This window comes from Megalops cyprinoides, chromosome 2 (assembly GCF_013368585.1).
Source record: "Megalops cyprinoides isolate fMegCyp1 chromosome 2, fMegCyp1.pri, whole genome shotgun sequence".
NCBI classification, from domain to species: Eukaryota; Metazoa; Chordata; class Actinopteri; order Elopiformes; family Megalopidae; genus Megalops; species Megalops cyprinoides.
The window spans coordinates 44286921-44347868 of NC_050584.1; the positions used below are offsets into that span (position 1 = coordinate 44286921).

A 60948-nucleotide genomic window follows, 5' to 3' on the forward strand; every position below is an offset into this window, starting at 1 on the left:
TGAAATACGTTATCATTGTTTTCGTCATCTTACACTCTTCCACTGATCTCCCAGTCCTCTGAACTGAATCTCATTTACGACGCCATTGACTTCACCTAGTGGTTTCTTCCAAGTCAGAGTAAGTTTTCCTGAGGACCTTGACATGCTCTCAATATAAGAAGCATCATATTTAACTGCAGAAAAAAATAGAAAAAGCACAAATATGAAGCAAAACTGACAAAAATATGCTCACGGATGAACATGTTTTTTCTGGTTACATTTCACATCAACCTCCTCAACTATTCACAACAAAGAAAAATACATACATACCAGCATTTGACTGACAACTGAAAATTTTACATAACAAACTTGTACTGTGCCCATTTGATCAGTACTCCAAAACATGAAGGTTAATTACCCTATAGTGCTGCTGACTCCAGTTTAATTACCACAACTTCAGTCTACACAAGTAAGAAAGACTCATTTACCTTGATAATCAAAAATCGCAGAGAAGATGGTTGAGTTACAGCTTCTGTTGCCCGGGTCAACCTCCACCCACACATCTATCTTCCTCTTGGCAAGAAGATTTTCCCGAACCAAAATAAGGGAACAGACCCCCGTAACATCACTGTGATGGCAGTGATAAGGCTTCGTCTCTCCACCGAAACTGGTGAAGACCAGGGTTAAGTTCTCTTTATTGACAGGGGTGCATCAGATGTACATACACTACTTATATCAAAGTGAGGCAGGGGTCTGCAGTTAACTCACCAATAGTGAAGTCTGTAGGTGTTATTCTCACAGTAAGTCCCGTGACTCCATGTACATGTAAAGTCTTCATCTGATTTTGTGGTCTTCTTGTAGCATTGAAGATCAGATGGGGCTTCAGTTGTCGCTCCTTTGAAAACTGCATCAAGAGAACACTGAAATAATCAGAGACCCAATGTAATACTGTACTACCACATTCCAAACACTGTCAAGTAGTACATCATTGTAGTACAAACATGTTGCAATACAAGCAAGGCAACATTTGGATGCCAGACAGTATTCAACAGCTTTCCAGCTAAACCATAACTGTGACCTCCATTTCTCAAAATGAATTTAAATTAGGCATAGTTGAGAAGGTATGTGATGTCATCTCCCCAATGTAAAGAGACATGTATGTGTCTTTGGCAGGCAGATTATCTTGCCGCAAGGTGTTTTAAATCCATCTCAGTGGCAGGTTTTGAATCCATTCATAAACTGTTCCTGCATGACCAAAAGCTTCCCCTTTCTGTAACATTATCTGATTTTTATGGTTTTGTTGTAGCAGACAAAGCAGGTTCTCTCATATATTCATGTAACTGAATGTAATCTAATCTGAATCTTATCATACCATCCACTACGACCAAAGCAACCATCATAAAAAGTGCCTCTGCCTCCATCCCATAAATGGCCTCCCTTGACAAAAAATGTTGTGAAAAAGGTCCAAGGAATGAGAACTAGTCCTATGACAGCTCGCAAGGGTCTGTTTGGCATGAGAAGCAGTGCTAAGTGAGAGCATTTACTGCTTCACAAGAGTTTCAGTTGCCCTTCTTGTAAACGAAACCTTTCTATGACAAATAACGTAAATGTGTTTTCGTTCTCTCTCAGGTAAAGAGCACAGCAAGCTGCTCTATAACCACAAACCACACAACTCATGGGGGAGGGGACAATGTCAATTGATGGGGGAGGGCACAGGAAAGTGCTACAGGGGAAGTAATGATGACAGGGGACAGAAAGGAGCAAGAATGGACTTCCTGTGACGTCACAATACTGATCAAGGACTTTGTGAGTCGTACACAAATTTACTTCTGCTGTTTTCTTTTTTCACTGTTGTCATTTGCACCAAGCTGTATTGTGTAATGGTTTACTACTGGAAGGTTTATGACTGTCACATTCAAAGCATCATTGTACTCTGATTAGTGCATCGATGCTTCCAAGCTATCTACAGTTCACAGTTTATATTAAAGCCCATTAAGTTTCTATTAAAACCTATTTGTCTTCTAGTACATGAAGCAATTTTTGTGAAATAGCTTCTGTTATTTTTCAGAGGGCATTTTAGCAAAGTTTCTAATGTGATATTTACAACTGAGCAGAACAGCAGAGCAGAGTACTGACCTTCATTGGTCAAGGCTGGCGGATGCCAAAACAATTCTCACACATAAAGCACAGAGAAAATTATGTATAATGCAGGGCTGTAGCTGGGGCAGAGGAACATTTGCAAGAGAAAAGGACTGTAACAAAAAATAATGCCATGATGGTAAAACATGTACATAGCACTGCGTTGCAATTTCATGGCAAAGGAGAAATTTGTAGGAAACAGGATTTAAACCCTGAAACTGTCCACTCCCCCAAACGGTGCAATTCCCATTTCCCCAAACTCAAGATTCATTTGAGTTCCTAACTTTTTTGCTTATTTGTTCACCTTGTATTCTGTCTTGATGTTCCCAACCAAGAAGAAAATGTATACCTTTGCACTCTATCACATGATTGCTTCATGGTCCATTCTCTCCTTACTTAACATTCCTTTTAATGAGAGTACACCATGATGGTTTCTCTGACATACTTACTACAGTACAAAGCTGTTTCATTGCCTGCTTTCAGTCCAGATTTTGCTCTGCATTTCTGGTAAACTCCTACACGTTTACTGCGTAGTAAGCAACACATTTCAGGAGTTGATTCAACAAGAGCAAACACATACCCTTTTGACATCCATCAATTGTGTATTTTAATTTAGAATGAGAGGAATCCTCCAGACATATCATTCAGAGATGTGTACTCTTTATTTGACGTTTGACATATTTGAGCTTATGTCCCAGTAAAAGCATAAAAGTAAAACTGAAAAAGAATAACCTTACTGCACGTTAACAGACCTGAGTCTGTTTCCTCCTTGCTACCATCAGACTGAGAGTTATTTTTGTGTGGTCAGGGCATGTACCTGCACAAACAGACAAGGCACAGTTCATGAAATAGCTGCACTTCACTGCTGTAGTGTTATAACACACCATGGTTGCACAGATGGTATTCATTGCCAGTCTACTCCAGTGATGTTGGTGTGTCAAATGGCTTATGCCTGGTACTGTTTTTAGAAGTGGTGTTACCAACTGCAGAACATGGGAAATTACAATTTGCACACACTGCACTTCACAAATATCTGACATGTACTCCTACCAGCTCAGCAGCACAAACATTGGAGATTAACTGATGATGGATGGTTTTGTGAACTGGTGTATGTACAATTGTTCACAACTTTCCCTGTGTTGTGTGATGACTACTTTTGATCTGTCAGGTCTGTGTAGATGTGTGCCTATGATCCCTGTATTAGCCAGGTTTCAGTCTTTGGTAGGACAAAGGATAATGAAAGAGGACACTGAACAGATTAACAGGAGGGAGATGTGGGACAGCTGGCAAGTCTAAAGACTCTAAAACAGAGGCTCTAAAAAGATCATATGTGACCATATGTGGTAGGGTTTTTCTTCAGTTTGAAACACCATAAATTTGTGTTAAATAGTAGTAAAGAGACTTCCTGACTTGGATATGTCCTTGATTGTGCCTTAGTCACATGATCAGCATCTGAGCACATTGGGAGGGCATGAGATACAACCCTAATATAAAAGTTTATTCACGGACATTTTGTCAATATTCAGTTTAAATGTTTCTGCTAAACAGTTTTTAGGGAGGCGTGTTTTTTGTTCTCTTTCCCTTGTAACTATTTCCTATGAAGGTTTAGCTTTAAACTTTGAACTATTGTGTTAGTGACCCAAAGTCACTTGTTTTAAATTTACTTTGGTTAAATACAAAATACAGTCAGTTCCCCCCTTCTTCACACAGCTGCCTCAGAGAAGAGGTGCAAGGAAGTACCTCTGGCAGTTAGTAGAAGGACTGTTATTTTCAAGCAGATTAACCAGTGCCAACCAGTTCCATTGTTTTGCTCATCTTTATATGTCCAGTTTGTGGACACTCCACAGTTCCTGACTTGCATACATATTCAAGCTGGTAAAGGCTGCAGCTTGCTTTATCCTTGTGTCTCCATGAACAAGATATAAGCCCTTTATGCGGCCATCTGCATGAGGCCGCACATTATGTAAGAGGGCAGGCTGCCAAGTAGGGTTGTAATTAATTTGGTTCTGCTGCGCTCATCCACGGGTTGTAACTCATGGATGTGAAGTTTCCAGGCTGCCCATTTGAGTCACTCCAATCTCTCAGAATTGTTAGCAATGATCACATCTCATTTAGAATATGGAGCTAGTGAGGTTAGGCCCACTGTGAGATGACTCTGCCATCCTTTTGTGCATATGAGCAGAAAAAAATCCTTTCTGCTGTAGAACTGCACTTCTTCAATTATATATTGTGTTTACAGTGAGGTGGAATTCTGTGCTCCCGGCTGGGTTTTCCGTCCCCTCTGCATATCATTTGGGGACATAATTACATTTTCAGCATTTCTCACGGAAACTGTTCCTTTTTCAGACATTTGTAAAACATATCAGCTACTGAAGGAGGCAGCCTTTTAAAATATGTCCTGGCATTTTTGCAAATCCTGTTGATTCAGAGATGACGAGTAAACATCAGTATACCTTTAAAGTTTGTGTAGAATTACTCAGAATCAGTGAAAAACATTCATCTGACCTGTCTTAGTCTTGCTTGGCTGGCTATACTGTAACATGAATATATTTTTAATATCTTATCTTAATATCAAGATTATGTGTGGTGTCCTGCAGTACCTCACAGAACATAACTTAGCACCCACCCCCCCACCCTGTTCATGTCCAAGTAGTTCCTCTAAGAAGGGCTAACAATATCAGTCCTGTCATCTCTCAGCTATGTTGTAAGTACATCTAGATAGTCTGGGGCCTTTAACACTTCAACAGCAAATTAATGCAAAACTATTCAAGAAGGACAAAGACATCACAACAGTTTAGATCTGTACATCCATTAGCGTGATCTTCCATTCATTCATTCATGCTGATCAGAGGAGAACAGTGGAGGAAATATTTTTATTGACTTAAAGAGATAAAAAAGGAGACAACTGTAAACACTGAAGATGACTTTCAGATCAGAGACAGGACTGATCCCCTGCCGCTGCCCCCGTCCTTCCACCCCCTCGTTTCAGTTGTGAGGCTGGAGGAACATTGGGACATTGTTCATGGGGGCCGGGTCTGTACCCAGAGACTGAATCCATGCCTGTTTGAAAGCAGAAGGCCCAGACAAAGAGTCACTCATGGGGTTGGCCTGGATCAATGATAGTGCTGTACGACATAAGAGACACTTTTTGTTGTGTTCAAAAATTTTGAATTCTGATGTCACTCTGAGTCTGGCTATTAAAAGTTTGGTTCTTCTCCAAAGGACTGCAACCACTGAAATTGGTGTGTGTGTGTGTGTGTGTGTGTATGTGTCTGGTGTTGGTGGTGGTGGTGGTGGGGTGTTGTGGGGTGGGGGGTGGGGGGTGGGGGGGTAATGAGAAGAACCTGACTGCTTGACTGCTACTCCTGCTTTTTGATTTTCTGTGGGTCCACTGGGAAGTTGCAATATATACTGTAAATTGAAGGTATTATTTTGCCTTTGTTATTTGTCTCTCATACTACATTATATCTCGTATTGTTAAGGAGGTGGATGTAATATTACTACGATGAACTGTGTTTACCTTTTAAAAGTATGCCGGTAATATGGACCTGGGTTAATGTTCCTGAGCAACACTAAAATAACATCAACTACAGAGCTAAAAATTGTAAGTATGATTTAAAGCACATGCCAATACGCGTATGTAGTTTAGTTAAATAAACAGCCCCAGTGTAGATAAATGAAAGGTGATCAAAACCATGCTTATGTGCTGAACACACAAATTAACAGGCAGGCACAGGAACACGTTTGAGTCCAGTTCCAGGTTCACCCTTATTTATTCTTATAGTTTTTCAAACAGGGGTAAAAAAAAAAAAAGAATTGGTACCCTAGGGATCATGGTCCTTTTTACTCACCAAATCCATGGCAGATCGGGCCATGAGAATTCATTCAAACTCTTTGTATGGTCAGCTGACTGCACGGCGTGCAAATGGGAGACGAGAAAGCTTGTCTTGTATAGTCGACTGAGCGCCTGCGACAGAAGCCGGACTACACTTCTATGCCCACTGATATCCGAGAGACTCAGTATGGGCTGAATAAAACAGGGAAGCAGACAAATACCGCTACAATCATTTCTCCTCTTTTTTATTCAGCAATGGATGAACCAAATATTCTGAGACGTCGTGGACTGCAGGTAGGAACCGACCTAGACATACACTGGTTAACTACTTAGTAACAAAAATAAATATTTTATAGTAGTCACCATAATGTTTCTTAAATCGAATGATGCCAGTTTCTGTATCACATGAGCTAAATATTTACACACCGCGTTACAATGACACCTACCTATTATAATAAATGATTATTGTGTCGGAGGTCATGTTGCTCAGAGTTCAGACATTTGCTGTTTCTCTAACTCAGATACATACGCCTTAACGCTGTCGATTTCTCAGTACAGATATTATCTGATGAAGCCATTAAAAGTATCAATCGGCTTGGGAGGTACCTGTTGAATTGTACCTTTGGTGCACGGACGCTTCAGTCACTGGAGTCCATTCTGTATTGCAGCTTGAATGGGTTTTCCCATTGACTTCAGCTGCATTCACTACAGTACACAGAACTCCGCCCAGTCTCGACGCCGTCGATCGTTGTGCGTAACGTTAAATGAAAGCGTTCTTTCACTATAGGCGCAACTCTTTGATTACCCAGTGTGAGAAGCGTTTTGCTAAGATTCCCGGGACAAATAAATCGTTTAAAACTGTATGAGTAAACTATAAACTGTCTTTTGCTATATATAACGAACTACAGGACAGTTTTAACATTGCAATTATATGCGCGTGTCACAAAAAAGAAATTAATTTCCATTCATGTGATCACTGGAAATCTTGTATTAGCTATTGAATATTTTACCGCATTTGTTCGTGCACAACAGCGAAAGCGACGGGACAAATAACGCTGGATGATTTGATTTTTGATTTTATTTCACCAGAAGTCAGATTAGAACAAAGTAATAGGCGACTATCTTTTCTGTTATCATTCGTGTTTTTGTAGTTTTATAAATTGTTTAGTAAAGGTAATGGCAGATCTGTATCTTCATTTAATATCAGTGATGAATCGGCGCGTTCGGAAAGTAGTTGTACAGATCAGTAACATCTATATACAGTGTTTGAAAGGAAATGTAGGCTACTGTCTACTGTGGATATGCCTAATTGTGGTATAGTACGTCTGCTGTATGCAACGTATGAAGAGCATATTTTAGAAACAAGTTATTTCATGCATTTTACTGACAAATGCACTCCTTTCAAACGCAGTTTTGCTGATCTGTTGATTTATTTTAAAAGGAGGTATCTCTGCCAACGTAATCATTTAGTGCTTGTTGTTGACCTTTTTTTATCTAAAAAGAACTGTTGGTTGATTAGCATCCCATCATACAGCAGTTTGATTTGTGAAGAAGGGTGTGGGTGGTTGCAGCACAGAGGGGGGTTGTGGGTATTTGCATCACCAGTTGCTATGGTGACATCTGGGAGATTCTTGATCCATTGGAATTACTAGGAAGGATATGGAGGGGTGGGCTAGTGTTTTCCCACCACTACCTTTTCAGGGGGAAAAGTGAGCAAGCAAGCAAGAGAGGGAGGGAGAGGAAGAGCGTCCTTAGCTTGATAAACACCCTGCCTCTGTCTGTCAGCCACAGATACACGTGAGAGGCAAAAGAACATAGACAGCCTCTGCCACATGCTGACACAGCACACTTTCAAGACAGGATATGGAAAAACCTTTAAAACAAAACCCGATGCACACACTGCATTTCTACAATCAGTCCTGCTAGCCTTTACTTTCCCCTTTTGCATCCCTGATAAGTTTCAAAGAATTTTTTTGTTTGTCATGCCTTCACAAGATTATGAACTAAAGGTCACCAGTAATTTCTGAAATTGTGTGTCAAGGATTAAAGGAAGAAAGATGTTATCACAACACAACACCATCAAAATGAAACCCTGTTGTTATTTTCTACTTGGAGACCTCAATGGCCTTCAGTGATTGCATACAACTCTAACAGAATTTTCAGGTTACTGAAGTAGTATTACAGTAAAACTTAGTGGGAGTGGAGTGTTGCCTTAGTGATAGTGGAGTGTTGCCTTAATGGTTGACTTATGAAACTGACTACATTTCATACAGGTGTTTCAAGCTGACACAGTAGTTGCCTGTGGAAAATATTTACTAGATTATTATTATTTTAATGAATACGTATGAACACTGAGTCTTTGAACTTCAGCACTGTGATCTCAATGGAAGGAAGAAGCCTTTCAAATGATTTTAAAATGATCAACTAACTACCCAATGGCAGCAAAGCCTGAACATGATGGCGTAAGATTGAAAAGTGTCCACTTCCTGTCAAAAAAGGCACTTAATCATTACAGAGCAACAGTGTTGTGGCTGGACAGAGACAAACCAGCTTAAGGTCCTATGTCAGCTCACAGCTGTACCATACAGACAGAGCAGTTTTTGACATGGAAACGTATGAGCAAAGGCAAGGGACTGCGAGCCGTCTGTCTGTGGACTGTCAGAGTCAGAAAGGAAGTGCACGTACCGCAAGATACATAAAGAGAAGAAGGCTACAGGTAACTTCACGTTTGGAAAGAAGATCGATTGTATTTTTATACAAAGTATTGAGACAGTGCAAATTCAATTTGTAAGGTCATTGTCGAATACAAAACAACTACAGAAACTCAAGTCATAGCTGTAGCCCTTCTAACAGCAAGAGAATAGCAAAAATAAATGGAATATGTATAGTTATCTCTCAATTTGTTATGAAACTATATTATTTCACTCATCAAATGTCAAATGCTTATGACAAGAGCTGTTTGTGACTTACATAGAGATAATCAAATATATTTGACTTTATACATTACTGTTCCATTACATAATGTTCTTGAAATAGCTAAGGTGTTTTGTACTTATTATGTGGATTTAATTCTGTGTTTTCAGATTTTCATCACATTTTGAAATTCATTTCATTGCATCAACAGAAGTTAGGTTTAACCTCTCAGATGGCATATGAATCTTGATCTAATTTTGAATTTAACTGATATCATCTTGGAAATTATGATTATTATGACCATCTGGAAAATGGGTTCGCATGCAAAGGTGTATCCATGTCATCTTGAATACTGCTATGCATGAATTAACAGGACTTTGGTCTACCAAACCTTCAATAGATGAGCCTTGTGTTTCTTTAGTGTGTGCTGGGTTTATGATTTATTAAATGTCAATTATTACTCTCTGCATCTCAGCTTCAGCAGAGTTATATCAATATGAAGATAAAACAGCAGGTGTTCCTTTTTGTGTGCTTTGAAACTATGGCTGCCTAGGTCTCTACCACTGTATATATATTTAATTCTTACACTTTTCAAGCAATGTGGGGAACATGAATATTAAGCTAGTATGGGCCTACTCCAGCAAAACCACAGACACACACACACACACCCACGCACTCAAAGGTGGATGGACATTGTAGCATTCCTGCTAATTCACAGTTATCTTCATGCTACATTAATTGTTGGTGCTAGTTACACAGCTGTCAGAGCTGAAGCTATAAGACTCATTCCAGCATTGTATACACTCATCTGCTGTACTCTCTCAGCAGCTTCCAGCTACCACAGTTTATTCACATGCTTTAAATTGTCTTTCATTCTGTCATGACTTATTCTTTGCTGTACAACAGAATATATTATTTTTGCTATTCCAGTCCAAAACAAGTAAAAACATTAGATGGGTTATACATGTGACAGGATGAATTCATCAATGTCCTAACCATTCTGCAAATCAGCTGTATGAATATATTTATTTTTCTCCTTTCTTCTGATGTATTTACTTTGTACATTAAATGGATATGCTTGAACTCTACATAAAAACACTCAATATTTCAGTGACCAGCTATATTGACATACATTCATATTGAAAAAGTGAAAAGAAACCAGGCCTGAAACCAATATCAGCCTGATCTAAGGATGTGGCAAGATATGATGTTACTTTGGTTATTTTTGTGTTACTTCCATTTTCACTATTTCACTAGTGTAAACTGATTTGATTAACCAGATAAGAAAGGCAATTTTGTAGACACTGCTTATCTGTTGAAAAAGATATGTAGTTCTGTAATTACAAATACCACCCCAGTGCCATCTTGTGGATAGTTTGCATGCATCTATATCCAGAGTTGGGAGGGTTACTTTTAATGTGTATTCCACTACAGATTACAGAATACTTGCCCTAAAATGTCATTTGTAACGTATTCTGTTAGAGTACTCAAAGTAATTAAGGTAATCCAAATACGTTGGATTACTTTCTTAACGGGTTTTTAAAGAATGTTCATCCGACTAAGGTTCTGAGCGGTTATTTTTAGAATGTTCACTTAGCATTGTTGTGGCTAACATTTTGGCACCCCCATGTTAAGTCTATGGGCATTTCATAGCAGTTTCTTCTGAATTGTAAATGTTAATTCAAAAACTGTAGGCCTACATTAGACTACGTGAAAACATGAGTTAGAAAAGGCACGAGCCACCCTAAATGCATTGTGAGTGAGAAAGGAGTAGCTTAACAATTTAATGTATAATATGTGTAGTGTAAAATTGTTGGAGTAATCACAGTTTTGCACATGTGAAATTTCACTTGTTTTTTCACTGTCTACTCGTTAGGTAGTCAGCTTTAATACTATACCTACTAGCCTACTAGCTATCTGAATAGCTAATCCAGTGCAGCCAAACTATGTAAGATAGCTAGCTAGCGATCAATATTATGTTAAATAATGAAAAAGAGAACTTATTTCAAGATGCTTCTTCCGGTTAGAGGTTGACTCTTATGAAGCGGATAGCAGTTTGGTTGCTGGCAAACACAGCTTGCAATGTACCATTATGTTGCGACCTTTGCCAAATTTGGAAGTAAGTATGGTCCCAGTATTTCCATGACATAAATGTGTTGCACTGGTTGCTTTCTGTCTCACTCTCCATTCTACTGTCTTGTGAGTCAGGCAGGCTGCGCGCTTTTTCCCGTGAGAGGCATATGGGAGATACACCCCGGAGTTGCCTATCATTGGATAGATTTTCCAACTGAATAAACATTAAATGAAATAAATAAATTAATTAAATGAAATGAAAAAAGTAATCTAAATATGTTTAAAATGTAACTGTAATTTGAGTACCATCAATTTAAATGGTAAAGTAACGGAATACAGTTACTCATAGCCTATTTTGTATTTTAAATACGTAATGCCGTTACATGTATTCTGTTACTCCCCAACTCTGTCTATATCTCATAATTTGCACGGTTGGCATGGTTGCTTTGCAACAGATTACCTTCAGTCCTAAAAGAGTAATGTGCATACAGTTTCCCCGTGATGATGTTTGCTTTTGTGTTTTTGATTGCAGAAGGAGCTCAGTCTTCCCAGAAGAGGCAGTGTGTGAGTAAAGAGGGGGTTCATGACGTTCCTGCTGCTGAAAGCTTAACCTGTGTCCTGGTTTCAACTTGAGGACTTCTTAGAAATCTTGCCCACAGTAGCACAGGCTGTAGCGTGACCTTATTCAGGATACTGGTCTAAAGCTGAGCGGGGACAGGGGAGATTTCAGAGATGTCCTGAGCCTGCTGCAGCAGACTCTGTAGCTCCAGGGTCAGCTCACATCTGGCATGATGTCCACTGGCTTATATGCTGTTCTCAGGTTTGTGCTGTTTAGGTGAAGCACTGTGTAACAGGAAGTATTTCATGTGTGCAAGTCGTTTTATGACTTTACTGCTGCAAGGTCAGGTATATGTTCAATTCACAGGCGGGACGTTTCTGAACTTGATCTGTACACCCATGTAGTTCTCGACCTCTGTCCATGTATGCTTACTTTGAGATAAATTCTAACCTCTGCCATAATTCAAAGGCAGTCCTAATTTCCCTTTTGTTCTGTTGTGCTTCACTGTGGATTATCCCTCTCTCTTTTGATGAGCAGATTACAAGATGTTATTTCTGTGAAGTGTGACATATTCATTTTGATAATAAGAGTGAAATAATTTAATACCCTCAAAGCAAACTTGACTTAAGTTAATGATGCTATATTTTCTGAACTCCTTTATTTTATTGATGGGATTCTGAGATGATGATGATAATGTTTGGGATTAAATATGGATTTAAATTTGCTTTTTTACATTGTTATGAATGATCATGCAAGTAGTTTGGTTTATAAAGTATGCTGGGAAGTCTCCATGGTGATGAGCAGTTAGAACATTTATTCCGTTGAATGTTCAGTAGCCCCTTTTTTAGGATTTTCAGAATTACTTCATCTTTTGCTTTGACCTCAAACTATAAGTAATGAGTACTATTATAACTTCATTAGAACTCGACTTTTGTAACCCGCATCATGAAAAAAAATCGTCTTGGTATATCAAAAGCAGGAGAGCTTTTGTGCAGGCTCAATTTAGATAATTTCTATTCATGTGTACAACAACTAACTACATGTTGAGATTTTTCTCTGAAAGAAGCTTTTTTTTGATGATGACCTATTTAGTGGATAATGGTGCAGCTTTTAATTATCTCTGGAAGAGGCCATCAGCTCCTCAGTCTCCCACTGGGCATCTGCCTCCTCCACTGTTTGCATCCTTTTGTTGCTTTTCTCTTATCACAGAGAACCAATATTCTCTTTCACATGGTTGCTCATTTTAAATCATTTAAGTATAAAAGTATAAGCATTTAAGACACAGACAGAATGTTAATGTGTGTATGTGTGTGTGTTTCTGCTTAAAACAGTAAAGAAGTGACTCAATGGTCAATCAGTTTTATTGCATGTGAGTACGATCATTATGTATATCCAGAACTGTTGAGCTCATCCTTTACTGCAGTCAGATGCCCTTAACAGAACCACGTGGTTCAGGCTTAACAGGGAGTAGGAGGGTGCTTTTCAGTTAATGTAAAATAAGTCCTGCAAATTTACATTTGAAATGCATTTTTCATTATCAGTAGGGCTAAAGCCTTAAAAACATTAAAAGCCCTCTGAAATTATGAAAATCAAAGAAAAATGTCAGCATGAATATGTTCCAACTCATGCTTCATTGTTCATGATTAATATTGCTATGTTTTTAACATTTGAGGACAATTCACATCCAGTCACAAGACCACTGCATCTCAGAATGGTATTGCAGAATCATCTCCCCATTCCATGCAAGATTATTGATCTCCTCTGAGGTGGCACAGGCTTATATCAATTTCACTTTACAGCTCCTGGTAGAAAATGTATAATAGCCTGATTTTCAATGTAAAAAATTGTATTCTTTGAGTTTTTACTTGCTTACTTTTCAAAACACCTCAGGACAACTTTGCACTGTTCCTCTGGCGATCTGTAAGTGTAACTTTCTTAGCTCAGTACATTTATATTAGCTAGATCCCACCCTAACATGCTGTTTTGCAGCATTTCTGTTATTCCAAATTACATATTCACCTGATGTGTCATACTTACTGTTAATATTACAGCAACAGCAGCTAGCACAGTAGCACACATTGTGTGTTTTGCTTTGTTCTGCTTATTGAAATGCCCATTCAAAATGGCTAATGAAAAAACCTATGCATGAAAAAAAGAAAAGGGTAGGTAAGCCTCCATCACCATGGTTACTGAAAGACCAGAGCTGAGCTGCTGCAAGCTTTGCAAAACAAGGCAAAGACCTACCAGTTGGAATTCAAAGGAAACTCCCTCTATCCTATTTGGAAAATTGTAGTATTTCATGTTTTATGAAGTGAATGATGTATCTACATTACTTTACGCAACATTTCAGCCATCATACTTGTGGCTTCAAGTAATATGTTTTTACATGCACACCAACTATCCAGGGTCACTATCCTTATGTTGTGTTACATGTGGAAGAACATACAAAGGCAAACTCACTGACAAGTATAGCTTGCAAACATGTCCAGTGCCAGCTGTTGTGTGCTTGGAGAATGCTGTAATAAAGTGAGCACACTAGACTCTGGAGAAGCCCTGATTTGTTGTTCAGCTGCAGCATGAGTGTATGTTTCAGTGGGTTTAGCACATTGGAGATCTGCAAGAAACCACAGGAGGTGGGTGTTTTTATCAGATTGATAACTGAGAAAACTATCCTTCTAACCATGTGAGCATATGATATCCCAGGCAGACTATCTCCCTGGATGCAGCTCAGGGTCAGGCTTGGACTGTGCTTTGGCTCCTAGCAACAAGCACTAACTGCTGTGAACCCCCTTAGCAACCAATGGTGTCTGAGTTTTCCATAGAGAAAACAGTATACACAAATGTACTTAACTCTATAGTTAAAACGATAATATTTGCTGGGGGCATGTGATATAGATAAGTAGAAAATGCACATATTCTTGGACAATCTCTGTGTTACCAATGAGTAGTGTGCTTGTAAAATCTAGTGGTGAGAAGTTCCAGGCCTGTGCTAGATGTAAAAATATAAACCCTGAAGACTACTGTGGCAGGCTCATTCGTCCATCAGGGAAACAACGGTAAACAATCTGTGAATCCGACCTATTATAGTAAAATTTAATTTCCCACATAACGTTCGCAGATTGAAGGGTTTTCACACTTTGTCGCTGTGGCCATCAAAACGCCCTTATCTTTAATTGCCTCTGAGGACACTGACGGTTTTTGTACGTCACCAAGCAATAACTGAGGTTCCCTGTAGATAGGCTATGTATTTGCAAGTTAATTAGCTCGTGTAAACGACACATGGTTTAACGCTTCAGATTCCACACCAGAAAGTATCATCAGTGGTACTGTGGTATCTGAGGTAAAACTTCTTAAGGCTTCGTACAGGTGGGAACACGTCTAGTTTAAACGCCACGTTTTACTGGCATCCTGTAAAAGTGATGTTAAAAACTGCGCGTAGACTGAACTTCTAGAGACAAACCATAGGTAATCGTTATAAGGACATCAGACATATATATCATGTCCAGAGGAGCAATCATAAAAATATGTCAGATTTCTTAACATTCGAGTGTATTATTTTAATATAATTTGGGGAATGTAGTTTCCGTGTTCCCTCACAATCTCTCTCTCTCTCTCTCTCTCTTTCTCTCTCTCTCTCTCTCTCTCTCTCCACCACCTCCCATCCAGTCACATGGGAATGATGATTTCATGATTCCGCAGCATCTCTCGGTCATCACTCGGTTAGCCTACTTGTCTCCGTTTAATGTTTGTTTGGCTATTCTCGTTGTACAGCTCAGAATTTATAATAAACGCGTGCGGGGTAAGCCCTGCGGAACCTCACGATCGGTGAAGTGAATTGCGCGCTACAGTGAGGGGCGATGCCCTGGAGATACATACAGCCTGGTGGAAAACTGAGCGCTTGTCGCCTCGTATTTTTAGTTTCTTCCCAATGATGACCGGAAAGCGGGCGGTGAATTTATCTCTGCCGCGTGAAGACCGCTGAGGAGCCAGCAAGCAGATAGTTAACAGGGGTCTGGAGGCAGAAACTATAACCTCTGAAAGAAGATGAAGTCGAGGAGAGACAAGCTCAAAATCCCATCCCTCACTCTAGAGTAAGTTTGCATGTTTTAAAATATTGACTCTCCTTTGAATAGCCAAGTAGCTCTTGCTCCGTTGTCCATGATAAATCATTCACTGGCTGTTGTAAGGCAGGAAACAGAAGAGAAACCCCGAAGTAGCAGAGGTACAGTGTGTAACAGTCGTTTACTGTTGGTGTTCCTTGGGAAAAAAATTGCCAGAGGTTTATTATTCATGAGACGGATATGATTTTAAAATACGGTCTATTTCACAGACAGTTCCGTTTTATCCACATGCCTCTCTCTGATGGGAACATCCTATCTGCTTTGCTAATTGAGTGGAGTGGTATGTTATTTGCTGAGGCCAGCAGTGTGCCTGTGTGGCCAAGCAACTGTTGTTTGTAACCACAACGCTGCAGGTCCATATCCCTGATGATATGGTCGGCTACTGTGGTTGTACCCTTGGGAAATGTCTTTAAACCAGACATCTTCTGCAAATACCAGCCATGTAATCTGCTAATATGTAAAATGTAAGACATAAGTAATCCCGAGTAAGGGAATACATAATAACAACAGTAAGTATTGTTTGATGTAAGTGGCACAAGTATGAAGGTGGTTTTCTGAAGACTGGAAAATCTTTGGTCGAACAAATGAAAAATTTTAATTAAAGTGCACTTGCATTTGGATTGCTTCAAAAGAAGTGTTAACATTTTTGTAGATGAATTTAGTACAATCATTTGCCAATAAACATCAAGTTGTTGCATGTCACACATACTACAAAAAGCAGAAGAGTATTTGGGACGGAGTAGCTCAGGTGCTGTCAGAATGCGTATTTCACAAAACAGACCTGCACAGCTGTGCTTGCACAGTGCTTGGCTGACTCACTCTTCTTATGTCTACCAAGACACCTGGCGGCAATCACTCCCTCATTTAAAATAGCAACCACCCACTGTGTATCTTTAGAGCCAGTATGTGGGACTAACGAGTGTCAAAGAGCTCTTCTGCAGTCCGATATTGGCTATTCCCACCATCTCATTTAATGCTAACTTAATGGGGAAATGAGGGATGTCCACGCTAAGTCTTAGAGATTGTACACTTGTGTCACTTGATGTCTGCCAGAAGCTGGCTCCATCTGCATTTCATTTCAGATTCTCATGGACCAACTGAAATGGTTCAAACAATGAATGCACTTTCAAACTTTCAGCCTCCAGGGTTCTAACTTTTTTACAAAAAAAGTTCAAATATCTAAACAAGGAAAGACTAAAAGGTATCCGATCACTCTCTGACCTGTATGTCATTGCAATTTATAAAATAAAACCCAGTGAAAAATCTATAACTGACATGCACTAAACTTCAGATTAAGTGACACATAATAATATAACAAATAAAAAAATAAAATCAGAGATGAAGTAAAACATTGCTGATGAAGAATTTCTTAAAGTTATTACATAGGTGTATGGCATGAATTCCAGCAGAAAATCGTGAAAAGATCTTATAGAACCAAGAAAATATTTGGTAAGGATTTATGCCAAGATGCCAGGCAGCTGCTGGAGGGAATGTGTGATCATCCACATGGTCTGACACTCGGTTGGATTATTTTGGGGGCCCTCTTCTGAAACAGGTTACAAATGGTTGTAAATGTGTATTCCAACTAAAGCAAAAAGGAAACTTAAAAAATGGGGGAATTTAGCACAATTAGACATCAGTAGTTACCAACCTTCCTTCCTGTGATAGTACAAGGAATGTTGTGATTATAAAATTTTAAAACATTTCTAAAATATGTTCTGCGATCATTAGCTCCACCCCCACTCCATGGATGAGCAGCACCGCAGTCTCGCCACCTACTCTACCCGCTCAGCAAACGTGGCCAAGTGCTGCCTACGACACTTTGATCCAAAAAGCGTAGGAGCTCATCTCTGGAGCTCATCTGTGTCTACTTCATTTCAGAAACAGCTGGTCAAAATGCTTTGGATTGACCCTCAATCTTGTGAACAAACCACCAAGAGAAAATTTTGATTGAAATCGGTACTTTCCCTGTCAGATTTAAACGCCTGCAGCAGCAAGGTGTTATCCATGTACAATGCTGTGCTCTAAACTAAGCAAGTGACAGCTTGTAAATCAGCTTATATACAGCTTTTGATAATATTGACTGATTGACTGATGATTATATTGACTTTTGCTTTTATTCACAGTTATGCATAGCTTGATATCTTATTTTTATTCAGAAATGTATGTTTGTCAGCTCCATCTTATGGAATACTGTTACAGCAGTGTTTCTTAGCCACTAGGTCTTCAACACTGAAATTTAGCGATTTTTTGAAGAACATTTGTCAGATTGAAACACAGCCCTTGAGAGGCTGTAGAAAGTGGGGTTTAGAGAGTGAATATTTCAAGCATGATTATGTTATGGTTTTTAAATTAATTTAACGGTGCAACCCGGGGAACAATGCATGAGATGTAACGGTTAACGCTTGGAAAGCGTTGAATTGCATTACATTGTTTTCAAGAGTAAACAAAAGACATTAAAGGAGGCATAAATGGCACATTATGAATGATCAGAGACTAGATTATGCACTGCAGAGATCTCTCTGTGCAAACAGTTGTTTTCCAATCATTTCGCTCCATTACTATGACAACCCCTTCGTCTCTCAGCTGCAGCCATTGCTGCACTATGCGCTTTATGTCTGCACCTTAAGGATTCCAAGGCTCCGAGTGCTGCGCTCACAGATAGCACAGCTAGTGGGTGGCCATTAAAATGAAATGAAGGGGAGACCTCTGGGGTGTTTCAGAAGCACATTAGAACAGGTCAGCTGAGCAGACAGATTTTAGACAAATACAACGAAAAGGACCAGTTGATAAAATACCACTTAAATCTATTCATCTGTAAAGGTAGAAAAGAGCACATTGGCACACGTGCAATTTCTGATGGCCTTTTATGCTGCAGTGGAGTACATATGACTACCTATAGCTGCCTGAATTGCGTGTGGATACTTCAGCCCTTACTCTTTCTTATATCAAAGCAAATCGACACTGCAGTGATGTGTCACAACTTGGCAGGAACAGACATGTCAATTTGAGTATGGAGATGAACTTAATAAGCCTTGATTAAATAAGCTTCTCTGTTGGTATTTATCTTATTTAGCTCCAAGAAGATAAATGCTACTTCAGCAAAGCAGAGTGCATGAAACATGATTGAGAGACATGAATAATTGTTTTTCTGTCCGTATTTACTTTAGGAACAAGGGGACTATATATACACAATGATTATTTGCAATTATGCATTACTGTTTAAACTGTAAAATATTGATTTTACCTGCTTTGCTTGTTTTCACAGTGCATTGTTTGCTTTAGTGAGGGCACACACCTACAACACAACGATCTTTGCTCATTGTGTAAATGTCTTAAGTTCACCACTTTTTTAGTACTGAATTTAGAGTCTTTGAGTACTGTGATCGTTTCTAAAAAGAGGTGGCAAAATGAGGTTGTTCGTGTTAATGCCTTATGAATAAATCAGAATTTCTAAACATAAAGATCAATATAGGCCTTCAGTCTTGCCAGCCTCCAGACACCCTCTAACAAAAGTGTGCACATTTAAATCTCTTGTTTGTAATGGCAGTTTGAATCCAATTGAATGGAACATGATCGACTCATATAATATGGCTGGGATCAAATCAAGCTTTAGCTTAACCCTGCAGGAAAGGTCTACAGTTCTAACAAAAGTGACACAAAAATGTCTTTATTGTACTGTCTGTGATATGTTTATACCATGAAACTGTACCTCTGTCATGTCATAGAATTCTTTTATACTCTTTGCACATTGTTTGATGGGAGGGATTGTGCTTTACACGTGCCTGTTCTACCCACCACCTCAACCGAAAAGACACTGATGGTTAGCAGAGACAGCACACATGGAGCTGTCATTCTGTGATTTTTGTTGACACGCTTTACCGCAGTAATGTGGGATGAGCACTGGGAGGAATAAGAAGTGGCACAAAGAAAGTAAATAAAGAAATGCACTAACACGCCCTCAAGCAAAAGTGTAGGAAGGCACAGAGACGGCAGCTTCAAGAGACACTCAGCCTGCTTCTGATGGTAACAAATATCATAGGACTCCTGTGGGTGTTTTCACCCTTGCTTTAATGCAATTTCCTCTTCACTAAATCAGATTTGTGTAGTCAGAACGACACCCTTAAAAATGACTCTCCTAGTGGAGGCAAACTTACCACAGCACACTTAGGACTGTGGTGTGTTTCGACAAGTCATATCAGACTTGTCTGAAAAAAAGTGTTTGTGCAAAATCCAATAAAAAGTTACTGAGTTCACGCTGCAACGATCTGTAAGATCGTAATTTCAAGACAAGAAGCATCTTGGTCATTGGATTAATTAGTAAATATACATAAATGTACACAATAGGCTTGTGTCCATGGTGCATAACAATAAACATGTTTCAATGCTCTAATTTGCTTGGTGGGTCGCATAAACTGAAGTGGTTTATGGATGTAAAAGTAGTTTTAAAATTAGCAAAATTTCTGTGGTGCACAGAACATCCAGAAATTTCTGGTGCAGTCTCATTTTCTGTACTGCTTAAAACATCTGTGTGCCCAGCATGGTTTTGCCAGAGTGAGGCCATGCAGGGAAAGCGTACCCTGCTGCCTTGCTCAGGTATGCCCTAGGTTGAACATGCTTGCTACATGGCCACACTAAGGTATAGCAGGATTTCATCTACTGGAAACCATTCTTACCAGAGTTAGAGTTACTCCATAAAGAGTAAAATGCAATCATTCACTGATACATTCAGCCCCACTTTGCACTAAGGTATTCATATGGTGTGTTTAACGTCTCCTGGTGCCTTATTTCATATGGCATGTCCTCATTCAGTTATCAGCTCGAGGGGTCCTCCTTACCATATGCTAAGTCAGTTGAGGCCCTTTTGGAATAACTGAGAGTCTACCAGTGCTGTGTACACAACCCTACTGAAACCCAATTTCAGCACCATAGTCTTCATGGTCTACTGAATCGCTTGGCTCATCATCTCCTGCGTGACTCCTGAATTCCTACAATTTAGTATCACATGCATTTGCTTCAACATATAGACTTTTATCAGTGTTGGAAAAGCAATGATGCAGAAAATATTTGCCCTCTTGACACCTTTAGTGTCGAAAGCCCATGCACCTGAGTTCCATGGAGGTACTTCCAGCACTTTGCCTGCTGGGAAGAATTTGTGAAGCCAGATTTAGTGAAATCTCTTATAGTAAGTAATATGTGATGTCAGAATGTGTCTTGAAACACTGGAGAAGTCAACTGCATGCCATTACCTTTCTCCCTTCTGCACTGTATGTCAAAGTCAAACATTTCCAGCTTGGACAGTTGTAACCGGTGGCAATGAGTTCAGCTAAAACATCCCACATTTTAAGGAAGTTCACAGTAAGAGCAATATAGCTACTGGTTGAGGCTTAGTATCTTCAGTTTGTGTGCAGGATAGCAGGTGTCTGCTAGCCTGAGGTTCTGACATGCAACTACCATTCAGAGCTTCTGAGCCTGTTCTGAATCTGTCAGAGCACAAGGCAAACGTCAAACTGCAAAACAAAAAGTCCATTGTAATCAGCTGGAGTCAAAATTACAGGTCATACAGACTTTTTAAAGCTGCATGTAATATAGGGTCATTTGACTCAAATGAAAACTAACTTTTAAATATAGCGACTGTGGGTGCCATTTGGAACTGCAACTGCTGCTTGTCTTCTCTAGTGACACTTTTATGTAATATGCAAGAGCAAATAAAAAGAAAAAAAAATGCAACTAAAGCAATTAGCACCCCAAGCAAAAGTAATTAGCACCTTCTGTGTTATTATTGATATTTTACAACTACGTATTGCTCTTGTACATGTACCATTATTCAAAGTACTTGACTCTTTGTTCTGACAGTGCTGACAATCACCCATAGTGAGAATGTCCTGAAAAAATTGTAAAATGGATTTTGTGGCTTGACTTGAAACATTGCGTTCAGTGTTAACTGTCCAATGACCAATAAATGTATTATTCATATATTAAGATCAAAATGACATAATCTACAGCTTCGATTTGGTTAACACAAAGGTGAAGATTTGTCTCTTCAGCCTTGCTCTAAATTTTCACATGCAACGCATAGCAGCAGGAGTCATTATATGCACTTAAGGCCATCTGAGGGTAACAGCAGGAACTGCCAAACTGTTTGTGTTATAAATAGTAACACATTTAGATGAGACCTTTATCAATGATAAACCAGGCTAATGTAATCAATGTCTGTCTGAATGTTCTGTACTGTAAATATTGTTGTTGAAAAACAAGCAGTTTATTACTTGCACATAAACCTAAACCTTCGATGCAAGTGAATATTAAATAAGTTCAAAATGTGCGCCGTTTCATTTCAAATACACCTTCTGAACTGCATGCATTGGGGTTACTTTATGGAAAGTTACATTACCAAAATGGAACAGCAGTGGTCCTAGCTGCAATGACTACACCATTGATAACGAGATGTGATTCCAGAATGGCGATCACTGACTGGAGCCCCATGGTGCGATCAGATGAACAGGGAAATGGAGAGATGGGGCTGCGCGGACACCGACTGTATGCACTGACGCATGTGAACGTGTCTTGCCTTACAGTTTGTCCCCCACTTGCCAGAGCCCAACTCTGCTGAGCCCCTGCAGTCCCTGCAGCCCCTGCAGTCCATTACTAACCCTACATCCATGGAGGTAAGATGATTCACTTGCACACAGCTGAATGCTGAAGATACACCTGTGAAGAACCAGCCACAAGGCGGGTTGCATGACAGTGGCCAATGGACGCGAATCCGTTTTCAGCTGTTGTTAAAATGGCTGTAAGAGAAACTGATGCTGACCGCCCTCTCTGAAGTCAAGGAAGTACAAGAAATGTAAAACCTACATCTAAATTTTTGATTGGCATAGTGAGTTGCAACATGACATAAATGTATGGTTTGGCAACTTATCTGCAATGAAGTGTAAAAGTAGGCTTTACTCTGCAATACATAACAGAGCCAGAGCAAAAACAGATTGATCATTGAGTAACCAAGCAGGAACCCAGTCTGTGTAACAGTTCACTGGGTTTGTGATTATGGAAAACCGATCACACATTCCTAAACTTTCCAATGCACATGTGGGTTGCCTGGCAACCCCCACTGATACCAGAGAGACAACAACAAAGCATGAAAAAAAACAAGGTCAGCGTGATAATATGAGTGAGAAACCACCTGCTGTGTTCTGCACATTGACAGAATAATCCCACATGTGATTCATTTTGGTCACTCAGAAAGTGAAACTTTAAAAAGGTGCAAGATGTCTCTTGCCAGAAACATGTAACTTGAGGTCTACAGCTAAAGAAATGCAAAGCTAGCCATTGTATGTTAAAACCTTTCCACATTAACATTGACACTATCTGTTATGATAAATATTTGATGGACGGTATGATAAATATAAATATAAATATATAATAAACATAAACATATGAAGGTATTTGTGTTGGAAATGTTTCATCATTTTGGATGTTTTGTCATACCGTATAACTATGGAAGTGATACCATTCTTCTTCTCTTCTGTGTGTCCTACACACATCTCATTCCACCACAGTTCTACCATTGATATTATTCCCCCAGGAAACTGGAATAAATTATGTTTTATTTTTAAGGGTCCATTGAATTAATAGATTTTTCTTGCAACTCACTTGCCTCCTTCACAGATAAAAATGTGTTAATGAGTATAGCTGGATTCAAGTGGCTGGCCCTTTCACATTAGCACAAAGGTACTTCTCTCTGGAGGCCTGTGAACCAATATATGTAGTGATCTTTTCTCCAGTAATCATTCAATGTCTACAGTCTAAAGTCCATTGTCTCCCTGGATGAAATCACTTCATCAGCATTTGTAAAACACTGGCAAAACTTTCATTCAGACAATAAATTATGAATGAACATAACAGACAAATTTTTAAGGCCAGGAGGATAAACAGCCAAGGAAAACTGAGTGATATTTACAACAGCTATTGTATTGCAATATTGAAAACATTTACTATAACTTAAATTACATATATATTCCCCATGCTGTATTAAATTAATTTAATGTCTAACCTTAGAAGGAATTCTACTTCTAAAGAGAGTTCTGGAATGATTTTCCAGGCTCAGCTTCTGTCCCAATTACTTTTCAAATGGGAATTATTTTTCCAGAGTATAATCATTCCAACAGCAACCATTTTAATATTTGAACAAATTCGAAAGAAGACAAATATGAACATAAATCAATTGCAGCCTTATCTGTGTTCACGTGAAACATGCTGATGATGAAAATGTGCCATGACCACAGAAGGATAGATAACAATGTCCAGTGGCAACTTAAAAGGCCATCTTATGCATTGCTGTTTTTGTTCAGAAACAGAAAAACATCCACTTGCAGTAGAACTTTCTTTGGATTTAGGCAAGACCTTGTCATTTCTCAAACTTTCCTGCCTAAATGAACACCTTTTTGCCCAGGGCCAATGTTGCCAGGATGCTTGAAAGATATGGCACATGTAGCAAATGAGTGAGCCTCAAAAGCACCCTGTATTTCCTCCCACAACATAAGAAGTACCTCTTGCAGGCGGAAGGTTCTGTGGAATAAACAGTGATTTCATACCTAAGATCATCACCCTGGCAGCTACCAGGTTTCTCCACTGCACAAGTGCTTTGAGAGAAATTATGATTTTAACAGCTGAAACATCTGCCAAAAATACTGGCATAGTTAGTGAGATAACTAACCTGTAGACTATGTGCTTTTTGCTTCCTCAATGAAAGCTTCCTAGAGTAAACATTGAACATGGATTATCAAAAGACAATGCTTTGTGGCTATCCCTTTGTGCAGTCAAATGTAAATCATAAATCACATATTTTAATGATGCATCTATAGTTCTACAGGCTCAATGGGAGTGCATGCATATTTTACAGTAATACATATACCAATGTATATTGTGCATTTCATATTGACCTATATGTGTATTAAAATTTATGTTAAGATAATGTAAGTAATAATATTATAGTTTATCACTAAAAAGCAGACTTAGCTTAATATTAAGTTCATCGCATACAACAATGCTGCAGGTTCTCTCCTCAAAGCTATGGTTGTGCAATTGAATGCCATGACTTGTAGCTGAACCCTATTTAGTAGTTGATTTTATTTTAAGGGCCCTATGAAATGCTGCAGCTCCTATAATTTCAAGTTGCTCACTGTAGATCAGCATTTTTCCCCCTTGTGTTACATCATTAGATTGGTGGCTCCCCCACACAAAGGTAATTTCACTGCTAGTTTGGCACAAAAAAGGAGATGGGTGTACTTGATATTAGCGTCCAAGATTATCCAAGTCCAAGTTATAATGGTTGTTGTTTTCAGTAACATGAAGCATAGGGTATCCAGCTAGCTGCATTGATGTGGAGAACAGCCAGCTAGCAAGCAGACTAACTACGTGCAAACTAGCTGCGCAATATATGCTGTTCAAGGCTCTTGAAGATCATTAGTTTATTTTCAAAAAAAGTACCTAGCTAAACAGCAAACACGATAAAGCTTAGTGTCCTCTCTGCTGGACCTGCAGGCAACTGCTGGTTTAACATGATCACACAATGTTGTTTACAGTGCTCTTTCAATACTTCTTCATAGTTTACTGGCTGACTGTGCATCTTCTTGAAAATTAGCATGATTTTCTCAATTTTGTTTCTACTTATGTAGCTAACTACCTGGCTTGTTAATTTAGCTTAACCACCACTTAACTAGGGTAATATCAGATAAGGAGCTAGCTAGTTAGCATTGGTGGTTCAATGGTAGAACTCTCGCTTGCCACATGGGAGGCCCAGATTCGATTCCCAGCCAATGCAGTGCCTTGCTTTGGTAGTCTCAAATCCTTCAATTACGCAGTTGTCAACATTGATGTACATGTCCCCAAAATGCCAGCAAACCAATCTATTGTGGCAGCAGGGTAGCATAGTGGTAAGGAGCAGGACTTATAATAAAAGGTTGCCGGTTCAATTCCCCACTTGGGCACTGCTCTTGTACCCTTGGGTACAAGGTAATTAACCCAGAATTTCCTCAGTAAATATCCAGCTATGTAAATGGATTAACATGTAAAAAAAATTGTGACCTATGTAAATTGCTCTGGATAGGAGTGTATTATAAATGCCAGTAATGTAATGTAGTTACCTCTTGTTGGTGTGGGGAACAGTAGAGGTTCTTGATCATTCAACTACTTTGTTTGTAAGCTTCCAATGGAGATGCGTGCTACAAACGCACGCATGCTTTTATTTACTGGAATGGATGCCTTATTTTTCATGTAAAATCAAGCTTTACTGTTCAGGTTTGCTGTCAAACATCAACAAAAACCAAAAATTGTGCAATTGTGTAAGCATACCAATGCCAGCCTTAGTGCTCTTCATCCTGGGTGAGACATAAGGCTGCAAGGGGGACTCTCTAAGCTTATAAAATGGGACATGTTTTATTTCGAGAGAAATTGACAGAACTGTGTCCAGTAGCAGACTGCTGGTTTTAGTATGTTCAGAGTGTGTTTGATACCTCTTTCAGAACTTTTTCATTGGTCTTCTGGAGAGGTGCACTACAGGCAGGAGCTCAGTAGAGCGTGCTCGGTAGAGTGAGTCAATGTTTCATGGCAATGCACCAGATTAAGAAGTGTTTTTTTCCTCATATGGTAAGCAATGGAACAGGAGTTTACTAGAGTGTACATTTTGCAGCCGGATACTACGCGGTGCATGCCTGCATTCCACTCTACCTTATTTTCTTTTGTCATCTTCTGGTAAGATGTTCGGACTTCACACTCTGTCACTGTAGCTAGATACATCTGTTATTGTTGAGCTAAGACAGAGACTCTTGCACCTGGCCAGGTTCAAACCATCATGTGACATCACATGGAGGTGCGTGAGAAGTATGGATTAATGGCTGCACCAACAGGGAGAAAATGTCACTAAAAATCTATGCCTGAGAAAGATTACGGAACATAGACGTTTGCAAAATGGTATATGGATTTTGCTTTTCTCATTTAAAAAAGGTGACTTTCATGTGGAAAATGGTTTATAGCATCTTCAAACCATAAATCCACAAGAGAGCCAACAAGGAGTGTATTTCTATCTTTGAAATAGTAATAACAGGATAAATGGCAATGCCACATGATTTGGTGGCCATCTGAGATTAGTTGTAAAACACTAGATAGGTAGATAGATATGGTCTTTGTATGTAGCTCTACCTAAATTTTGTAGAAATAGTTACTTGATGAAAAAATGGCTGTCATAGGACGACTAAATTGCATGATTTACAAATAAAAATACAAGTATTTGAATCAGTCAATTGTCACAAAAAACCCCAAACAAACAGTGACTTTCTAAATTGCAAAGAAAATGTTGATGTGTTGACACATCAACATTTGTGATGTGATAGACACCACAGACCAATCCATGTGCAGCATTGAATTTATTGTGGAATTATTGGTGGATCATGTTAGAATTTGAAACTTGAAGCTAATTGAAGCTAATTTGGCTAAATTTACAACAGACCTACAGGATATGGTCTGGTTTCCCTTGGTTGGTTACACAATACGAATACAGTATTAGATTTTTCCACCATTTTATACAAAAACTTGACAAATTTACGTGTAAATTATTAAACATGTGAGACATGTTTTCATCCTCTGTAAAGACATCAGTTGCAACTTGCCATTTTGTGCTTAGCTCTTTGCCATTGGTGTTTGCAGTTATGTGTATAAGTTGTAGTAGTAGCAGGAGTGGTAGTAGTAGTAAAGTAAGTACTTTAAAATGTTTCTGGTTTATCTTGGGTTCAGTCATGGTCAGTTTATCGAAGTATTGCATAAGATCCAAGACAGATTGAATAAATTGCAGTCATTAAATAGGGTAGAAATAGAATAGTAGAAAAGGAAAGGTCTTGAACAGGTCACAAAAGGTGAGAAGAGACTAGGCAGTTATTATGATGGTGAGCATGAGATTTCTTATTATGACTTGATTTCATCAGTGGTGACAAAAGACAGAAGAGACTGAACGTAGTAGTAGCTCTAGGTATTAAAATCTTGATTTTACTGCTGGGTGAATGATTTTTTGGCCTTTCTTCAGTATTTCAAATGCCTTCCAATCACATCCAGCAACTGGATATCCAGAAGCTGATCGATTTATAAAACTAGTATGTTACCTTCAACAGCAGTGAATACAGCATTTTGATCTCTGCATTGAATTATTATGAGCACAAAATGTGCACTTGGGGATTGTGAGTATATTTATTTTTGACAAAACAACCAACATGCCCCTTGATGCATTTGATCATTTTTATTTTGTCATTGCCACAGACCTGTCCTGTCTTGCTATTACCTGTGTTCTGTGATATGAATATATACACCACCCATAGAGAAAGGAGCCTTGCCCTTTATACCAGTTGCTGTTCCAGCAGGGGGAAGCATTTCAGTATCTTCAACTCTCCAGTTAATCCCTCCCCACTGGTGCAAGCAAGATAATGCAAGTTTGTCTTCTGATTCTTCTATGTTGATTAATAGATGGTCATCTATTAAGTTTGGTTTAATTCAGCTGTTTGTGCACCATTGTTGGAAGTTACTGTATGTTTTAGGACTTTGGGGTTTATTATTTGTAGACTCGTTTATTAACAATATTAATTGCATATACTGTAGAAACAAGCAAGAGTGTTGAGATGGACCTGCATATTGGAATTCACTCTGATAATAAATATGTGTTCTCCCCAGATTAATGAATTTATTTCATATATGCTTTCAGTATTGTAATACTTCCCATAAGACTCAGAAAGTAACAAAAACAGGTAACAGGAGATTATACCATGGGAGTAATATCTAATTTCAATGCGGCAGGAGGAAATATATATTTAAGAGGGAAAGGCATAACCAAGCCACTAATGTGGACAACAGGTGTACAATATAGTAAGCTGACATTGTATATATGTATATGTATATATTGTATATCCCATGTGTCACATATTTTCTTGGTTGTGTACAGCAGGAATAATATACTATAATATTTTTGAGGATTTCATTTCTCCTTTTGTGACCTATGTGTAGCGACAGATAGAATGGAGTGAGATTTCAGAAATTGCATTACAGTTCTTTCAGTCTAAATTGTTAATAAGACATGCTAGAAATTTAAGCTGCATATTGCAATATTAGAGGTAAACTTTACCAGGTGATTGTATTTGTCCTAATGTTGTCTAGGAATAAAACCCACAAATTCTGTTTCTTCAGTGTCAAATCCCACAAAATTACAGGCACAATTCTAGATGTATTGTGACCCTTTTTGGTGGCTACAGTTTGTCACTGATGTGATTTACAGCAAAGCTGTAACATTCACAAAGATAAATTTGGGTTAACAGACTTCTAAATGAAGTGCAAGTTGAAAGATTAAGATAAAGGTGTATGTCTAGACAGGTTTCCAACATATTCATGTGTATTCTCATTTGATTAAGAATTAAACCAGTTTCCACTGCAGTTGGAACTGACAGATTCCATTTTCCTCTTTGCTTTCTCTAGACATGAGTTGTTGCACTTTGATATTTATTATGCCATTCTGATTTATGGGAAGATCGCTGGTTTTAACATTGCCATGGCAATACGTTCTTACCATAATACTCAGGTGCATCTAATGTATTGTGTAGCTATGTGTTCTATAATGTAGAATATTGGTGAATAGTCCTCAGATGGGGACACAGGAAATAATTTAATCAAGACAAGATTATTATTTTCTCACAACACAACAAGCTTTCATCGCAAAGGTAATGAGGCCAAATACAATATAACGATATAGTAGCATTTAAAAATATTGTATGTTGGCTGCTAGATGTTTAATGAATTGCATTACTTACCCTACTAGCAAATAGTGCACATTCCCGTAGCGTTGTGTAAATTCCCCTGCATTGCTGAAGAAAATAACAGTATTCACATTGCAACATTGTTTCATATCATTATAATTCTGGAGCTGATAAGGGTTTAATTATGTAATGTGTCTTATTTGATGTCTTTCGCTGTTACAAGCATGGCTATCAAGTTTACTAGCGTGGACACCCCGTTGAAGTCAAAATCCAGTTGTGGGGTACCCGTTCAAGTACTTGCCAGAACGTGCTTTGTTTCATGAGGGCACTCTTTAACATCATTTTTTGTGAGCGCATCCTCTCGGCAAACTTGACGTGACATATGCGCATTAGCGAGAATTTTGTCGGGTAGATTACTGTAAGATTATGTATTTAGTGATTGAATGGGGCATCCTCCCCTTTCCTTGGGCGGTAATGGTATATTCCAATGATGTTGATTCCCTACCGTCACATTATTAGGTTACTAGTGTTACATGTCGAGTTTGGCTTGCGTGATGTACCAACGGAGCGGGGTTGATAGGGATACTGAAGAAATGATGCTGCATGGGCAATATGGGATTGCGAGTCTCCGAAACGCACGTCTCTGTTAATTTGGGAGATTTTTACTGGCCAGAGGAAAAATTGGTTAAAGCCGTGATGGCATCTGTGTCACCATCAAGATGAAATACAGCGAGGACTCCCACGTTAGCTAGCTTGCTAGCTAGCAACTAATTTGTAGCTACACAAAAGAGTCTGGTTGACCAAGGGAATGGAGTGTGTACCCAGGATTCAGGGTCTTCCTCACGAACTTTCTTTATCTTATCATTAAGAGGAGGACTTGTCTTTTTGGGAATTAACATTTTGTAGATATTTCTTGTATCACACTCAAAAATATTTATCATGTCTGATCCAAGTTACTGGACCGCATTACCAAGCTACAAATCTCATTTTGTGACCGGGGCGATGCTAAAGCGATCAAAAAGGTAACTAGCCACCACGTCAACCGGTTTAATGCTTGTTCCATTTAAAATTACAAAGTCAGCAGCTAGTTTGCTAACTAGTTTGCTAACCTTGTAAACAGTCGATAGAAGTAGGTAACCTAGTTATCTTGCTGCCTAGGTCAACAGGTTTCTCGAGCGAGCTAGCAAAGGTGTTTTAACGGTTAAATTGTTCCTTTATTGTTTCTACAGTAGCAGTAGCAAGTATAGTTTGGTAGCTTGGAACGTTAAGTAGGTGTCGAACAAAATGCAATGAAGTTTGGTAAGTTAGCTGGGTGGCTGACGTTTTCTCCTCTTGTCTACTTGAAGAATCCCTTTATTTGAATTAGCTAGTCTTTCGTAATGAAAGAGCGTGAGTTTATGCAAGTGTACCGTTAATGACAGCATCTAATGTTAGACAGCTAGCTTGCTGAGTTAACTTGCCTGAAAAGTGGTACCCGATGCAAACTATCAACACGTAACGTTATAGCTAGGTAGCAACAAAGCTGAAGTAGTTACCAAGTTAACAAGCTGTAGTTGACTGCGAAGTATTTCGAGGTCCTGTTCAACCGGTAACAACGCAGCAAGCGAGCTAGCTAAACATAAGTCACAGTTGGCTAGTTGGCTAACTAAACACCCGGCTTTGTCGTACGCCTTTGTGAATTTGGCGATGTCAGATATTTGGTGGTTTCGTTAAAAATGTGCGGTGTCGTTACCCTTTGTTACTGTCGGTAGTGTACCCATGTCTTCATGTATTTAGTTTACTTTTTGATGCTGAAAGTTTTGAGTAAAGGTGGACGTTGCAAAGCATGTGCGCGTTGGTCTCGTACTGTCACATTGACTGCATTGAATGAACAAAGGACTGGTCCTAACGGCGGTTGAGGACACGACGTAACGTTGGAGAAATTCGTTTTGACTAGAGGTAGTTAACGTTAGATTCACTTGAACAAGAGAAGTACAAGAACAAATGTTTTCCATTGAAAAAGGATTACATTTAGCAAGTATTTTTAGACGAAGCGTACGTGAATGTTCTGTTAGTCTTATGAATCTCTCCATTTGCTAAATGTGTGGTTTTTTTAAATGAATGGAAGTACCAAGTGTAAATTGAGGCTTGCTAGGGTAGTTAAAATAATCATCATGCACATATCGTAGCTAACGTTACTGAAATAGCTAATATATTTTCCTGCGTAAAATTCTAGTTATCTTAAATTTACAATGCTTGGCAAGTCTGACCTCTTGTTTCTTGGAGTTCTTTTATGTCTGTTGTGTCCTCATCTTTGAAAAGAAACGACAACAACAAAAACTTGCAAAATTATTACCTGCCACTCTTCTTTGAGGGTTCATGGCTCCCAAAGTAGCTTGCAGTCTCTGAAAACCTTTTAGAGGTGGACACTGTTATGCAGTGGTGCCTGTTGATGGAGAGGGTTTATTTATAGTTATTCATTTATCATTGATGATTAATCATAAGTGACTGGATTCTTTCATCACACATTGTGGTTTATTTAGTAACTTCTTAAGTTTAGTGCGCATTTTGTGAAAATTGATAAGTTTAGCCTGTTTCCTTCTTTTAGGTGTAGTCTATGGAGGAAGTAAGTTGAGGGTCATCTTTTGTCATTCCATTAACTGTCAGCATCTGCAGTGACATTTCATAGTCTGACATGTAGCTGTTTTTCAGGAATATGTCTCCTTAACATAACATTGATTGGACATGCTTCTTCTGAAATACAGGATCCAAGGAATACTGTTATCAAAAGGACCATAAACAATAAATTTGAGCCTCCAGGACTGTACTCGTTAGTATTTCAGTGACATGTTGCTCTTCTTTCACACACTCTGATTGTTTTTAAGGTAGTATGATCTATGTGTGTTTCTTGGGCAGAGGTGAATATAGCTGGTTGTTGGATCTGTTGGAATGAGGACTGAAATGAAAAAAAGGTTTATCTCAGGCTGATGAAAAACTGCATCAGTCCTTTGCTTTTAAGGATGTTTTTTTGTCATCCGTGAAGCAAATCTGTGATGTCAGCTATCTTAATCTCTTCAATTTTTTTCCAGAGCAGTGATTAATTCTTGGTCTTTAGTGCGACCCAGAAACGTCAACCTCAGTCTTATTTTTCCTGTTGTGGTGGGTCAGCATGGTCACAGAGCTTATGTAAGTTCAGTTAGAGTGGAGCTACAGTAAACAGATTCATAGGGATGAAGTATATTACAATATATAACAATTTAGCAGACATTTTTATCCAGAGGAACTGAACAGCTGCAATTGGTGATATTGAGAGGGTGAAATTTAAAAGCAAATTTCAAGTGAAATATAAATTTTTTTCAAACTTGTTTTGTACGTTTCATAGTTGATAGTATTAAGGAAATGAAACAGTGCCTTACTGATTGGCTTAAATATGTAGATGGGCTTAGGTTGAAAGATTTTGAAAGTAAAGCTCTAAAAGAAAGTTTTGAGTAAACCTCTAAAGCCTCAATGTGTCTGTCTCTGGGAGCTGTTATATTTTGATCATTGTGTTTTGTTGTTTCAGTAGTTTGGTATTTGTGGGAACTCGTGTGCTATTAGACATTGGATGTAATTGTTATCATAGATGTCATTTGTCTGTAGTTATTTACTCTTGTATTTATGTCATATGCTGTGCTGGGACATGTAGAAAAACACAGAGCTAATAATGCTGGTAATAATTATGATAGCTAGATTAAAAAGAGTTCTTGTTGCCATGGTCTCACCTGACAATGATAGCAAAATAAATATCCAGGCATGCACTGGCACATAGAAGCAAATGTGGTTTGCCTTTGTATGTTATCCATGGAAATCTCTTAAATTCACAAATCAAAGCTAGCTATAACATACCTGATTGGTTTAACATACATCTCACATTTCTTTACTGATGTTTCGTTGGGATGGTTGACTCTAACTAGCACTGTCAGATTTATTCTAGCATCCTTTTGAAAACTGTAATTGTGTATAATGGAGTGCAAGTACGATATTTAATGTTGAATTGCAAGTTGAGATATTTGAATATCTGAATATTTAGCTGCATGTGTGATGGATGCATTTTATATTTTGGTTTGGCCTCTGAGATTGACAAGGAGGGATTTAATTCCATAGATGTCCCTGCCTTCATGACTGATTTTTTTTTCCCCAGTGGTTTAACACTGAGAATGAACAAGTATTTTGTTATGCCTTTCTAGGTGCCTCACTGCTGATCAGCAGCACTTTCCTGAGAACTACATAATTTTGGACATGACATGCCTACATATGAGCTGACAGAGATGTGGCTCAAGCATTTGTCAGTATACTGGCTATCCTAAGGCTTTATGACTGATAGTATCCTGTGGGATCTCTCTGTAGAGGAAACAGGATTGCAGTCCTCTCAGCTAACAGGAAAAGACCCTTTTAGTACATCAGCATGGATGCAGATCGCTGAAAAAGTGCAATAAGGCCAATACCTCATTTTTTGTTTAATGGAGGATTTTTTTTCTTTTTTGCAGCACTTACTGTTTTTTTTTTTTTTTTTTTTAACCAGAATTCCATGTAATGATGTTTTGTGTGTTTTGTAATGTGAAGTTGCTTCTCTGTGGTTTAGGTTATGCTACCACATTCTGATGTTTTTGGGAAATGTAGAGTACTCTGGATCATGTGGAGCAAGAGGCTCAGTTGTATTTCCTATATGTTTTGTTATGGAGTTTAAAATAAGTATTTACAGAAAGCTCTATATTTGATATTAAATGTAGATATCCCTCTTGGAATATACTAACAGAGACCACATATTCTTATTTTCTACAGTTGCCGTAGCAGTAACAGGAAGAGTTTGGGTGTAGGGACCCCGTCACCCACTCTCTCTCGGCCTCTCTCCCCCCTCTCCATTCCTACAGGTAAGACTTTGGAGAAAGTTCATGGTCACTCAAAACTTCACATGACTGAAAATCACTCTCAATTTCGACGTTAAGACCATGTCAATAGAAACATCAGTCATTGTTTACAGTCGTGATTATGGTGAGGTTGAGCCCAAACAGTATGACCTCAGAATTCTAGCTGGTGACTATTATATGAGGGTTTACTTTCTCTGTCAAATTTTCAATGGTTAGCAGCTTCACAGTTTGATAAGAGCATTAGTAAATGATTTCAACAATGATTGTAAAACTCTTGGAAAGCAGCAGGCAATAAGCTTTACGATATCAATAGGACCTCACCTTCATCCTGGTAAGAACATTTTGTATGTCTGCATCAAGTGTATGGCCCTTGTACAATACAGATTCGTAACTTAACCCTGACCAAATGTAAAACACTGAATTGAAGTCAAAATACAGAACAAAAATTTTTGAACTGTAAATATCACACAGACATAGTCAGTGTTAAATTACATTACAGTATTCAGAAAATCTGGCTGGTTTCTTCTTTTGCATGAAACAGTTGCTGAAAAGGTTGATTTAGTTCACTGCTTTCACAGTTGATCTAAATGGGAAATAATGTTTGTGAGCCTATTGCCTATTTGGTGGTCCAACATACATATCATATAGAATAAATTCATATCAGAAAGTGCTTCTGTTGCTGCATGCCAGGTACACCCCGATACCCTTATTAAGTCTTTCAAGTTCATGGCAGCTGGGGCTTATCTGATTATAGTTTATAATTAGACTTTCATTTGCTCTACAGTTGCTTGTTGATGTCATTGCAGTACATTCACATCATGTTTAAAGCTGACTTATTTCAGCTCCAGCTTATTGTTTTGTCAATTGAATTTCTTTTGTGATACCTCATTAATCAAGTGTATGAATCATCCTTGGTTTAGACAACGCAGGCCAGTTAAACATATGTGGAAAATAGCAAAAATTGTTTTAATAATGTAAGAATAGAATGTTGTTTGCTGCTTGGACCATTTTCTTTAATGGTAATCTCTTGCTTTTTCCAGCTGGCAGTAGTCCCTTAGACAGCCCAAGAAATGTGTCAACCAGTGCCTCTCTCAATTTCCCCTTTGCTCGAAGGTAAGACATTCCCTAAGGTTATGGTCATTGCTTCTGTCAACTTCCCCTTTACTCAAAGCTAAGTCATTCCTGAAGGTTATGTCAGTGCCTCTCAACTTCCCTTTGGCTCAAAGCAAAGGTATTCCCACATGTTAGTTCAGTGCTTCTTATGGAGATGTTTGAACAGAAGTCTTCTGAACTTCTTCTCCAGACAAGTGCCCACCGTTTTTTATGGTCAGTACGCTGAAAGAAATATGTGAGTGTTTTAGAGTAAGACCAAGTCTGTGCTCTCATTGTAATCTTGCACATAAATTATACTGCAAATTCTCAATTTCATTGCTCTACGTTATTGTCACGTAGAAGATGCTCTCATCTAGAGCGACTCTCACAGGGTACAGTTTTATCCTTTCATACAGCTGGATATCAGCTTAGGCAATTGTAGGTTAAGTACCTTGCCCAAGGGTAAAGTGGCAGTGCCCCAGCAGGGAATTGAACCAACAATCTTTCAGTTACGAGCTCTGCTCCTTACCACTATGCCACACTGGTGCCAGTTGGCTGCAATGAAGAGATTTTGAATTTGGGTGAATATTAGGGATGTAACAATATATCTAATTTCGTGACATTGCGATAAAATAATGTGTCGATACCGTAGTGGGACTGTGACAAAATCTACCCGGATATTACATGGTTAGTTTGCTGCGTTCTACTAATCTCTCCTTGTTGAAAATTGTATTGTTTTTGTTTTGCAATTATACTAGGGGCGGTTTGTTCCTTAGGGCAGTCGGGCGACGCACCACCAAAGGGCACCCATTCTCTATCTCTCTCTCTCTCTCTCTCTCTCACACTCACACACACACACACACACACACACACACACACACACACACACACAGTAAGCAGTAGCCTAACCTCACAAAATGTAACCTACATACAACGACGTGACAAAACGCTTCAAAACCCCTATGTCCCACTGTAATGGCCACCCATTAAAAGTCTATCTGCATGTTATTTTGTTTTAATAATAACGTGTTATTCTCTTTCCAATACTCTTGAATTATGCTATGCATTGTGTGTGCTATCAGTTGATTATATAGTTGAACCGCGGCTTCTCGCTCCTTCTTCATCACAAACTTTGACTTTGATTGCAATCTCAATTAACTTTATGCCTATATAAATCAGCTACCTATCGCCTGGTAGTGCGATTCCTAAGTCCCGTAATACCCCCCCCTCCCCTCGCTTTTTTCCCCCCTTCGGATCTGCACTGATCTCATACATGGCCTCTCTGGAATCCAATTGACGGAAATCCGTCATAGCGATGGAGAACTTTAATCCCTCAGTCAGTTTTTATTTTCACTTTGTGCAGCTTGATTTTATTGTATTTTATGAAAAAGTGTTTTTCAGAGACATAAGTTACTTGAGAAAAGTTTTGTATTTTTTTCTATTTATTATTGCAGTTTTGCACAATAAATGTTATTAAAATACCTCTTTACTATGTGGAATATGTCCTAGTAATACAGTTAAGAATACAGTAAAAGCTGCCATGCAGTTGCCATACCAGTGCTTTACCCCTTCAGAAGCATTTATATTGAAATTTTAAGAAAAACAAATATACCATGATATATACCATTACCCCCTTGCTTCAGATTATACCGTGATATAAATTTTAGCCCATACCGCCCAGCCCTAGTATCGCCCCTTTCAGGTGATTTCACTCTGGTTGAAAATTGCTCAGATCGCTGTGATAGACTTTCATGTTAATGCAATTTTTTTTGAACTGCAGGCACTGTAATGCAATCTGTATGGGTTCCGGGTGGGCTTGCACTAACGTGCTTTTGTCATACGTAACCTGGTGTAGAGATCACCGGGGCAGCCAGCTATCTTGTCACATTCAAGGTCAACATGGCTAATGTTACCTCAACTCAGAGCAACTGGATTATGTCATTAAGAGAAATACTGTTCAGTTGTCATAGTAATGAGGATAAATTGGCAACTTAAGAATTAGGACCACCCAGACCAAATTTAAAGATCAAGCAAGTATCTACAAAGGAAGGGATATTGTATAACCGGGGATTTTTGCAGAGCTGGTGTGAGCTGAAAACGTGGCTAGCAGGCTGCGAAGTAGCTAACGCTTTGTTTGTAATGTGACAATGTCAAGTTAGCTAGCCGCCCCCCCCCCCCCCGAGAGATTTGGCAGGAGCCGCCACTGAATTGTACATACATAGTTCAATCATTCATTGCCAAAGACAATTCATGCCAATTTTTGCACATGCTTAGGTCATGGCTGGCTACTTTTATTTTATTTTATTAAAGAAGGAAAGCAGAAGCACTTTAAGTTAAAAAGAAAAACAAATTTTATATGAATAAAAAATGCTGATTTATTATTTACTAAAGGACAGTTTTTCAAGTCATCATTTTTCTTCATTTTTTAATATCCCAATAAATATTGTATCATGGACTTTTATTGTAGTATTATCGTACCGTGAGTTTTTGGTATCGTTACATCCCTAGTGAATATGATTAAGTTTAGGCCATTCACACAAGACAGGCCAAAATGGTGAGAAATATTTTAAGGAGTACTGGGAGATTTGCAGTGGTGGGCAAGAAAATTTAAGATGAAGAGGGTGGTTATAAGGAAGAAGGTGCAAAATGGTACAGATTTTATTATGTGGTCTTATGAAGGTATATCTGAAATATGTATATTCAGATTAGGTCAGGTAATAGAGAAGGATGTGTTTAGAGATAAACGGTGGTTAGAGAGTGGTGACGGGATAGAAGTATTTATTTGAACTCGATCCCATTCTGCTCCGATATCACCTACTCAGTCATAATAGATACCTCCAACAACCATGGCTGATGGCTGATACCCATGACCTCTCGCAGGTGCACTGCCCAATTACAACTGCTAGCGACATGCCAACCATTTGTATTGCATTACAGTATTTATAGCAATATATGACAGCGTGTGAAATCCATAAACAGTGGAGCAGTTGTCAGAGGAGATATCATGTTTGACATAAAAATCTGCAACAGCCCCGAAAAAGGCTGTCGCATAATAACGGCTTACGCGATTCTACGTAATATCTGCAAGCTGTGGATGCCTTATGTGACATTTCCTACCCTGTTGTCCTTGTGGGAAATCAGCTTCATGAATTTCTCCCACTGCATACTCTGAGGTAGGATTTTTTTAGTCCTGAAAGTGCTTTTAACAAGACTCTTAAAAGTAATTCTGAGATGCTTGATAAAAATGGGCAAAATTTTTGTGTAGATTTAATTGTATTTCTTGAAATCACAAATTTGATTTGATTTGGAGAAAATACTGGAAAAAAAGTCATTCCCTACAAAAAAGCTTGCTTATTAAAGTAGTGAGATTAATTCAAGAGTATAAAATTGAATCCTGGTAAAGTAAATGTGAGTCTTTGAGGACTCCACCTCACAATAGAGAGTAAGAAATTATCATTGCATTTTGATGTCATCATGCTTTTGTGAATCATTTGGGGCTTCCTTCTGTAGTGGAGGAGAATGAGTCAACTGCTTATATAATGAGGTGCAGGACAGAGACATGTTGGAGGGGGGTTTTCACAGTGTGGTGAGTCACAGAGTAAATTTGCACCTTCTCCCTTTAGGTTTTCCATGCTATGAGTGTGAGACTCACTCAACAAGATTTGCCTCTGCTAGACAGAGCGGCTCCTTGCACATCAAACAACATCAGACATGTTGTCAGTTTCCCTGCTATGAAAAGGTGGCTTTACCATCTGGTCACTGTTCGCACTAGAGACTGATGCTGCCAAAACTTTGGCAAATTGCAGAGTGCACTCTTAATGGTACCACACCAGCAGAGTGGCTGGGCACACTTTCTACACCAATGCATGATTATTATAAGCTTTAAAAAAAAAAAAAGTCGTTCCGTTCCATTATTGTCGGTGTTGTGAAAAGGGACATGAAATTGAACTCATTCTCTTATGTTAGGCAAGGGAAATAGGCCTCTGAAATGAAGCAAAGGAAACATCACATTACAGATGCAATACCAACAGAAAGCAGAGTTTCATTCAGTCAGAATTGATTTGCAGAGGTGTCAGGCAGGAGTCGAGTGTTGCACGAAATCCATTTACTTTGAGTTAATATGATTTATTCATAGGAATCATCTTAAAGATTGTCAGAAAAATATCAGAAAGGGCGTGTGTTCATCCTTGTTGAAACCTGCTGCCTTTTCTAATCCAAAACGAGGCAAAAAACGAACAGTCTGAAGAATGTTTATGATGGAGGTTTAGCAGTCGTACATAGTGGATGAAATGAGATTTTTTTTTTTTTTTTTTTTTTAACTCCAGCAGTATGTGAATGTAAACCACAACAGCAGAAACGCTAACACTTGTCTTGTCTCTCGCTGTTTTTCCCCCACCCTTTCTTCTTGGTGCTGTGACCTTTCAGCCACATGGCCCGCACTGACAGGTACCATGTCTTTTTTTATTTAATTTTTTCCACTCCCATATCCTGTTTACTCTGCTATGTAAAGCAATGTGTTTACCCTTGCCTGAAGCCCGTTAGTCTCGTTTGCTTTTGCAGTCTTCACACAGTACTGTCATTACAAACTGTTTTCTATCCCACTCCAGGGTGTTTTTTTACCCCATTGTTTATATTGGAACAGAGTGTATCAAAGCAACATACAATTTCATACAATTTGTTTGATATTAAAGGCTAAAGAACGTGTGTAAAAATGCCATCTGTTTAAAATGTTAGCCCTCAAGTATAATACATCAGAGGTATTCTGATGTATTATACTAATCAAGGTGCCATTCAAAGATTTAAGTATTCATTTGTCAAAGTGGGTGTTTTCTGATCCCTGAGATCCTGGTTATTGTTGTATTATATGACTGAGTCCAATTTTCAGGTAAATTTTTGCCATTGATAGCAAGTGATGGCCTATGAGCATATGAAGTATAGATGTCATGACACTGTGCTGTCTTAATACAATCAAAATAGGGTCTGTTACCTCACCTCAAGGGGTGGTCTTATCTCTACTTGTGGAGAATATTAGTATTTCAGTCGTGACATCAAGATTCCTGGAATCTCCTTTGAGATGATCTCTGAAATCACTATGTATAATGCCATTTTTGTTCATTCCCCTCAAAAAGGTATATCAACCCACCAGTGTATTTCAATGCATACACCCAAGCTGCCCAAATGACTTACCAACTTAAAATGTCTGCTTTTCACTGGGGTCCATCTTTCAAATTCAGGCTTCAGGGTTGAGTAACAATATTTTATTGTTCCTAAAAGCCTCTACAGAGATGAAGATATGTAACTAAAAAATTCTGGTATTGAACAATTGCCTGTTTTTTCAGAGCGGAAGGACGAAGATGGTCGTTGGCTTCTCTCCCCTCCTCTGGCTATGGAACCAATCCTCCCAGCTCTACTGTCTCAGTATGTTACTTCCCTTAGTGTCCAGTACTCTGGTGGCCAAAAAGATCATGATAATAAAAAGTTACCTGACTTGTAAGAAACTGCAAAGGGTTTGCTTTAGACTTGCTGTGCATTTGCCACAGATGTCTGCCATTTGATAGGCCTACGCAATGTCTTTTCAATGGAAGCTGTTATAACTACCAGTAGTAATGAAATCATTAACGGTTGAGCCATAACGGGCTTCAAATGATCTAATTTGCCTCTGTGCAGTGGAACTTAACAGCTTGGAACCGTACTGTTAATTTGAATTGACGCCCAGAAGAATAAGAACACCCTGTACATCACTATGAAGAACATACAAGAATAATAACAGTCCGGCTACCATCTGGACCTTTGAAGACAGTTGATTTATACTCCTTTTACTCTTGAATAATCTGCGTGTATAAGAATCTAATGAGATGAGGATTTTCAGCATCAGTTATCTTAATATATCTTCAGTGTATTACTTGCTTTATTCATTTGAAGTAAAAATTGTAGTAAAAATATGTTGGCCTCAAGAAACTGAATAGCTAGCGAAAGTAGACAGACAGTACAGTTTATGAGTACCTATAGAGTAAGTTGTTTTTTTTTTTTTCTTCTCATTTGTTTTCTGTCTTGAACAGAACAAGTCATTTTGACTGGCACACTTTGTAGCAGTTCAGTGAAACTGAAGTCAGTGGTTGCATGAAGCGTTTTATATGCTGGAGTTTGTCACATAATCACAGGTCTTACTTGGCTGCAGCCATAGTGGTAATGCCATAGACAGGCAATGACATCAGATGGGAGCACTTCTGAAACAATGCTCCTCCGGTCTCCTCCCTGATTCTGGTGTCATCTTGGATGTTCCTCTCCATCCTTCACTCCTGCAGTCAGAGCTTAATTTTTTAGTTCCGCTTCACATATGATTAAAAAATGCTCACCACTAAAAAATGCTATTCCACCACTGGCTACTGGAACAAAACATAAATAAATAAATACGATCATTTCCGGTGCTAAGCAGGGAGTGATGGTTGTTACTTGGGATTACTGAGTAGTCACACAGATTGAATGCAAAATGCCTTTCACTTTATTACTTTGATTAATTCGTATGATTGTATTGTCAAAGACAGGAAGTTCTGAAGCATTGAATTTGTCCTCTTTGTTTTACAGTCTTCATCCTCTTCCCAGGAGCGCTTGCACCAACTCCCTTACCAGCCCACTCCAGACGAGCTGCACTTCCTCTTCAAACACTTCCGTAGCTCTGAGAGTGTGACAGACGAGGACGGCAAATCCGGGCCTTTCATCCGGCCTCGATCTCGCAGTCTCAGGTACCACTCTTCCTCCTACCTTAGTCCAGTTAAGGCCTTGCTCTCAAACTGCGTTGAACATATTTAGTTTCATTGGCACAAATTAGTATGATGCTGATCTTCTGAGAGGGTTTGGAATTCTGGAAGTGCACATCATTTTAATGTCTACCAAGTATGCACCAGATAATTCAGTCACGGTGCAGTAGTCCAAGATTTGCTTGAAACTGATGCCAGTACCAAATGTCAGAACCAGGCATCAGTTTAAGGCAGATGTTCTGTCAGCTCGTCGCCATTTTATTCATGAGGTCCACAATTTTTAGAGGCTTAGAAAGTTATTATTCCAAGCAGTTAATTGGCAGAACTACAGCTCTACTTGCATTCCTTGGATTGAGTGCATATTCATCCAGGGAAGATGTTTAGGCTTTGCTGAGCTGGTGAGCTGTGGGTGCCAGGCCTTGTGGTGGCTGGTGCAGGCCCGTGCTGTTTGCCTGTGGCCAGCAGTGTGTGGGTGAGGGCGCACGGGGCCCAAGAGACCTGCTGAGCTGTAGGCTCAGGGGCGGGGAGCTGCAGAGCGTGGTGGGCAGGCTGCCATCTGTTGCAACAGAAGCCTTCTTTCTTTAAAAAAAAAAAAAAAAAAAAAAAAGCCGAAAGGTCTGTCAGCGCTGTTCTGTTCCGTCCGCCTCTGCAACTTGTGAACCATAAGATTAGCAGGAAAATGAAATAAAAGAAGGCTTAGTTTGTTACATGCGGCGGTATAAAAGAGGTCAAAGCATCGCCAGCTGCTGCATTATGTAACATAGCCTGGGAGATGAGATGTATGCATGAGACGTACCAATAAAATAAAAGCACCCATCTCCTGCAGGGCCCTCCGCAGGTCTCTTTTGCGGCAGCAAAAATTGCAGGTGAACTTTTGTGTGTTGTATTATTAAACCTCGGTGCGAGCTGCATGATGTGCTTTGTAAAGTCAGTGGTGAATGTTAGTGCTCATTGCACATCTTGCAGGCTCAATTACAGATCTAGGATATCCCTCGTACTCAGTTTGTTCAGCGTCAGAAGGAAGGGTTCACTTCCAGACATGCATCATTGTTACGCTTTCAGCTTCTGGCGACCGCCGCCTCAATCAAAACTTCAGGGCAAAATCAGGAGAGCATGTGAGAAGTTAAGAAACTCTGAAAATGTCAGACATGGATTTTAAGAACAGAGTCCCTATTTATCCTGAGTTATTAGACATTTGCACGACTGATCTGCTCATTTTGAAGAAAAAAAATGCTATTTGAACCATGGATTTTTTTTGTTTGTTTGTTTGTTTCAGCCCTGGTCGAACAAGTGGCTCCTTTGATAATGAGATTGTTATGATGAATCATGTTTACAAAGAGCGATTTCCCAAGGTATGTGCACATGAAGCATTCATCCCCTTGAATCTCATCTTAAGACCTTCATCACAATAGGGAAAGCATTTTCGTGTTTAGTGCTGTTTAGTGCTTTTTTACTTCTGCTAATGTACTTGAAGGAAATGCACTGCATCAGACAATTTTGCACGTGCCAGAAATATGTAATGGCAGCGTACCACAACTTCGCACACTTTTTTTTTCATGAGAAAGCAGACAGGATGTACAATGGTGCATACAGTGTTCCTGTGGTGTTCTTTCATGTTGAGTGCAATGCCGTTTGAGTGGTACATGCACCCCGCAGGCCACGGCGCAGATGGAGGAACGCCTGCTGGAGATTATTACACACTGCTCCCCGGACAGCACCCTCCCGCTGGCCGACGGTGTGCTCGGCTTCATCCACCACCAGCTGGTGGAGCTCGCCCGGGACTGCCTGGACAAGTCCCGCAAGGGCCTGGTCACCTCGCGCTACTTCGTGGAGCTGCAGGAGAAACTGGAGAAGCTGCTGCATGAGGTGGGATGCGAGGATATTTTATTCTGCCCGTCTGCCGTTGGGTGCGAATTTGAATAACATGAAAAGTAAATGATTAGAGCTGTTGCTAAAACAGTTTAGCCTGGAATACACCAAATTGAAATAACACTGTCCCGACCAGTGAGTTAACATAAAAGTGCTCAGTCTCGGTCCAAATGCATGGTCAGTATGTGTTGAGCCCCATACCAGCACGTTTTATGTTGTTGGGTAATAGAAACAAACTAAAATGGCATAAGCTATCAATAGAAGAACATAATTGTTCTTATTTTAGTACATTCATGCTCCTACCTTCATTGAGTCATTTACAGAACATTTTTTCCCTGTTCTTATTATCAATAATTATTATTGGTTTGAACTATATCTGCTGTCATCAGACATTGATCTCTCTGGCCATCTTGTACAACAGTTAAATGCAGTGAAGGTAAAATAAAGCAGAATAACAAACCAAAGCATGTGAAATGCATGACCAGACAGCTAATCTGGTAATTGCTTCTAGCCCCCAGAGACACGGGAGCTTTCAAAATGTAGTTCTTGTGTGTGTGTGTGTGTGTGTGTGTGTGTGTGTGTGTGTGTGTGTGTGCGCGCGCGCGCGCGCGCATCGTGCCTGTGTGATGATACCATGTGGGTGTTACAAGAATACAGAACTGTCTTTTTGGCTCTTGTCTTATCTGCGGTATGATAGAATGTTTGTTTCCATAGCAACTCAGGCTCCCTCTCCTGTGTTGTGTGCAGATGACTCTCAGCCTGTGTGTTTCCCATCACATGGCAGTAGCTTGTGTTCCCACAGCTGTATGGGTGAACACAGACTCTCCCCACACCCCTGCAGTGGACAGTGATGCCACAACCCTGGAATCTAAGCTGCTCTTACCATGATTGGCTTTGTTTTCATTGATGTTTTGTTGTGAAAACAAAGGAGTGAAAAAGAAAATGCAAAGTAAAATGTTCTTTTTTTTTGTTTCATTTTTGGCATTATTTATCACTGTGAAGTGAAAAGTAAACAATATCCACTTTTGAATTGGTAGCATTTCTTCTTGTTTCTTCAGGTCATTTCTGATTGCCTGTAGCATGGGTCCCTCCAATTGAAATGTATGCACAAAGGGCTGTTTAGAGAAAAAAATGAATTATGCATGAACCTTCTATAACCATCCTTCTAAAAAAAACACATGACCACCCCTCCATCCCTCCCTGCCCCCCTGCAGAGAGTCAATCACACCCCAGTACAGCATATACATAAAAAAGGCCATTCAAATTAACACAACAAAACACTATTCAAATTATATGTAAATGAGCACAGTGGAGAGCAGTGCATGCCTGCACAATGGAAAGTAATTGAGGATCCTCAAATAAGGATATTTCATTTGCTTTATCTTTTTATAAGGGTGATTAATGCCAAAACGGAAAGGCAAATGTGATGTATTTTAGTTTGCAGTTTCACTTTCTGTTCATTTGTGATTCGGCATCAAAAAGATTGCTTCCATATGTTTTAGCATACATTGGAAAGATAAAGTCCTGTAAGCGTTTGCATTCTGCACGTCATTAAGGAGCTTAATTTGAATGTTTTTTTTTTTCCACACCGAGCCATAGCATACCGATACATCCATAATAAATCTGAAATAGTGGTGAAGAGTGTAACGGAACGTTCACTGACATTGTTGAATTTGAGGCAATGCAGCTGAATGCTAAAGGCCAACGATGATTCATGGGAAAGAATTCTGGAAATGTCTTTAGCTGTGTTGGAATATTTCTTTTAGTTGTAGGTTATTTCCATCAGTGATGTCTGTCTGATTTTTATTTGTGTCATTTTTTTTGGTTGCTTTAAACTCATCTGTTCAGGAACGTTGACAAGTTAAATGTCTGTCTCTGCTGTTGTCCTATTTTTCTTTCCCAAATGTTCTTCTGTCTTTTAATGTATGAGTCACTCAGTTTTTGGAGGTCACAAAGCATTACAGATTAGTTTGTTCCGTTAATGCTCTGCGCTCCTTTGATTGGAATGGTTCCAGTGAAATTGTGATGACCGCTAAATCTGCATCACTGCTGTTGTGATGAGAACAACAACAAAATTAATATTTTATTCGCAATTAACTTTTAACTGCAGATCTTCAAGGTCTTTTTGAGGAGTTGGAAAGTGTATCGTTAAGAGCCAGCGTTCGTTGTATGCATCATTGCGTAAGATTCCATAGCACGTTTCCCTTCGCCTGATCGTCTCATTTGTTTCTCTGTGTTTGACTCATCCTGATTCAAACAGACAGTTGCCCTGAGGGCAGTGTATTTCAAGTCAACTGCAGCTAATGGTTACTGTGGCGGTCTACCAATACCGTTTGTCGAAGTCAGCAGCCCAGCATGGGAGGTAGTTGTGCTTTATATCAGTCTGACAGAGAAATTACTCTCTTCCATGCTTCTTTGTGAATATATAGGATGAAAAAGGTATTTACAGCTATGCTAGGGAAGCGCAGGTTTGCTTGGATTGAAAAGGTGCTGACACAGAGTGAGCAATCCTACCTGCATCAGGGTAGTGTTGCCCAAGAGAACAAGGCATGCAATGTCAGAGCTGCTTGATTTGTGAGACGGATTGGGTGGAGTCTTCAGATCCAGCAGGAGCTGATTAGGGATCACGTCAGGCCATGTTTTGTCTGGACAGAGTGTCCCAAAGGACAAGCTCTCAACAATCCACTCAAACTCGCTCCTGAAACACAGTGCTGTACTCGCATGCAGTTCTGGCATCACAGGAGCTACAGCAACTGTGTTGTATATCAACATATGAAAATTGAACATTTGATCAAAAAATGCTTTAAAGCATAAGGAAAATGGGTTTTGCACCAAACAGATTGTTGATCACAGCTCAAGGGAGGAATCTTTCACGTTTCCAGAAATAGCATGCAAACTTGTTTGTTTTGGTTTTGATATGAGAGAATTATTCTAATGAAATTATTAAATTCTGTGAAAGTGTCCCACAAAAATGAGTTAATTCTAAGTGATTCTAATTTTAGGGTCTTCTTAAAATTGGCTCAATTTTCAGCTGGTATATCCTAATGGGTGCAAGATTAGAGGCAAAAGGGACTGGGTAAATCTTGGTTGGGATTCTCAGCACCGTATTAAAAGTCTAGTGGATATTACTTTCCCATGCCTACCTGTTAACCAACTTCACGTCATTGAATTTCGCATTGTTTTGAATTAACGTGGAACATGGGAAGAAACCTACGGTTTCATTTGATATGATTTCTGAATGGCAAAGGTTGGTGGGTATGCCAAACATGCTTTGCACACCCTGATGTTTTGCAGCTATAGTTGATTTTCTTCCAAAGCATTGATTTTGAGTACACGTGTATGTCTCTGCCCAGGCGTTTGAGCGCTCGGAGAGTGAGGAGGTGACAGTCATCACACAGCTTGTAAAGAAGATTCTCATCGTCATATCCCGCCCTGCAAGGCTCCTTGAGTGCCTGGTGAGTGTCCATGAAAACATGGTTTGTGAAGGGTGTAAATAAATTTATGAGCTGGGGGATTGAAAGAGTAAACCTTTTTACTCTTTGCTGGTGAAAGTTTTGCTTCAGAGAACAAGTTAGCAGAATGGAAAGCCATGTCCCTTTACCAGGAAAAAATGACATTTTCCGCAAAATGACATGTGACTGTAATTGGCAGGAATTTGACCCAGAGGAGTTCTATCACCTGCTTGAGGCTGCCGAGGGCCACGCCAAGGTGGGGCAGGGAATAAAGACTGACATCCCACGCTATATAATCAACCAGCTGGGTCTGACGCGTGATCCCCTTGAAGGTAGGGCTGTTTCACTGGCATCCAGAAAGAACTGTAACAATGCCAGTTACTCACGCTGTAGCTCCGTGAGTCACTGTGGTTTGAGCTGTAGGCACACCGCTTGCCATACGCTGCCCTATTAAGCGTCTGACCAGTGCAGGGATGACTTCTCCTGCTGCCCACACTACAGTATCCCCCTGTGCACACCGATGAGTTCATCTCTTTGTTGCAAAGCAGACCTGTAAGCTCAATTTGAAGTGGTTGATCTTTTCTTTTTCCCCCACACACTTGTAGAAATGGTGCAGCTGGAACAGTATGACGCAGGCTCCACAGTGCCGCCGGAGTCTGATGACTCTGTGGAGGTAAGCGATGCGGCAGTCTAGGGTAGTCCGCATCTACCTGTGGGACATAAAAATACAGTGCAGTGAGGCACTCCATCCATGACCACTTCATGATGCTGGTCTTAACTGAGTAGATCCCTCTGTTCTCCTCACCGTGACATGGTTCTTAAGGGGGTTCAGGTAATTTCATACTGAGACTACATTTTTTGGATACATATATACACAAGGGCAGATTTCTCAGTTTCCTTGTGTTAATAATGAGGGATTTCAAATGTAGTTTTTGGAAGAGAAGCATGTGTGATAATGTAGAGTACGTTACACAGGACTGATGGCTACTTCCCTCTCTGTGCTTCTGTTTTTATACGGCAGAAGTCTGTGTGCACGCCTCCCCGAAGGAAGCCAATGGAGAGTGACTTTGAGACCATCAAGCTCATCAGCAATGGAGCTTATGGGTAAACTGGAATGAACACATATTGTAGTCTCTGTTGAATTCCGTTCGCACATCAGCCCCTAGGGGAGTGGGTGTTTTTTTCTAACCTTTTTGGTTATGAGATGTAAAGCAGAAGATGCCATCAGCGGTGCGCCTTGTCTCGTTGCAGGGCCGTGTACCTGGTGCGACACAAAGACACCCGACAGCGCTTCGCCATGAAGAAGATCAATCGGCAAAACCTGATCCTGCGGAATCAGATCCAGCAGGTGTTCGTGGAGCGGGACATCCTGACGTTCGCGGAAAACCCTTTCGTGGTCAGCATGTTCTGCTCCTTCGAAACGCGCCGCCACCTCTGCATGGTCATGGAATATGTGGAAGGTAAGATGTTGTGCGGTGGTGTATATGCTCTGCTCAGGCTTCAACAATCCTGCCATTGCCTCAAAAGGATTTTTGAAAAGATTCTGTTGCTACATCTAGGAGAAATTAGCTGTCTCTTGGGACATGAAAATTGTGGCAATGATGCCTTGCTGTGCTTTGCATCATGTCTGTCCTCGTGCCTTGCAGGTGGAGATTGCGCTAACCTGCTGAAGAACATGGGACCCTTACCAGTGGACATGACCAGGATGTACTTTGCAGAGACGGTGCTAGCACTGGAATACTTACACAACTATGGCATTGTGCATAGGGATCTCAAACCTGACAAGTGAGCACTTGACTGGATGTGCACACATTACACTTGCCATATTAGGACCTCACAGATGTGTGGAAACACCTGTGTTTTACATCTTTTCTTTTTCTTCTCCCAGCTTGTTGATCACGTCGATGGGACACATCAAGCTGACCGACTTCGGCCTCTCCAAAATCGGCCTGATGAACATGACCACCAACCTGTACGAGGGCCACATCGAGAAGGACACCAGGGAGTTTGTTGACAAACAGGTGGGCCTCTGTATGATGTCCACTGGAATGGCTCTCAACCTGACGGCAGTTCTGTGACATAAATAGTTTGGACCTTTCATTTTCCATTCCATTTCATTTTTGGTATTCTGAAGGTGTGTGGCACTCCAGAGTACATTGCCCCAGAAGTGATCTTGCGCCAGGGTTATGGCAAGCCGGTGGACTGGTGGGCTATGGGCATCATCCTGTACGAGTTCCTGGTGGGCTGCGTGCCATTCTTTGGGGACACGCCTGAGGAGCTTTTTGGGCAGGTCGTCAGTGGTAAGAACCAGTCCTTGTGGATGTGGCACTGTGATGGAATTATTTCAGTCGCTAGACACTAAACCCTGGTCCCTATCCCAGCCTATCTTCATAATTGCCTTTTTGTTCCATTCCAGAACATTCAACAAGTCATTATCTTGCTCGAAGCATTTCTGTCTCTGTTTATTATAATGTTAATTAGAGCTGGAAATTGTCCTGGATCATAGCCTTCCGGAACCATTTGAGAAGCCAAAGTGAAACATTTATCTTTCCATAATGTCTCTGATGTCTTTACATGGTTATAGATGAGAACACTGAACAGATTTAGTGGTTTGTTATTATTGATGTGATTGTCTGTGTGTGTTTTGACATGATGAAATCATTTGACCAGATGAAATCATCTGGCCTGATGGAGATGATGCGCTGCCTGCTGACGCGCAGGACCTGATCACACGGCTACTGAGACAAAGTCCTCTGGAGCGCCTGGGAACAGGTGTGTCACCTTTAGCATTACATTACACTGCATTACATTACATTCATTTATCCAGAACAAGAGAACAGAAGTGTACCCATTCAAGTTAAATGAGCAGCAGTGTCAGACCAGGCTAACAACACTCCCAGACGAGTCTGTCTTTAGCCAGTGTGTTAACTGACCGAGGGATAACAATCTTTGTGTGATCGAGTAAATAATGAGACATTGGAATGTTTCAATAATGCAAAATCTCACCAGGAGGAGCGACGGAGGTGAAACAGCACCCATTCTTCCTGGCTCTGGACTGGAATGGCCTCCTGCGTCAGAAAGCGGAGTTTGTTCCCCAGCTGGAAGCGGAGGATGACACCAGCTATTTCGACAGTAGGTGGTGCTCTTAATCCCTTTGTCAGGATATCCCAAAACTCATCTTCCATGTACTCTTAAAGTTTTCCCTGTCTGAGGTTGTTGGAGGAGGCCTGTCTGCTGTCCTGTCTCTCCATGTCCTGTTTCTCTGTGCCACTGCCCAGCTCGCTCGGAACGGTATCACCACTTAGGCTCCGATGAAGATGAAGAAACCAATGACGAAGAGTCTTCCCTAGAAATCAGACAGTTTTCTTCTTGGTCCCATCGCTTCAGCAAGGTTTGTCATTTGAAAATATGAACGCATTTTTGGGAGGGCTTAAGCCATGCACCAGCCCACCTAGCACCTCCCTATAAACCAGGATGGTGACATGCAGTTGTCCTGAATGTCCACGTTTGTTCTTGTGGAGACATCTAGATACTTGTCATAATCATTTGCCATTGGTTGGGAGTATGCTGCATCTGGGCAACGCACTTTCAAAACAGCTTCTTGTCTACAAACTGTCAAACCATGACCTAGCAAGGCAACATCAAGCGCTTGATATCCAATCAAAGACCAGGAAGTCGGACCAGGGTCATCATATGTCTTTCCCATATTATTTTTATAATTCCAAGTACATTAAAACATACATGATTATCCTTGCACGAGTTCTGAAATATTGCTACTAACTGCATTTGTGCATACCCAGAACTATCAATAGCAATTATTATTATCATTATGATTATTTTTATCATTGTCATTATTTAGAGTTATATTTAGGAATAGGTGTTGCAATAATTTGGAAGCACAGTCAAGCAAAACAGAACACAGTACATATATTCTTCAGGTTTTATTTCTGAATCTGTGTCACTGTGTGTTGCTGGCTAAACATGAACAATTTCTGTAACTGGTTTTCATAATGCAGTGGATTCTTTTAGAAAAATAACTGTCAATTACTGAACCATTATGCCACACCCTTTCCTGACGCTAACCGGAAAGTGTCTGGGCGGTGTGCTCTCGCAAATAGCACTCACAGCTTCCACTCCAAAGTGGCTGTTTACCGGTTGGGAAATGTTTGGGTTGCGCACAAGGGCTTTTAAAATTCCTCCTCCTGCTTTCTTTCGCTTATTTCAAAAGGTCTCTTGTCTCCAGTTGAAAATTGTAGTTTGGGTGACTAATTTAGCAACGGTGCTGACAGAGGCTTCTGTTCTCTACTGTTGAAAATGCTAACGGGCACACCTCAGACGTTCTCTAGTGCAGACAGGTGGAGCTGGGTTATGAGGAGCAGGTGTGCTTGGGCCAGCTGTGGCTAATGTGGGCCCCGATTGTGCCTCAGGTGTACAGCAGCTCCGAACATCTGGCCACACCGTCGAACCTGAGCTTCTCCTCGTCGGACCGCAGCCACAGCGAGGAGAAGGAGGAGCGCTGGGACAGCCGAGCCGTGCTGTCCCCAGGGGAGTGCCACCGGCAAGGGGGCAGCGGTGACAGGAGGCAGGCCGGACACAGGGGCAGGTGAGGTGGGAGACAGACTCTCCTTAACAAGGCGTTCAGTCCATCAAACTGCGGCCTTTGCCGTACACGCAGTAAGGCCGTCCTCGTGTGTTGGCGGACGATAATATGCGAAGGCTTGTGCTGGACCCTTTGCCTCTGAATCCGCTCTTCTGTCGCCGCCCCTCTGCATTCTCCAGCTTGCGGCCGCGGGCCTCGTCCAGCTCCTCGCAGTCCGAGCGGAGCACCAGCCCCCTGGTGATGAGCAGCACCCACAGCCTGGAGACCATGCCACGATTCGCCTTCTCCACGGATGACGAGGGTGAGCACAGCTCAGCTTCCTGTCCCTCCTCGCTAATGCCACAAACAGGAAAAGGCCTGGACCAGCGAGGTTGCTTGATTAATGCGCCACCCAAAATGATGCCATTTGGGTGGCACGTTAATGAACTGTTATTTTGAATGCGTCTTTGAATAACAGCAGTTCATTTTTTCAAAGCAATTCATTTAGTCTGATTTTAGTGGGAACGATCATAAAGCACTTTAGTAAAAATAAAAAGTACTGCCTGCACAAGGCATCGGCCACTGTCATGCCTCTAAATGGCTGCGTAACTGGACATCCTTGGTCTGTGTGTCACAGCTGAGGTGGTTGTGTCCAACCTGCACCGTATCCGCCTGCGCAGCAACAGCACGGGCACCAAGCACTCCTCTCCGAGGGATCAGGGAGGCCCGCGGCGCTACGGCCACCAGCTGGAGACACCTGAGCGCCAGCGCCTTCCTTCAGGGAGCAAGGTCCCGAAGTCTGCCTCGGTGTCTGCGCTGTCCCTCATCATAACAGCAGGTAGGAGAACAACTTTAGTGAGGTGTTTTAACTGTGTGTCTGGAGTTACATTTTGTCTGAAACGGGCATGCAGTACCAGTCAGAGATTTGGACACTCTTTTCTTTGTTTTTGTTTTTTTTTATTATTTTCAATGTTATAGAATAATTTTAAAGACATCAAAACTATGATATAGCATGAATGGAATTATGCAGTGACTAAAAAGTGTTATAAACAAATCAAAACTATCTCATATTTTACATCCTTAAAAACAATCAAAAAATATTTAAATTTTTTTTGTAAAGAAATTCATACATAGGTGTCAACTTCATGATTTGTACTCATCTAAGAAACAAATTTCTAGCTGATAAGCATAAGTCTTTAGATCAAAATGTCTTTGAATGCATGTTTCCCATTATCTTAATCAGGTGTGTCCAAATGTTTGACTGGTACTTTAAGAGGTTTTTCTCATGGCTTGCTGTTGTTCAGCTGATCTCTGATTTGACTCTTGTCCATACAGATGACATGGCAGGTGGTGTTCAGACGAGCCCTATCTCTCCGCACTCGCTATCCTCGAACCCGTCCTCCCGGGACTCCTCCCCCAGCCGAGACCTGTCCCTCGGCATCAGCAGCCTGCGCCCGCCCATCATCATCCACAGCTCCGGGAAGAAGTACGGCTTCACGCTGAGGGCCATCCGCGTCTATATGGGGGACAGCGACGTCTACACCGTGCACCACATGGTCTGGGTGAGTGCTGTGTGGCGAAATTCGATCCGCAAGGTGCAGCCGAACAACCTGAGAGTCCCAACATCTCATCTCCGTCTGCTCCTGTCACGTTGAAGCTTCTTCTTGCTGAGAGCCTGTGGAACTTTGTCCCTGTTACAGTGTGTCGAGGAGAGCAGCCCTGCCCATGAAGCGGGACTGCGGGCCGGTGACCTCATAACTCACGTGAACGGGGAGTCCATCCAGGGGTTGGTGCACACCGAGGTGGTGGAGCTGCTGCTGAAGGTGTGCAAACGATCCGCCGGGCACAGGACAGCAGCCCTGACTGTAACCTGTCCTACAGGTCTCAGCCCAGATAGATGAGGGGGTTCATTTAATCTTTCCCTCTCACACAGAGCGGTAACAAAGTGGCCCTGCAGACGACTGCGCTGGAGAACACCTCTATTAAGATTGGGCCCGCTCGCAAGACCAGCTGTAAGGGCAAGATGGCACGGCGCAGCAAGAAGAGCAAGAAGAGGGACAATCAGGACAGGTCAGAAAGGCGGAGTCTGGTCCGTGTTGCAGATGAGGCCAGATTGATTCATTACTGTGGCAGATGTGGCAGGTCTGCTCTTCCTAATGTTTTACCAAATGGGCTTAGCTTCCAGCAAAGAAAGGAATGAAAATACTCTAAACGTCAGTCTCCCCCCAGTGTTCAACAGTGGCCATTGCACTTTCTACATGGAGCTTTGATCATTTTTTTTTTTTTAATCACACTGTCTGTTACAGTTCCATTACATCAGACTTCAGGGTATAAACACAGATGATACAAGCTTATTAATTTCAGTCATTCCAAAACCCAGTGGTGTCAGAAGGCTGTTGTGCAGAATATGACATCAGAACGTTGTGGTGAAAAACTTCTTGTGGACAGTGTGTGGTGTCGTCTGTGAGTACAGTGTGAAGCTGGCAGCGGTCCTGGGGTTTGATGTTAGACTGTAGGAACATGCTTGTGACTGTGCTCTCCCTCTCAGCAGGAGGCGGGGCATCCTGAAGAAGCTGTCCAAGCAGAGCACTGTGATGCACAGCAGCCGCAGCTTCTCATCAGGGCTGCACCACTCGGTGTCCTCCAGCGAGAGCCTCCCGGGCTCCCCCACGCACAGCCTGTCCCCTGGCCCCTCCACACCCTGCCGCAGCCCTGCCCCAGACCAAGCCTGTGGTGAGTCTCTCCTGCACCAGTAGAAGAATGTACAATTACACCCATCCTCCCTTTTTTTGGCTTGTAAGACATACTTTGATATTGTAAGAGGATTTCCCTATTGAGAGGCGCTCTATTGCAAAGAGGATTAATAAAGGAAAGTTTTCGAGTGTCATTGTTCTGCATCTCGGATGTAGTTATCTGTTTCTTAAATAATCGTTTTTTTGGATCTCTGTCAGATACCAACTCTCCTCAGAGCACCTCGCCTTGCTCCAGCTCTCCCAGCTCTCCAGCGGCTCACATCCGGCCCAGCTCTCTGCACGGTCTGGGCCCCAAGCTCAGCAGCCAGCGCTACACCAAAGTGGGCCGTCGCAAGTCCACCAGCAGCATCCCCCCCTCCCCTCTGGCCTGCAACCCCTCCCCTCAGCCTGTGTCCCCTCAGCGCTCTCCCTCCCCCCTGCCCGGAATCACCAAGACTCTCCACTCCTTCCACGGCAAGACGCTGTCCCCCCCGACCATCGTCCGGCACATCGTGCGGCCCCGCAGCGCCGAGCCCCCGCGCTCCCCGCTGCTCAAGAGGGTGCAGTCCGCCGAGAAGCTGTCCGGCGCCTACCACGGGGATAAGAAGCCGTACGCCTCCCGCAGGCACACGCTGGAGGTGCCGCACGGCGAGGGGGAGGCGCTGGGAGAGCTGGAAAGCGAGGGGGCGTGCGGTAACATGTACGCGGGCGAGCACGGTCGCCTGGGGAGCTACCTGGGCGGGCAGAGGCTGCGGGACTGGGGCAGCGACCGGGCCGAGGAGGTGGTGGTGATGAGGAAGCTCAACCTGTCCGAGCGCCGCGATTCCTTCAAGAAGCAGGAGGCCGTGCAGGAGGTCAGCTTCGACGAGCCCGAGGAGAAGCCGGCGCAGACGCCCACATCCCCCGTGAGGGCCCCCGGCGCACGCCCGCGGTTTAAGGCGGCGTGGATCGTACAGGAGCCAGAGGTCAGTGAGGAGACCGTGGTGAAGAGGTCTACCCTTGTGCCCCAGATCGCTGTGCAAGGCTCAGAGAGTGAGGAACCGTCTGAAGGAGAGGAAGAGATTGAGCGACCTGAGCCTGTGTCAGAGAAGCAGAATGAGGAAGCCAGAATCTCTGACAACAGCTCCTGTAATCCAGTGGAGGCGACAGTGTCTATGCACAAGTGGGCCACTCCAAGCAAGATTAGATGCACAGGGGACTCCCCAAAGAACCTAAGCCCGTGGAGAGATGAGCAAAAAGAGTGAAGGTTCATTGTAATCAAATGCAAACGGCCATATCTTCAAAGGATGCATTCTGCTACTTCCCGAATGTTGATGAAAAAGATGACCTTTACCAAATACCGATTCCAAAACAAATACAAAAGTTTTTCCCCACATTTGGTTTTTATTAATGTGGAGTCCATCATGTTGTAGCCGAAACCTTGTATTTTGTAAATATTTGATATGAAATGGGGAGAAAAAGACTGGTGAAGCTGGACTTTTTTCCAGGGTTTATTTATTACTTTTATAACCTAATGTGATTTGTAATGGGGCCAAAAAAAGAAATTCATTTTCATTTTTGTTGTTAACTAACCAGCCAGACTTGCTGTGGGTTGACATAGCAGAACAGGTGTTGAGGTTTTAACAGTATTTTATGTTTTCAGTTCAATATGACCAATTTCATTTTATACAAATATATATATTTTAACAGGCTTCAACTGGATCTTTGAGAAGTCCTCATACAGATTGCTTGCCACAATAGCTGGTAGTTGACTGCTGACTACAGTGTAATGTATTGAACTGGGAAGTGTTTTTGTGCGGCACATTGTGACATTGGACAAGGTTTTTTTAATTTGAGAATAGTGGTAAGTGGTAAACAACTATTAATCTAATCCAAATTATTTTCTTGAATAATGGAAACTCACGCTGAAGTCTATTGGACTTTCAGTCCAATCACGCTTGTGAAGAATAGTTTAGGCCCATATTTTTGAATATGACCAAATATGACCTTTTTTGATGGCTAACACTAATTGGTACATTACTGGAAAGTTATTTGACCATTTTTCCATGAGCTGCATGCAGAACAGTGTCTAGGTAATATGACTTCAAGAAAAGACCTGCCACATAAATTTGGATACTAAATACTAATTACCACTGTAGTTCTGTTGAGGTGAATCTCCATTTTGCTGGACTGATGCCAACTGGTATAGTTTTTAAAGCTTGGAATCTTAGATGTTGTAATCAAATATATGCCTCCCTTTCATCTTTGTAGTGAGATGTCTGCAAAAGGCAGGCTAATCCCTAGGATATAAAAGCTTTCCGTTTCAATGCATTGTTTTCTGGAATATTTTAATGCAGACAAACTGGCTAGCTATTTGCAGGTTATGCATTTCTACTAAAAGGACATCAGTGTTTTAAAGGGAATGTAGGAACTAGCTTAGAATAATGGAGATATTGAATGCACTAAGTTTTATTCACCACACTAACCGGCACAGCTGACAGTTGAGATACTAAGCTATAATAGTGCAAATATATACTTCATATACCTTCAAAAAATTCCATCAGCAATGATTTACTTAAAATTTTCTTAATATTGATAGGAATTGTAAGTACTGTATGTGTATTATGACCTTGATGCTTAACCTAATTGAGTATGTCAAAGAAATTGCTGTCTCAAGCGTGATAGTGTGAACTTGCTTCAAAACCATGTCCTTAAGCATGGATCTGTCATTGTGGCACTCCTAAAAGCTATTGGTTACAATGATGTTGTTGATGTACCCTGTGTACCACAACCAAGCAAAGCCAAGAATGCATTACTGTGCACAAACGTTTTTCCTCATAGTTTGCAGTCCACACTAAAGAGCTTTGCTTTTTGTAACATGAATTATGACTCAATCTTGCATATCCCAGGAAATACATTGTTGAATGACACTTAAAGTACAGGAGTGCGGTTTAAATTGGGATATTATGCAATGCTTCTAAGGGGCAGCGGTGTTCTCTTGCATTGTCATCTCAGTATAAAATGCTGACCTACTGCTTGCCTTGTGACACTCTAATCTGCCGTATGCTGCAGTATAAGATGAAGGCTTCTTACCCCTTTTTCTCAAACCTGTCTTCTGGCCTTTTTGTATATTTGATGTATTTCTTTTCTGTTTGATATAGAGCAATGTTTACAATGAGGGTAAGATGCACTTCATATAATCCCATGAAGGAAGTAAAAAAAAAAAAAAAAATCCACCTAAAAAATGCAAAAACAAAATGTAAAAAAGTCTGGAATGCCCCATTCCTTAAAACCCAGGACTCAGATACTGACACTTTTTGTCTCTTTTTTTGTACTGTACATGTATTACTGTATGTATATTTTGATATGGAAGCTGCAGTGTGCTGGATTTTTATTCCATATGCTTCTCAACCAAACTTGATTAATGTTCTCAATGCATACCAGCTGACATTAAAGTGTTTGGGAAGTCTCCCTGTCTCAGTGAAGGGACAATGGCAGTGAATAATGGGCCTGGTCAGAACTTTGTTTAGATGATGTGAAATCATGTCTTCAAATAGATTATTAAATTGTCGTTCACACAGTGCCATTGTATTTGAAGTGTCTGTTTTCAGTGCAGTTCCTAATATGTAGATCAGTTGGCTGTGAATCTCATTTAACATCAAGTGGCTGGTTGTATACTGGAGACTAATTTGGTAATGACACAGAGGCCAGTGCCGTAAACCAGGCTACTGATTCCTGCTTGAGGGCTAGGAATCTAAAATAGCTGATTTCATATTTAGGATTGTGTGGGAACGGGATATTGAAGTATAGGAATTTTGATGGTGGATTTGTGAGGAGGGCATACCAGTGGCTCATGAAATCACTGCCTGTAATGTCATAAATTGTTTACAGTGTTTTGAACAATTTGGAAAGAAGCATGTGCTTTGTAAATAATTAAAACAACAGCTTTTTGTAATCCTGTATTTCTACTTGATGAAACCACTTCCTTTGGTATACTGTAGTGTGTGGTTCTTGTATTACAAAGTCTTTGCATCTTAACACTATATCATGTAAAAGGTTTGGCATACCTTATGAAACCGTAAACCGTTGATTGTTGGTTTAGTATGTATCTTTTCCTTATAGCCTTTTTCAGATTATCTGTCAGATGCATGCTGCATGTGACAAGAGCACATGATACTTGATTGCACGGCTTTCTGGGTAATATTTTCCCTCCCTGTGATCTGTGATTTATGTCTGAAAGGCTCTGTACTGATGAACTTGTGCAAAAAGTAGACCTTTGTGCTCTTTTCCAATTTGGAACACCTTGGCTCATTCTCATTATCTGAACCACAAAATAACTGGAGTCAGGTTTTAATAAAAACATGTTTTTCTAGTTTCCCTATGTGAGTATTTAATGAACTCTCTGTGAATTGTCCATTTCTGTGGACATGCGCTATAATCTCACATTTGTGCTAACAACATACCTAAATCAACTTTCAGTTGAAAGCTTTTCACCTCAGTGTCAGTTTGTTTGTGGTTTAGAAGTGAGCTGGAGTGATCTTGAAGTATGCAGATGACATCAAGCATGTAGTGTTTCTCAATAAACCATCAACAGACATGTCATAGCTCATAACTGTCTCAAAACCAAGCATAAGCTCCTTTGGCCTCACTGAATTTTGATAAATTCTGACCATAATTGTTCTTTATCTTTTTTTGGACATTGTTTTATATGATCAATGCACAGTTTGTAAACATATTTTTGTTAAATTATCCATTAGTTCTTATAACACTGCATCCTAAAATATATTTGAAAAAAATTAATGGGAAAAGGGGGAATTAAACACAATCACTACGACTAGTATGCAAAAAAAAAAAAAAACTTTTGATTTTGTGGGGTTGGTTCCGTAGTTGAGAAACACTAAAGTTGAGGGTTTCAGTTCCCTATTGTGCACATAGGTAGTTGGTGGTGTTCTTTATTCTGTTAGTTTCATTATGTTTAGTTCAGTCTGTCTGGCTCTTTCAGTTGTGTGGCTCCTGGGCTACAATGGCATATTTTGCTTTGTAGCTGCTGGTGCTGGTTGGTGTGAAGGCTTTTATTTTTTTATTATTATTTTGCTGTTCTCCAACAGTGTTTTATAATAAATTATTTGCAGAAGGCGTTTGATATCAAATGCAGACGCTGTCTTGACTTCTCAATTTTTTTGTCTTTTGTGCAACTATGACTGTAGAACCACACATTTTCTCAACACTCACAGTTCTTCTAACCTCTTGAGCATTTATTGAGAGGCTTATGGTCTTGTACCTGTTTTCACCATGAGAGGGCAAACTCCTCCAATCGACTCACACACGATACGGGCTTGCAGACCTTCTCTACAGACAATGGGTATTTTCAAATTTCCATTAAAATCCATTTTTTATGGCAACCAATGGTTCAGCGTTCTCTTAATTATTATCCTAAAGTTGGGATTATGCTATAGTTTGGTGCAGAAATCCACAGCGGAGGTTGAGTGACAGATTGAATCTCAGCACTTGGCTGCACCCGTTTATAATTGGATCATTTAGAGGTCTGTCAGCTACAGCAGCCTTGGCATGATTCATAACTGATATAATTGGCACAATTACCAAAGAACAGAAAGGCATGAAATACTCCTAAGAAAGTCCTCTTTTGTTGCAAGGGATTGACATTGATATAATTTGTTTTGTATCAATTGTACAATGATTTATATCATTGCATAAATTAAAAAAAAAATTGTTTTAACTTAAGCACATCAGGAAAAAAATATGTCCTATGTGTAGGTTGTTTTGTGAACGTAAGTCATCTGCTGAATATGTCTCTCTGCATCATTTTACCCATATACCAATTTCTATAACATACATTTACCAACACCTTTGTGGTTGTTTTTTGATCTGATCAGGGAATTTGCATGTGCAGTGCAGTGTAAGACCTGTTAAACACTAATTTTCCTTTTAGATGGACATGAAGCTGCTCTGATATTTCAGTGGGATCACTCGCTGATGCTGTGCTCTGCTTAACTGCACATCTGGTAAATATATACTCTTGAGTACCTCCCAGTTCTTCGTTTCAGTGCATCATGTTGACTCAGAAGTGAGAGGCAGCGCTGGTACTGCATGGATTTATTCCCTTCACATTTTCCCGGCAGGGTTTTTGGGAGGTGGGGTTGGTTATGTGGTGCAAGGAATGTTTTCCCTGGCAGT

At 40.5% G+C, this 60948-nt stretch overlaps 2 protein-coding genes across 4 annotated transcripts in view; one reads left to right on the forward strand and one right to left on the reverse strand.

Moving 5' to 3' along the window:
• il12rb1 (interleukin 12 receptor subunit beta 1) overlaps positions 1-144 on the reverse strand; it is a 5916-nt gene extending 5772 nt beyond the window's left edge. The window contains exon 1 of the mRNA XM_036519409.1: positions 34-144. Within this exon, the coding sequence (XP_036375302.1) occupies positions 34-144 (111 nt within the window). The remainder of the gene's footprint in view (positions 1-33) is intronic.
• Positions 145-15186: 15042 nt separating this feature from the next.
• mast3b (microtubule associated serine/threonine kinase 3b) lies at positions 15187-57239 on the forward strand. Of its 3 annotated transcripts, none has more exons than XM_036520895.1 (28): positions 15187-15589; positions 22198-22287; positions 34207-34295; positions 35333-35405; positions 39810-39830; positions 40724-40802; positions 41970-42127; positions 43419-43494; positions 43799-44008; positions 47365-47466; positions 47663-47795; positions 48069-48136; positions 48485-48567; positions 48715-48923; positions 49110-49248; positions 49352-49484; positions 49598-49763; positions 50134-50235; positions 50473-50595; positions 50742-50854; positions 51891-52066; positions 52243-52364; positions 52680-52880; positions 53378-53604; positions 53743-53865; positions 53976-54112; positions 54591-54775; positions 54994-57239. In XM_036520895.1, the coding sequence occupies exons 1-28, from the start codon at positions 15543-15545 to the stop codon at positions 56016-56018; spliced, it is 4410 nt and encodes a 1469-aa protein (XP_036376788.1). In that variant the 5' UTR covers positions 15187-15542; the 3' UTR covers positions 56019-57239. The 3 variants fall into 3 exon arrangements, with proteins under 3 accessions (XP_036376788.1, XP_036376789.1, XP_036376790.1); XM_036520896.1 differs by having other exon boundaries at positions 54594-54775; XM_036520897.1 differs by lacking the exons at positions 15187-15589; positions 22198-22287 and adding an exon at positions 30320-30428.
• Positions 57240-60948: the final 3709 nt, after the last annotated feature.

Bases quoted from the DNA above. Each gene is read 5' to 3' on its own strand.
- mast3b (XM_036520895.1), top strand. From the start codon at position 15,543: ATGAAGTCGAGGAGAGACAAGCTCAAAATCCCATCCCTCACTCTAGA. The intron at 49,485-49,597 runs GTGGGCCTCTGT...GGTATTCTGAAG, and splicing joins GGGAGTTTGTTGACAAACAG to GTGTGTGGCACTCCAGAGTA. The intron at 50,236-50,472 runs GTGTGTCACCTT...AAATCTCACCAG, and splicing joins TCTGGAGCGCCTGGGAACAG to GAGGAGCGACGGAGGTGAAA.